At 46.4% G+C, this 54,340-nt stretch overlaps 1 protein-coding gene across 3 annotated transcripts; it reads left to right on the top strand.

Annotated features, from left to right (window-relative positions):
- The first annotated feature begins 5,007 nt into the window (after positions 1–5,007).
- On the top strand, positions 5,008–41,207 carry LOC135918909 (eukaryotic translation initiation factor 4H-like). Of its 3 annotated transcripts, XM_065452608.2 has the most exons (9): positions 5,020–5,380; positions 6,780–6,915; positions 10,787–10,835; positions 15,596–15,660; positions 19,607–19,706; positions 29,674–29,815; positions 30,664–30,767; positions 38,377–38,532; positions 41,078–41,207. In XM_065452608.2, the coding sequence occupies exons 1-9, from the start codon at positions 5,346–5,348 to the stop codon at positions 41,089–41,091; spliced, it is 801 nt and encodes a 266-aa protein (XP_065308680.1). In that variant the 5' UTR covers positions 5,020–5,345; the 3' UTR covers positions 41,092–41,207. The 3 variants fall into 3 exon arrangements, with proteins under 3 accessions (XP_065308679.1, XP_065308680.1, XP_065308681.1); XM_065452607.2 differs by lacking the exon at positions 41,078–41,207 and having other exon boundaries at positions 5,008–5,380; positions 38,377–38,862; XM_065452609.1 differs by lacking the exons at positions 5,020–5,380; positions 41,078–41,207 and adding an exon at positions 5,602–5,626 and having other exon boundaries at positions 38,377–38,862.
- Positions 41,208–54,340: the final 13,133 nt, after the last annotated feature.

Below are 54,340 nucleotides of genomic sequence, written 5' to 3'. Positions count from 1 at the left end.
CAGTAACAAAGTAACTTTGCTGCTGGTGTAAATTTTCGGCAGCTGCGCGATTGTGAATGCATTGTTTTTTAAATATTTAAAATGTTTTACACTTGGTTACAGTAATATTAGCTTCACGCTTGGCTGGTTAAGCTCTGCACGACTAGGTGGCTGCACCATGCAGGTCGCTCACGTTTACGCTAAAGCCCCTTCATTACAGCGGTAGTAGTATGGAGGGGATTTAGTTTACGCCTTTGCCCATCCTTCAAAATGCTCAGCTTGCTTGTGTTTACTGGAGTACTGGATACACTCGAAGCTGCGACAGAGCGTTTGCAATGCCTGCTGTTTGGATAGCTCTCACTGGGGATCGGCGGCCAAGCAGCTATAGGAGAGGTGTCGAGCGCTGGCTCCAAGACACCAGAAGTGGACGACACGACATCACATCATGATACAGAGCCACTGAAGGCAGGGCCTAGCCCTGATCGCTTAGCAGACGAGTTGAGAAAAAGCATAGCTGCTTGGGAGGAGGGTAACTTGCAATCGTCCGTAGCTCTCTTAATACGAGATACTTCACTTAAGTTGTGGTGTTAATGCTTTATCATAGCTGTGCCCTAGGCATCTACAAAATTTGTCCAAACCATTTTAGGAACCTTTTAACAGTGGACCTACCTGTACACTTATATGACAGAAGTCCCACGGACTCCCAAAAAGATCCACAGGTCCCACATCCAAATGAATATGTCCAGTAGATTTCCATGCAACTTTTTAGCAAGGCGCGAAAAATGCATCATGCAAATGTGATTTGGATGTGGAATTGGCATGTGAAATTTTTTTTGTGAACGTGCGTCAGGAGATGGCTGGTGGCTACCAGATGGCTGTGTGTGTACTTCCCAGATGGGTGCTCTCTAAATTTACATACTGCTTTAGGTTATCCTGCCAGGGACGTCTCAAGGACATCACAACCATACCCTTTCTCGGCCTACATTAACAGACTGCCTACTGCTTAAAGGTTTGGTCTTGCAGTCTCGGAGAAAGAGAAACGTGTTTTCTGATTTTTCCAAATTATAACGCAAAGCCATAACATCCCAAGCTCATGCATACAGCACAGTTTGCATATTTTCTAATAACATTCATTGGCTTTGGAAACTTGAATATCCTGTGTGTGCCAGGCAGGTCTTGCGTACACACAGCAGCTCAGCAGGAACACTAGTGTGTTTATAGTGTGCATGCACTGAACGCTTGCACCAGCAGCAGAAGGCAAAACGCTATCCTGGCTCCACCACCGAGGTAATTGAGCGTAGCGTTGTCAGTGCATCCCCTTTACTTGAAGGAGGGACCTGCAAATTGTACTCCCATGCGAGCTCACGCACGCGTTTGTGCCATTGCAGCTAGACATTACATATATGTGATATTGATGCAATGCGTAGTGTTCAATGTACATTGCGTGCGCTGTGCACATCCACTGCCAACACTTGCAGCAGACATTGGGCAGCTGTTTTTATACTAAATTCTATTTGCGTTGTGTTATACCTGTACAAAAATTAGGGGCAGCTTTGTCAACAGTTGCCCTAGTTACCTGACATCTTGTATTACAGACAGTTTCAATAAAGCATTGGAACTTTCAGGGACTCTGCTTGACACATTACAAGCTTGGAAAGCCATGGGGTAGCATCAGCAGACATCCTTAAGTGATTAATAACGTCCAAATGAAGTCCTATGCTGAGATTCAATGTCCGGCTTATGTCCCAATAGTAGCTAAGGAAAGGCCTAGCTGCATCATCCATAGGATATGTTTCGGTGTTTCACTTGGGAGGTTTCAGGATCATTCTGGTACACCCTTAGGGCGCCCCCAACGTCCAAACAGCAATATCCATTAGACATCTCTAGGGTTCCTGTGTGTCGTCTGGGCTGCAGGTATCAATGATAGTAGATGTTTGCATACAGCACAAAACTTTTAAGCAGTAATATCCAAATTGAATAAAAGAGAGGAGGCATTTTTCTTCACATTTGTTGCACCACGTGTGTCAGCTTCTTTCTGGCTTGTATTTGGCAGCGCTAGCAGTGTCAGTAGCTGCTGGTATTTTCATTACAAAATTGCGCAAATGTGTCATGTGCATTCCCTTTCATGTCTGCGCGACTAAAGAAGTTCTGGCAGCCACAACCCCTGTTGAGCGTGACACGACGTGAAGCATTGTTTGGTTAGAAGGGTTCTCGCGAATTACGTTTTCTGCAGCAAAACGACAACCACCATTGTAATGTGTGTGCAAAATGGTAGTACGTGCGGTGGGAATGACACAGTGGTTGTTGAAGATTGTTTTATTACAGTGATATGTTAAGAGATGATTATGTATGTGCATTATGTAACATTGTGGTACATATGCACATTACTTGGACATTGAATTATTCAATGTTCATTGGTTCACCTATTTCATTGATTCGTAGTGTTACTGTTCAGCGATCCTTTTTCATTCCAGTAGGGCAGTGCAGGCCTCAGGCATCCGAGTAGCTTAACGACACGACTGGAGTCAGAAGCTTCTTGGGGCGAGGCATTTTGGCAAAGAAAGAGTTCTGTAGAGTGACACAGGCACTCTATGTAGCTCTGAGGTTGCACTGAAATGGGAAGGAGTGAGCCTCTCTTTTATGTGGAGTCACTATGTTGGACTGCTGGATGCCTTAACTTCAACAACTGCCACTTGTGGAAGAATCCTGGTGCATTTTTCCTGGAAGTCAAGAGCGGATGTCTCGCGCAATAATTGATTGCACAAGCACTTTGGGCAATATCTATGCGTTTGACTGGGTGAGAACGGTCTGACAGACGGCAGGAAAAGCTGGGCTACACTCGACAAGGATGTTTCGCATTATTGTTGTGTCCTCTGTACGAGTGGCATCTACCCATGCGGGATCGGCCAGGAGTTTGGCAGTTTGCACAATATTAGTAGGTGGGGGGGGGGGGGGAGAAAAAAAAGAGAAAAAAAAAAAACGATTGCTGGGGAATGATGTATTATTGCACGGAATTTATAGTCGCGGCCATCATACTGAAGTGAATTGAAAAAGGATTAAAGAAATATTTATAACTTTACTTTTTAGGAATTAGGTTGGGCGATGGGAGTCAACAGTAAAGTCTTTCCTTGTATTACAAACATTCCGGTGGCTGTACCCCAACATGGACGCTACTAAGGACAGCAGGGCGAAGACATCCATGCTGAGGCCAAGCTCGCATATGAGGCTGATGCGCTGGAGTTCTGAACGCACCATGGCGCAACCTGGCGGTGGTCAACAAAGTTGGCTGGGTACTATGGAAAATACGTTGCGCTGTAGAGTAACACGAGTGTCGCTTGTTTTGTGCATATATCTCGCACTTGAAAAGCGTTCGATACGTACGTAAGGCTTTGTGCGCTACTGAATACAGCACAGGTCATGGACTGCGGCTGCTTTTTGTCCGACAAATCGTGCTGAATGTGGGTGGACCCGGCGAGCATACGCCAGACTGCGCTAAGCAGCGCGCTGTCCCCAAGCATCGTTACCGCTGTTATTGATGCATGGTGAATTGTCATGAGGGTCGTGGGCCTGACACACTGGAATTTTCAACACACTGTGCGACGACTTGGTAGCGAGAGATAAAATTGGCTGGGTAGCATACAAGCCGCAGCTCTCCGCATTAGGTTATGCTGTCAGCTGGCTGTATACACCTGGTCTTGCTTGATTTGTGTGTGTGCTCTGGGTTCATTTTCTGTTTTATTTTGGTGTTGAGCTATCGAAAAAAGCACCTGCGTTCACTGTGAGTAGCCTGTGGATCATCCCATCAAGGGTGCTTAGCCACAAGAAATTTTAATTTAATTTTAGCTTAACCATGAAAACCGCAGTTGTCTCTAAGGTGTATGCAGATGATTTCTTTTCAATGGAAAACTGTCACGCACAGGAATTTACAGGACCTAAAGCAATTTCTTATGGCAAAGTAGCCTTCCTAATTAAGCGAAAGTTCACGTAGAGCTGTTGAAACTGTTTCAGAATGCTTTGCCGAGAGAAAAAGCAAAAGATAATGTATTGACTGACGTGGCACAGTCAGTTGCGGCAATAAGACAGGGAACTGTACATAAAAAGTGGTGTTTAAACAGCCTTTGTCACATTGTAAGTTACTGTAAACAAATGAATGACAACAAACAATACTGTTGCTGCAACGGCATCATTCTTTGTCCGAAAAAAGAAAAAAAAAGCCACTGCACATCAGCCAGTGCTAACGATACAGACACTCAATCACAGTATTTACTGACAACCACGTCTTGAAATGCACTTTTGCGGCATAAGCATGCACGTGGCTGGCATTCTCAGCGTCAAGACATTCTAGCGCCGCTGAAGCAGACTCACAGTGCTAACGCCAGCAGATTATTAGTTTCATTAGTTCGCTGTTATTGGGCCACGGTTCTGAGTTGGTGCATGTGCTTAAGCGAATAGACCGGTATTGCAGCAGTCTGCCGTTGCAGCTTGGCATCATGCTACTTCAGCGGCACACACATTCAAAGCGGCCGTGCACCGAAACGGCGTCTGCGACTTCTCGTGCGCAGTGCACGCATTCGGCACAGCGCTTTGCTTCCTTGGCGACGGAAGGCGTGCTACAATGCCTCTCATGCAGGAAATTCTCCAAAATTCACACCGCAGCGCAGCTGAGACGAGCAGATATACCGCGACGCCGTGCATTCAAAAGCAGGGCATCACCATAGAGAAAGAAATTGCATCGCGTTTGTACTACCCGAAACCTATAGGCGCGGCATAGAGGGCTCTGTTATCGGCGTTTTCACAGCGCCGCCTCTAGAAACCTTTTTGCGGAGGAAAATCGCCGACAAGCGGTTCACCGCATTGTGTACACAAAGGGGTACCGCCAATCCAGAACTCTGCAGATAGCAACTTAGTTCAGGGGCGAGCCAACGTAGCCTCAACCTATAATCACAGTGTTCGGCAAAATTTGTGACACGCCAGCGCTCAACATAAACAAACGCGCAGACGCAGCCAACCCTCAAAACTCGGGAGCGGGCATAAAATTTTGTGCACACATCGCGCGATAAAAGTGCGTTCCGCACAGTCGCGCTGACAGCACCTGTTACACGGTGGTAACTGCTGGTAAAAATGAACCAGATGGTTCTATTATCTACTAGAGCCGAACCGCTAAGCAGCCATTTACAGTTTTAATGAGTGACGCCATTTTTGTCTCTGCATGCACGTGGTTGGTAAAACTAAATGTAATTTATTGAATTCAATAGGTTATTGTAAACGTTGTTAAATTATTTCAAAAAATTAAGCAATCGCATTATTTGCGAACGCTGATTACTGAGATCTGCAATATACTCGTCCGGCGGCTTTTGTATTGTATCATGGCGGACAGGTATGAGGGTGACTTCGGTTCTAGGTAAGTAATAATCGCCGTTTTTTGTGTAATTACTGCTGTTTTCGCGACGTCATCGCCGTGAATTAACGCTACGCTCATTCGTAAATTCGGAAAATACCGGGGTTTAGTCGCTGACACGTTGTAACCTTCGCATGTCTGTGCATGCGGCGTTAGCATGGAGACCCCCCCTTTCCAACAGCAACACGTTTGGCTTAAACGCATTTCGTGTTCATAACAGTATGTGAACCCAAAAAAGCTGTCCGCTTGGTACGTATAAGCATGGATATTTAACGGCGTGCTTGTAGCCGGCTGACAAGCGGGCTAACACGACAGTGAAACGCTGTGCTTCTGGCTAGTGCGCCTCTTGTTAAGGTGGGTCGCAATCGCCGCCGAAAAATAGGGGAAAAAAAAAAGAACGTGCCCCGGTGATGTAAACGTTATGTTTCGTTTCATCTGCCCGTGATCGAGCGATAACAATTTTGACTAGTGCACATTTCAGTTCAGGATTTTAATTCGGAGGTTCTCGCGGCGTCGCGTTCCCCGAATGCAAGCGACACAGCCATGCGATATCGCAGTAGCCTCACGCCGGCTGCCGGCCCTGTCTGCGACGCTTGTTCCGTGATAGCGCATTGCCAGCGAGTCTGGCTTGGTGTCTAACGCAGTGCCGTGCTTAAGGTTGTGTACACATACCTAATCATTCCGCGACAATAGCAACTTGCCGTTGGGTGCGACGCGCCGGCAGCATGCCTCCTGTCGGAGCAGTACATTTGTCGTGCGTAGCAGCGTGAGATGCTTAGCGCAGTCGTGGCCACTTTCGCCGAGTGGCAGATTTCGTGGAAAAAAAATATAAACCGTATTATATTTATATAATCGGAGCAAAATAAAAAAGGAAACACATTCGGTGCCGCCTGCTTTAAAAACAGACGAATTTGCAGTGAACTTGCATGCTTTGCACTGTTGTTTGAAAGGAGCGGAATTGAAAAGAAAGTGTGCTTTTTTTTTTAATATAAAGAAGCCCGTAATCTTGGACTGCTGCTGTTGTTTGCATGCATGATGCTTTGTTGACACAATGTGCAGGCATGAACACTATGAAATGGCTGATAAACAGCGTGCAATCTGATAATGTCAGTGAAAAAGAGCAGACCCATACATCACCCTCTATGCCTCGCATTCCATACGTTCTGTCTACAGCCAGACACCGTGTCTGATAAGGTTTGCCAAACTGGACAACTCCTTGTCATTGACTGTTCTAATATTGATTGCACTTGATTTATGTTTTAACAAAACACTATGCTTTTATGTTCTACCCATTGATGCAGTTTAATGCCAAGCACTTTTGTGGCGAGCATCGTAGTTTATGTGAAAATACTTTTTCTACAAAATGGCTGCAAAAGAAACAATGCATATATGCCTTTTATAGATTTGGAGGCCATCGAGATCACTATGGCAAGCCATCTAGACCGATGCCCACAGAGCCACCTTTCACAGCATTCGTAGGAAACCTCCCTGATGGTGTTGTGCAGAGCGACATTGATGAGATCTTCCATGGCATCAGGGTGAGAAGGCATTGGAGCATGCTATTGCCTCATTGTTTTGGGATGCACCTTTTGTGTAATGCTTGGCCTCTTGATAGTGGCAGATATCGTCACACAGTCTTCAAATATTTATTTTTGGAGCACACCCTAACAGTGCATTTGCATGGTAGAAAAAATCTCCATTTGGTCCACAGACCAGGCACGATGTGGCCGTGTGGTGTCATGTAACAAGTAGCTAGTTGACTATAACCTTCTGTGTTTCATGATCTCGTGCTGATGAGCTACATATTTCATCCATGGTCTTAATAAGTGACCTAGTCTGTTATGTGAATCAAACTTTAAGGCATGCATCCGCAGTGACCTCAGCATAGATAGTGCAGCTACAGGTCTGCCGCATTGTACTTGTGTAAGGAATATGCATTCATAGGCTGAACTGTTTTCAGTGGAAAGCATCAAATTTTCAGAATGGACATTTGAAAAAGACATGCGCATGCATATTTAAGCCAGGTGCTGGTACGCAAGCCCTGCATGAGTAATGTGACGGCTGGCAAGCACTTGTATGTGCATTCTTTGTCTGGTAGCAAGATATTGTAAGGTGACAGCAATAAGGAAGGGGACCCATGACATGCTGTGGTAAAGAGGTCGATCTCATAGAATGCATTTTCCTCAAGGAACTTCCAGGCACCAAGGCGCTGTTCACTGTTGAAAGCCTTAACTCCACATTTGAATACCTTGTGAATGACAGCTTCATGAACATATTCTTGGAATGTGCAGACAGATTTCATGTTGGACGTTTCCTAAAGTTCACTGAAATGGGGTGGTCAGTGAAAGGTGAACTCTACACTTTTGAGGAGCCGACTGTGGCTTGCATTGCCAGTAGGTAGCGCTGCATTGCAGTCTCATTTCTGTTCTCTGCAGGCCAAACCTAGGCCCCGTCAAGTGATCATTTACTTTTGTTTCATGTGAACTGACTACAGTAGTTCAGACTTATGAAATGTGCCAGACGTGAAGGTTTCTCAACAGACTGCTGTTGTTGGCAGGGTCAGACATATTGCATGAATATAGATGGCTTGCATACAACCATCTCTAGGCTGTATCTGCTTACTTTAGCTGGTTGTGCTTAACTGACGTAACCACCAGAGGTGTATATCCATTGACAGTAGAGTCACATGAAATGAGTTAGTAGCACACCTATTGCGTTGTTACGTACCATTGTTGGCACATACAGAAGTAAGCAGAAAAAGGAAATGCAGAGGTGGGACCGCTGCGCCAATTGCACCATTTTGATGCAAACGCAAATTTCTTTGCCAAACTGCGCCAAACACAGAAACCAGAACGGCTCTGGCATATGTGCTCTGACAGTGGCCGCGAACAGCGAGTGGATTCATTCTCTGAAAAAGAGTGCATCGATTCACATTCCACACACCGTGCGATGGTGTCTCCCGCACGATTTCATGTAATTTTCGCGCTTATAACACTAGATTTTTCTGCACTTCCGTCAAGTGGCTGGTGAGCGTGCAGCCACACTTGGCTATTGTTGCTGCTGTTGGAATGGCCAGGGCGGCTGTATTCAGTGTACTAGAATACGGTTGAGTGGGCCGAGCGGTGTGGCGATCCCTAGCTGAGGCACAACACAATGAAAAGTAGGCTGAGGGCGCTGCGTGCAATCTAGATATATGGGGGACGTGTGCTGCAGTGGGTTCAGTGGGTGCCAGAGTGACCGGCACTGCCAGAGTGACCACTCGTCGGTCGCTGATAGGCCACTTCGTCGTACAGCTGCCACACAAATGGGTCCCGGTCTGATCCTCTCTACGGCAACGAAATCTTGCCGTTCGTGAGCAAAACCGCCGTCACATGGCAACTCGCAAACGGTGTGTGGCGAGTTGCCATGCCAGTAACTTGGACGGGCCTTTACACGTTGAGAAACATCAAGCGAACGAGAGACCGCTCCGAGCTGCCGAACTATGCGACTCGCAGATGCTACGTCAACTGCTTTCCGCTACAGCGCTGTGCATGTCTCGGTTATCCAGGGGACAGTGTTCTAGAAGCCTGTAGCCTAAAGAAAGGATTTTTAGAATTACAGAAAGCTGAACTAGTTAATAAGGATTCATAATGCAAAGAAGGGGTAAGGCATTCAGACACGTACACAAGAGAAGTGGACAACACGAATGCCGCATATCCTGGTCTCTTTTGGAGCTGGCCGGCTAGTGTTACACTCAAGGCCTGTCCACGTTACCAGCACGGCAAGTCGCCGTTTGCCGTTCAGGGGCCGCTGTGAGGCGTTCGTGTTGTCCACTTCTCTCCTGTTGTGTCCGTGTCTGCACGCCTTACCCCTTCTTTGCATTACGGAAGCATTTCTATACGCCTGTAGCTCAGTCATAGTGGAGGCTATGCTTGGTCGTTCGGTTCAGCAGGCTCCGTAATTGGCATTTCATCGCTACTCATACGTCACGTTCTTGTGCTAGTGTTCTACGACGTCAATATTTTCGTTCCTCCGGTGTGACGTCGTAACAGCCGCGCTAGCGATGGGTCTCGACCACGAGAAGGAGCTTTTAATGACTTTTTGGAGCTGAATTAAAATTATTTTGAAATGTTTGCAGCGTCCAATACCTCATTGTGGGTGTCCTCACATACAGAAGCAGCCTACAACAGACTTTCTATAGCCTCAAAATTTGGTGTCTCCACCCCTTTAAAGAACCCCAGGCGGTCGAAAGTAATCCAGAGCCTCCCACTAAGGCCTCTCATATACGTACCATGCCATTGCTTGCGGATGTTACAACCCAAATTTTAACCTCACAATTTGCTTGCTCCCAATTGTGTGCTGGATAATGTGGAGGAAGTGACAGGGTGCACTATGACCAAAGAAAAATAAGATGAATAGGGCTTCTAGGCTTGATCATTGTGCATTGTACAAACGGATACGATGTAGGCATATAAGGGTGACGGAGTGAGAGTGAACCTTGCATATTCATGAGAATAATGTTCAGTTGTAAACGGGCACTAGTTTTTGAACGAATAGTCAGGTTTGTTGCAAAAAGCCTCAGCTTTACTTGGTGACATTTTTTCTCCAGTAGTAACACTGTTTCTTTGACTAATGTTAGTTTCTTGACCCCCTGGTCACCCATTTCAGGTGCTGAAATGTGTAATGCACTGGTTTACAGTTTTCAAGAAATTGTTGCATTGTTAACGTGAGTGTTGCAGAAGTCCTGCTGGCATATTTTGAAGTAATGTGAAATATATAAATTCCTTCCACTTTCGAATTGCTTTTTTTTTTATTGTTTAATTATGGAGCTGTAAACTTTAGATGCTTTCGTCGTCTTTAATTCTGGCAAGTATAGTAAAATAATTGATGACATGAGAACATTCTCCCGGCAGTCACTAGACTTTCACACTTCCCTTTAAGAGCAACAAATTTTGGCCATTTGCTTCAGTGCTGGCCTAATCAGAGCATTTTGCTTCTCCCACATGTTTGACTAGAAAAGGCTTAGTAGGGCAAGCTTTCTCTTAATGGTAGTCCTATTTAGTGTTCCTTTACATGTGCGTAACCGTGAGCATAGTTGTAGGTTTTGTTGCTACTCTGTGCATCGTGAACGTGACAGCAATGTGTGCTCGCTTGTTGGTAATGGCATGAGTCATTTGGTTATGCCACAATACTAGGCTGATTGCTGTAGGTGTGTTTGGTATCCAGGGTAGCATGTGGTTAAGGGTCACTGCTGCTCATATTGAAAGAACAGCTACCATCGAGGTACAGCCAGTGTAGCATCCCGCCCTACTTTGTCCTCCTCCTCATTGTACAGAAAGAGCTTCACAAATGGTAGTTTCAAATCAGTTGTGCAATAGCAACACAAGCTCTTGAACCTCATAATAATCCTTTTGCAACTTGTTCTCGCAGATCAAGAGCACTCGCCTTGTGAGAGACAAGGAGACGGACAAATTCAAAGGTGGGGGCCACTGTTTGCACGCAGAAGCAGCGGTAAAGTTATATCGTTGTGCTGTGTTTTCGATATGGCCGAGGCATGCGTGCTCCTCCAGTATTTTGTTTGTGTGTACTAGAACCATCCTAACTAAATCTTCATAGGAATGCCGGAACATGTTCATTGTGGTTATAAAAACAAGACATCCTGAACATGCTATTTGTGGTGTTGTAACCATAAAAACTAAGTAACAGTTACAGTGGCTCAGTGTTGAAGGCATTCTGTTGTTGGCGTAAGGTTTGGGAGTCAATTTCCGCTTATAGGGGCTGTGCTTGAAGGAGGGTTGTAATACAACAATGCTTGTGTCCCTAGCACTTGGTACACATTGCCAGTAACCTCAGGTGGTTTAAATTGACCTGGAGCCCTCCACTGTGGCATCTCCCATGGCCTCTGTAAAATGTTGAACACAAATTCTCAAACACGTTAGTGAGGAACATAGTAGCAAGGTTCTACTGTAGTTCCTTGAACTTGTGACTGTTATAGATGAATTGTGAATGTTAGCTCATTCTCCATTTTAGATGACATGCATTCTTTCTGCTGCAATGTCATTGTTTCCAGTGCTTTTGATAAACTGTTTCGTAACAAAGTGTAGGCCTTGCAGATATTGTTACACATGAATGCAGGCAGAAACAGCAGTGTGCCTTCGATTACATTTTGTCATTTGAATAGTGCCAATATACAGTCGAACCCACTTATAGTGATACCAGTTTTAACAATATATTGGTTATAACAATGAAAAGCTGCTGGACCATCAACTTTTGTATGTTTTCTATGGGGAAATAACCCGCTTACTATAGTGTCTTCATGCCGTATTATCGTTTATAACGAGGAAGTCTGACTGTTGGCTGTCCAATGGAATGTGAAATCCTTATAAAGAAAAAGTGAAATGCGAGCCACTGCACGATCGGCCACCACCCCAACTGCTGCCATGCTTCTCTACATGAGAGATGCACGCAGCCTTGCGCATTTCTCCCGTCGCCCTCCCGCCCCTACAAACACGAATGAACCGTGCCAACTACGCTGATAACGCTGCTCCCAGCTTGTTGGCTCGGCCCTCACAGTTGGATCTTTATTCTATAGCCCTTATTCTGCGCAATTCTGCAGACAGATTAAGTTGCTCGTGCTAGCCTTCGTTGCATTGAAGTCGTTCCTGGCCACGTTGTTTCTCAGCCTCATTTGACTTGCCGCTAAAATGGAAGATGGCTGATTTGCCTGCTGATCATCGGCAATGCATGATGTTGCCGGTGAAACGAAAGTGCACGGCTATAGATTTGGAAGTGAAGCGCTTCTAACCAATGAGGCGATCGTTGCGAACAGCTTGTATCGGATAGTGACAGTGACGGCAACGACAGCAGTGCTGATGTGGTAGGGCAGGCTGCCTCAACATTGTCCCCGTGGGAGGTCCTGTAAATAATTCAGTCCATCATGGGTTTGTTTTTGCGAGGGACCTTCTGCTTCACAACGTGGAGCATCTGGGTGCCTTGAGAAGGATGTCGGAAAGCTTCACGTAAAGCAAGCAAGGCTGATAGACATGCGGTTTTCTCGTGCAAGCCAGTGGGAAGTACGTGGCAACATGCCTGTGGCGACTTCGCTGCAGCGTTTCTTCTGGATTTCCCAAGCTGAGATGCTGCAGCAGCAACTGTCTCGCATTTTTTAAAAGGCGCCTTTTGGGCCCACCGAAGCGATGCCTCGGCGGAATTCGTATGTCACTTGCTGCCCGTGACCCTTCTTTGCAGTTGTTATAGCAGTGCCATTCTTGAACGCTGACAGCCGCAGCTTATTACACGATTGGAGCACACAGAGAGCAGAGTTAGACAGTTAAACGAGTCAACACAATCGGAAGCCGGATGGAGGAAAGTGGTGGGGGGGGTGGCCTTCCCGCCATTGTATTTTTCTCGGAACAGCTACGCCATCCCCCATTTTTTTCATGCAACCCGGTTGTAACAATTATTGGTTATAACAATGGAATTTTCATGGCACTTGAATATTGTTAAAAGTGGGTTCCACTCTACTTGTCATACTGCCATACTCTGTTCAACACCTAAGCATTTTGCTTTATCTTATGGCAATCGATGATCTAGGGAGCAGCAGAGTGTAGGTCATCGACAGTTCATTGTCTTTCATTTTATATTCTTTGTGGTGCCCAGAGTGTGTTGTTAATAAGCCTGCTGTGGAGAGTGTGCTTGTGGAAAGGTCTGTGGCGAGTGCGAAGTGTGAGCCATGGTGGCTGGTTCCTCGTTGTGTGCTGTGCTCCTGCACACTTAGTGTTGGAGGTTGCATAATCTTAAGTTTCTGGGCAGTGAGAGGCAGCGCGAAGCATTTGCTCCTCATTTCCAACACCCTTCACCACGTTGGCGTTCTGACAGCAAGCGTTTGTGGTCATCGAGTGAGAGGTGTTCGTGTTTGCCGGTGCACGTATGACACCATGCTTGTTAATTTAAACAGTAAGGGAATATTTACTTCAATTTATGTGGCTGGTGAACCATGAACCTTACTTCGTGTATTTTTCTCTTTGCGATCACAATCAATGCTTCACTTTTGGGGAGATGGCTACTTTTTTTGTTTTCAAGGAGAACAGATACCTGCATCTCTTTACAGTTTTGTTTTTAATTTGTGGGTGCCATCTGACGATGGCTGCGGGCATTAAGTGCAATCAGCCATGGCTTCCGAGATTTACGGTGCTACGCCACACGTAATTCTTGGACACTGTGCGCCACAACTATGCATTGCTCCCCGTGTGATCTGCACCGCATGCACTGGCATTCATAAAAGTGCAATTATGGCCCGACCTTCCTATGATAATTTGTTTATGAGTAATTACTGACAATTACTATGTAATACCCTCGTAATGAGGGCCTTTGGGGGTATTTTGAATAAATAAATAAATAAATATGCAAGGAATGTTCTGAGAATTGGAAATTACTTTTGCTGCTGTTAATTTTTCACTGCAAGTACAACTTAGTTATATCAAGGTCTGACAGTATACTATTTATAGCTTGGGTTGTGTTCCATAGGGATAATCTCTGGCAATATTACATTCAGTATGTGCCATTTGGGTCACACGGTGTGAATTGATATAAGGTAGGGGGGCTGTCCACACACTTGTTAGTGATCATTTTACGTTGGGTACCTTAGTTATTCATCCCCACTGAAATGAAAGGCTCTCCTGCAAATTTTAATGCAATTAGTATTCCTCAGGATCTTCACCCATGTCTGTTAGTGCCTATCTAACCTCTTTCGCTCCAAGTTGCATGACTGGGTAGAGCATGAGGCTGCTGTGCCGAGGGAACCGGGTTCAAAACTAACCTTTGTTATGCGTACTTGGGTCACTGGCTATGTGGAAATGTCGTGGTGCCGTTCTTCATTGAACATCTTTAGTCAACTTCGCCCGCTGGATATCCTGCATATCACGAAAGTTTTAATATCTCTTTTTCGTTGGGTGTGTGCCACTAAATGTGTGCTGCCCTTCAATGACAAAAAAAAATTATTCGGAAAATTCTTTAAGATTTTTATGGGGCTCGGCAGAATTGAACACACGTCATATGTATATACTGCCTGTGTTATCTGAATATATATTCATGCCTGCACCATGTGCAGGATTTGCGGAGGTGCCGCTACATGGCGCAGAGCATTCAGAGGGAAGTGCGAGAGGAGCCCGACTGCACGCCTCATAAGTGACACGTTTCAGTGACGGCAATGGGATGTGTCTCTACTTTTGTTCCATGCTAATCGCATTACCATCAACATTCATCGTGAGATAGGTATTGGCAGAATTCTTTACAAGTTGTGGATGCTCCGGTGAAAGGAGATGTTACAAAAAATTCTTGGTGTGGAGATGATGTCCCTGTTGTCAAGCCAGACCACTTCCATCTTACTGAGGGTACGACAAAATGTTTAAGCATTAGTAGCCCATACACCTGAGAATTTATACAATGAAGATGGATGAAATTCATTATCTGATTTAACGAAGGAAGTCTAAAATGTTTCTCCCCAATATCGGTGTATAATGAATATATGCTCATGCTAATAATGAATACCACATCTAACAAAGGCATTTTTTATGCTGGGTGCGGCTAACCAGTTACGCATCATCATATCAAGATTTTAAAGGTAACTTTGTGGGCCATGTATAGTAGCTTCTCAACCAAACCAGGCATGCATGTCATCTGTGGTGACATCGGAGTGACACAAAGACACCTTTTCTCTAGTTCGAATGGTTGTAGCAGATGCTGAAACTGTTGTATAGTGTATGTTGCACTGAAACATATTCTGGTTTAATCCGATGAGAGGACACATGTGCTGTGTCTATGAATACTACCAAACAGTACCAGCTGCCGAATGTCGTGTCTGGGCATTTCATTGCGAGTGATCTTGTTCAGCCGAAAAAAGTCTGGCCATCTGAGGGACGCAGGGTGCTCCGGTACGTCGTGTCCTCTGTGGAACGGATGAAAGTAATCGCATTTTTCCTTCAATTTCATGCTTGATTGTGCACAATCGATGACGTAAATTAATTCAAATGTATTCACAAGAAATTCAGATTTACAAATAGTGGCTATTTGATTTCTTATTTGAAAGTTTCAAACATTCACACACTCCTAATGGTATGAAGAAACTAGGCACCCCTGTGCTTGTGTTGAATACTGGCACAAACTCTTAGCACTTGATTCTGCAGTTAGTTGATTACTATTGCTCATGTTTAAGTGTTCAAGCCTTTTTTTTTTTTCCAGGCTACTGCTATGTGGAGTTCTTTGACCTTGACTCCCTGAAAGAGGCTTTGGAGTTTGACGCAGCTGTGAGTAAACTTCCTACCTGATAACCCTCATTAGGGCTGCAAAACGTTTGCAGAATACAGTTGGCTTATATTAATTTCACCGTGACGAGACCAACAGAATTGAATTATCCAGCTGGTCAAATTACAAGAGGCAGAGACAAAATGTTCTAGCACTGCTGCTTTATTTAGTAGTGTTTACCTGCCTCTCATGCATCAATGAATCTAAGGTTTGCCCACTTCCTTTTGGTTCAACGCAGAAAGCAATGTGCAACCAAATCTATTCTGAACACGATTTTGTATCAAGAAAAATATATCATGCCCTCGATTCTACTACTGAAAAAAAAAATCGTGAAACCTGCAGAGTTTACTTTTACAGATTGGAAATTCATTTCTATCGCTGTCACTCTCACACAGATCTCTATAACTACGAACCACGAAACACCGTAGAACATGCAATCCAATGCATTGGACATTCTGCATTTTTTGAATGGCTGCACAAATGTCGCAGACTGGATGGTGGCCACTGCCTAGACTAGCCACTTTGCCAGCTCGCCGTGTGACACAACACTCCGGCGCACCAAAAAACATGCGATGTGGTGCCGCTGCCCCTGGTTTAGCATGGAAAAAGCTTTTCTTTGCATATGTGAAAAATACTACAGTAGTGGAAACTTGCTCTGTCGTCGGCTTTTTTTTTTTATGATTGTGGCAATAAACACTGGTTGGGACAATAGGTTATTGCTAGTGGCGCAAACACATTTTCGGTTTTGTGTCCTTTTCTTTTTACAGACCAGTTTTCTCAGAAATAAAAAACAGGGTGTGTGTGTTAGGAGCAAGTAAATATGTCATTCATTGTGAGCGGGCATTTGAACTTGAAACCGTGGAAAGGGGAAAACAACATTCCTGGTGGAGGTTAGTGTGTCTTTGGTGAATTCGCTGTCCCTGAATGCTGCCAAGACATTGATGTCAAGCATGTGCGTGCCCACCAGTCAAGTTTGAATTAGATGGTTATCTTGCGAGGGCCAATTTCAGGGTTAAAAAAAAAATCCTCATAGAAATGTATAGGTGCAGGCCACAACCTTCGCATGAGATTGAATACTGAAAAATTGACTTAATGGAAGCCTACGGTATACTGTATAGTAAGACCCAGTTCGAGTGCTGTAGGTACCTGTATAAATAAATAAACAAAATACCTGACTCTGCTATAGTATTGAACAAAAATACTGTGGTTCTCGGCTTTGATTGTATTGACAGCTTAACCCTTTGAGGGTCGATTTTTTTCACCATATGCGACCGCCCAGGGTTGATTTCTTTTTATTGCAGATTCCAGTTCTTCTCAGGGACTTATTTCGAAAAAAATTTACCGTAATTTTTCTAGGGTGACCGTAACGTGAGAAAAAAAATATTTTGCATTGGTATATATGTACTGTTCATTCATGAATAACAACAATAAAAAAGGAAATAAACTTATAAGAATTAAAAATTTAATGCATTTTTTATACACATAGTTCCAGGCTTTGAAAATGCCCACACGAGAATGTTGCGCAACTTTCACTTGTTGCTCCTCTTAAACTAATATTTAATGTCCATAGCGTAATCGCACTTCGTAGGTGCCCGCACTCAAGAAGACTGTGTGATTGTGTGCCCGTCAAAAAAGCAAAACGTGTGACAAACTTCAGCTGATCTTCATCTTATCGCCAACTAGAGGCGACTAGTTTTCTCGAGTGTCAAAAAAAAAAAAAAGTTACGAGATGACCATCAGTTTGCAAGTGCAAGAAGCCGAAACCGCCCACGAAACAAAAACAAAACCGCCGCCAGCCCGCGCGCGCGCCAATGCGCGAGTGGTAGTATATAGACGCGCCGGTGCAAACTAGCTCTGAATCAAACCATGCAACTACCGTAAAAACCGGACTATAGGTCGGACCGGAATATAGGTCGATCCCCCAACTAACGAATTCTAAATATGAAAAAAATCTTTTTCAGTGGCAAAAGTACCGAAAGACATGACACCCTTACCTATAAACAAATGCGACTCAGCGAGTTGCACAATGGTGACAGTATTTATTTAAATGCTGCTCGCATGTGCACCTGGCCAAGTATAACGATATCGCGCGACCAACGACCCGCGTGCTTGTCAACACCGTATTAACGGTGCTGAGCAGCGAAACAAACGAGATACGCGCATGTGTACACATGCCTTTACTTTCGCTATTTCGCCGCTCCGTGCCATGATGATAAAAGGTGCTGACAAACACGCGGGTCGACGGTCGCGCGATACTGTTAAAAATTCGTCGGGTGTACAGTACACAAAAGGGCACGAAGTCTGCTAGCGCTACTCCGAATCAGAGCAACACGTTTGAACAGAGTCGGATGACGAGTGCTTCTTGCTGTCCAGTCTATAGGCACGTGCGATCTCTACCGCTTTCAAACGAATGCATTCGACAACAGCCAGCGATCTTACACACAGCTCTCGGACGGACTCCGCAACCTTGCCTTCCAGTTCTGCAGTCCGCTGCGATCCGGCCACGAAATGATGTTTTCTTTTGGTTGCTGCAAGTTGTAATACGTTGCTTTTGCCTCCGCCACTACCGAATGCTATTTTCGGATACTCCAAGTTCGCACTGTGCCGCCAGGTTGCCATGGGCTTCCGCGTACTCAACCGCCTTTTTCTTGAAGGCGACGGTGAATTGACGTCAGCTTCCGCTCATTTTGAACCAAAATGAAAATGCAGCCTTTAATTAATATAACTTTGCGACAGTGGAAACGCAAAATGCCGGTGTCACAATGTCGCCACGCCATAGAATAAAGAACCAACGCCACGCTGCTGATGATGGCGATGGCGAAGGCGGCTGTTTACTTCATCCGCCCATTTTTGCAAGACTTCCGTAGTTTTTCCGCCAATGTCCGGCATATAAGTCGAGGGTCGATTTTTCGCGATGGCTTTTTGAAAAAAAGTTCGACCTATAAAAAAAACCCCTGTATTCCCACATAGTGGCAGCACATGACAGAAAAGAAAAAGTTAAGAGATTGGTGTGCTTTTTAAACGTACAGACCGCGCCGTAAATATGCGGCATCGAGCATTTTCGGACTTGTTCGCGGCGCCGTATATTTAAGTCATTGACCCTCAAAGGGTTAAAATAAATGTGTTTGTGCAAAATAAGGTGTTAATGCATGGGGGCATCAGTTCATAGATATGGCTGTTAAGGGTGACGAAAAGGATGAGGTTTCAAGTGCTGCTCTCTTACAGTTTAGCAATTTTGGACTTCCTAGTTGTTATGTAATAATTTCTTCGGCATCCTAGAAAAAGCCAGTGAAAGACAAAACCCGCTTGCGTGCTGCAATTGCAGCACTCTCAAACGTGCAGAGTACGATCAAGCAGCGCATTTCGGCTGGCGTGCTACTGCTTAAAAAGTGACAGGGTAGTAATTTGGTATTGTGATGTATGCCAGTGATGCGCATCGCTCGCATGCTTCATGATAGCGATAGACAGACCAGGCAGCATACTGAAGCTACGTGCACTGTTTGTTAATACGCAACACGTTTGAGAGTGCTACAATTGTGGTGCGTAAGCATGTGTGTCATGTGCCTTTCCTTTTTTATGTTGTGGGCTTTCTTTAGGATGTAGAAAAAAAATTATTAACGGTCAAGCAGGAAGTTATAAGCTGCTGAAACAAATGTTTTCTAAAGCACTCTACAGATTTCCGATTCGAAGTTTTGCCTTTAATTCTTGCGAAGTTCGTTAATTAATATTAATTTATTATGCAGTTAAAGCAGAATACAAACAATTGTGTGACTTGCTCCTTACAGTAGCCCACAGCATGCATTTGGTCGCATCCTCCTAGCATGCTTTGGCAATATTTAAACCTTGGCTAAACTTAACTGGGAAACCCTGCGTATTGGTAAGTCATGGCAAAAATTTTAAAAACAGTATCGGCTGTGGAGTACAAAATACCTTGGCTCATGTGTACAGGATCTTCAGGGCCGATCTCTGCGAGTGGACATCGCTGAGGGTCGGCGGAACGACCGTGGCGGAGGATTTGGCAACAGGCGAGGTGGACCAGGAGGAGGAGGTATGCATACAACCATGCCATGTACTATGCAGTAATTGATTATACAAAAAACCTGCAAGTGTGCTTCACCACACATCTTTGACGTGGAGCTTGCGCAGTTGTTTCATCATCATTCAGTTCAGCACACGACGACACCGCACTGTTGACATCTGCAAGGTCTTCAAATGTGATGGTGGCAGGAAACTGCACACCCCAGCCTAACAGGTCATCAGTGATGCAGGCATTTGAGCTCATTGGGTAGTTCAGGCTCTTCAGTTGTGAGTCGGGCTCATTCGGACTGCAATCCAAGACTCATTTGGAGTTGAACTGCAAGGGCACCGTTTGCGAAATTTGACGCGGACTGTCGATAACTTCACGAGAAAGACTTCTTGGAGCCAGCAGAGCACTGTCTGGAACTCGAACTAAACAAACAAGTACAGAATGGCGGAACGCTGTCCAGAAGGCAAACTCAACAAACAAGAGCGTGCCATGCGCGATGGTGCTGGAGTATTTATTTATTTATTTATTTATTTATTTATTTATTTATTTATTTATTTATTTATTTATTCAAAAGAACCTTACAGGCCCTATGGCAGGGCATAAAGTAAGGGGGGCATATTAAACAGTAAAGGTATAAGAAGTACAAATTTCCAACAGGCCCATTGCTATAAAAAGATCACCGTGTTACACAATATTGAAGGCACAAGGAATACAAAGCAATATCTGAAGGCGCACGAACACTTGTGACTGTTAACAGAGCAAAGGAATACCGTTTATGAAAATGATATACAGTTAAACCTGGATGTAACGAACCTATATGTAACGAATTCCTGGATTTAACGAAGTTTTTGAATTCCCCAACGCTTCCCCCATTGAAGCCCATGTATTTTCGACCTTGATGTAACGAACGCGTTGCGGCGGTTAGCCTTGATGTAACGAACTCCCAAAGCTGATCAGCCATTACTTTTTGCACTTTTAAGGAAAATTCGGCCGAAGAAATGCTCTAGATTATTGAATATTAATATTGTAAGGAACCAGCAGCTACGCGAACGCCAGGGATTGCCGCGACCGAGCAAAGTTAGCGATGATGATGATGATGGCGGCAACTAGCGCCGCTCCGTGCCTAACGTAGCAGTCTTTTCAGGCTTTGCTTGTCTAGCGTGACGCCAGGTGGCATTGGTATCGGCAGCTGATTTCTCTTTTAGATTTATTTTGTTTCGTATAGATTTGAGGACAAGCATTCTTATTTAGTGATTTTTATTTGTTTCAACGGCTTAGACGCACTTATGTGTAAGAATTCACTTGAAAAGCAACGCTGATAGCCGGTTCTTTCATTGCCAGGGCGCGGGAAGGGAGAGGGACGATGACGAACGACACTCCATGACGAACGACATGCGTCACTTTTTTTTCTTTCTCTGTGGATGCGTTGCATTCGCCATTTTGAGTGTTGTCCTGCGTTCTGCACGTGTGCGTGTGTCAACTGTGCCCTGGTACTGGTTTGTCCGACTAGTTTTGGAGGTGTTAGGCCTGCCTGTCGGCGTGTAGTCGTGCGTCTCCGCTTCTAACTACGTCGTCGGTTGGTCGTGATGAGTTCTGCTGCCAGAAAACGAAAAGTTCTGTCTTTTGAAGACAAACTCGCAATTTTAAATGCTGTCTCCGCGGGCGAGAAGAAGAAGGACGTTGCCGCCCGTTTCAGCATTCCAGCGAGCACATTATCAACGATTTTGAGTGCGGAACACAGCATCAGAAACGCAGTGGAGTCGGGAACAAGCTCGAAGAAAAAAAGACTGAAGCTGTCCACATACACTGATGTGGACAAGGCAGTGTTCACATGGTTTTTGGACACGAGAGCCAGAAATGTACCCATAAGTGGTGCGATCTTGCAACAGAAGGCAAAGGATTTTGCGTGTATCTTGGGCCATGATGATTTCAAGGCAAGCAACGGGTGGCTGCAGGGATTTAAGAGCCGGCATGGTGTCGTCGGAAGAGTAATCAGCGGCGAATCTGCCTCCGCAGACAGCGATGCTGCTGCTTCGTGGGTGGCTGACGAGCTGCCTGGAATCCTGAGTCGCTTCGAGGCGGCTGATGTCTACAATGCCGACGAGACGGCTCTATTTTATCAGATGCTTCCGGGCCGCACGCTAGCGTTAAAAGGCGATGACTGCCGCGGTGGAAAGCAGAGCAAGCTCCGCATAACGATTCTGCTGTGTGCCAACCTCGACGGCACAGACAAGCGAGTCCCGCTAGTTGTCGGCAAAAGTGCCCGTCCCAGGTGTTTTAAGGGGACGAAGCGTATGCCCGTGAAGTATGTGGCGAATTCCAAAGCTTGGATGACTCGGCCAATATTTTCTGAGTGGTTGAAGGAATTTAACCAGGACGTCAAGCGGCAAGGCCGTCAAGTTTGCCTACTGCTGGACAATTGCTCGGCGCACCACGTCGAGGGCCTGCAGCTGTCGAACATCGAACTGCATTACTTCCCGGCCAACTGCACGTCTCTAATACAGCCCCTGGACAAAGGGGTCATTAACAGTTTTAAATGCTGTTACCGGCGCCGACTAATCCAGAAGATACTTCTCGACATCCGTCTGGAACGGGAGATGAAGATCGACATTTATCAAGCAGTCGAGATGCTTGCTGCCTCCTGGCAAGAGGTCAGGGCAGAAGTTATCGCGAATTGCTTTTTAAAGGCTGGAATAGCCAAAAACGCACGGGCTGGTGCCGACGAGGTAGAGGAGGAAGACCTTTCTACTCCGTCCGATGTGGCCGAAGCGTGGAATGAGCTATGCACTAACGGTGGTGTACCCGACGACGTTGAACTGACTGACTTTTTGTTTGCCGACAACGCCGCCGTGGCTACAGAAGAAATGTCTGATGCAGCAGTAGCTGAAAGCGTGCAAAATCCCGATGGCGGTGATGATGGTGCCTGTGAGGCAGATGCGTGTGACGTGCCTTGTGCAAAGGAGGTGATGAACGCAATGGACGTTATGCGCCGTTTCGTCGGCTCGCTCGACGATGAAGGAGCTCTACACGATTTAGCTTCTTTGGAGCGGCGTGTTGTGCCGTCACTTGTGCCGAAGAAGCAAGCGCAAATTACGCAGTTTTTTGGTGTAAAATAAATGCTTGAAGGGTGAGTTCACCTTCGCGGATATATTGAGCTATTTGGTTTCGTTTCTGCATCATTCGTACGAGCCTTCACGCGAAACCTGCATGTAACGAAAACCTGCATGTAACGAAAAATTGCGAGCTTTTGTCAACTTCGTTATATCCAGGTTTAACTGTACATGAGAAGCTGAGAGCGGAACGTGTTGGGATTAGATATTGAGGCTATGTTATCAGGGAGGTCATTCCAGAGACGAATGGCACATGGTAGAGCAGATGAATTAAATGCATTTGTTTTGCCGTATATGCGCATGAAACTGAACTGATTATGTAATCTGTGTGAAAAAGAGTGGGGTATTTGTAGTTGTAACCGGGTTCGTTTATTAGTGTAAATATATTTGTGGAATCAGCGCAGAAGAGCGATGTTGCGGCGGATATCTAATGGCGGCAACAGTAGGTCTAGTTTAATTTGTGTAATGCTTGAGTTTATACTGTAGTTACGGGACATGAACCGAACTGCTCTATTTTGTATCATTTCTGGATGTGATGATTGCGATGTTGACGTGACCTCACAATTCAGGCAAAGCCTCAAGACTGGCATTTGCAAGGAAGGGTTTTTTCGATTCGCCTGCATCAGTGTGAACCAGTTCCGGCAGTTCACAGGAAGTTCAGAAATTGTGCAGCTCGATCCCTGAGGTGCAGGCCCAGCAAGACACTCGAAGGTGCAGACACGGTGCAGGTGTTATGTCAGACTAATGTGCATGGAGGGGTCATGAACTGCAGGTATGATCGGGCATAAATTCCGGGGTGTAAATACACACCACATTTACGTACCGGTTTATCGGTCTGCGACTGTACTATATTGTTGACTTGTGCCCGGCATATTTAGGATTGGGTATAGTGATGCATAACTTTCCCTGTGATAAGCATGCAGCGCATGGCACAATTTTGCACCCCATTTGTTCTACGACCATTTACGCCAATAGCTGCACTCAACAGCTTTCGACAGCATGCGGCGTCGGACCGCACGCCACATGCACGACCAACAGCTTGTATGTGGTTGCACCAGGTTGCACAACTGCTGCGTCGCCACTGACAGCACTGCTAGCATGCACATCGTGGCCACGTGGTAGACCGGGCGGGGTTGGCGAGCAACTTCCTCATCGCTCCGATCGTCCCGGTGCTTTTTGTTTCTCTCTGGTCAAGACGTTGACCTCTTTCGCTGCTGACGGCTGCACAAAAATTCTGTTCACATTGAATTTATTCATTATGACCTGCCGAGGCACCCCTGCCTTCACAGCTTTCAATATTTCTACTTTCGCTACCAAATCCTTTGCCTCATACTACGCCCGCTTCGGTGGGGCATGTGGTGGCGTGGCTTGCGCGGCGCGGCTATGCGTGGCAACGAAGCGACAGGTGCATGCACGATGTCAAGAACAAAACAAAGTATAAACGGAGAAAAAGAAAAGTGCCAACAAAATTTAACAAACGCACAAAAAAAGTTCCGCCATTTTCGCACACGCACCTGACGCAAACCGATAAACACGATAAAAGCAACGAAAGAAAACTGCAAAACTCTGCAACCACACAAGCACAAGCAAAAGACGTCGGAAATGGCGGACAGCAATACAAAGAAAAAAAATAACGTATGTATAGATTAGGGTTGCTGGCATAGACCGATAACTACCGTGCTGATAACCATAGCGATGCAGAGGTAGTGCTAAGCGCTAAAAGCGACGGCAAAGCCAGAAGTACATCATTGCTGCCATGTTTTTTGAGACTTAGGCTTGTCTATTATGTAGCAATAAAATAAACATGGCGGCCTTGATGTATTTCCGGTCTTTCAGCACTCCCAGCACATGCGAGCATGGCCTTTGAGTTTGGTGCATGCTAATCGGAGACGCCATCACTGGCGGTGCGATTTGAACACCCCCTAGTGCCACTCGATTTTATATGCCTCACGTGCTTCTGAGCTTTGCGAACTGTCCAATTTACTGAAGTACGACCAAATATGTCCGAAATAATGGGAGTTTCGTGCCATAGTGTTGCGTACATGTTTGACGGGACCAGACGGCGCGTCCGAATTAACCGAATTTCTGAATTAACGAGGTTTTACTGTAAAAGATAGGCGACGTGGTCTGTGGTGTTGTCACAGATGACATTTTCACCCAAGTAGTCAATGATGACCCTGTTGTGAAAGATGACAATGATGAGGTGGATGAGGAAAAAGAAGTGCAGGTGCGGCCTTTGTTATCGCAGGTGATGGAAGGACTGAAATCCGCACGGCTGTTCATATTTGAAGAGCATGAGGAGATAAGCTTACAGCGATCGCTTTCAGAGAGAAAGAGCAGGAAATGATCACAGATATTTTTTTGTCAAGAAAGGGTAATGGTTCCAGAGGTGTTCCCACTCCTTTTGTCATCAAATATTTCATATTTACTCTAATCTAACGCATACCTTTTCCCCTATAAAACGAGTCCAAAAATTGCATGCGCATTAGAATCGAGCACAACCTTAAATCCGCGTTACCATATCGCCATCGGCATTCGAAAAATGGCTGCCTCGTGTGCGCTTGTAGCCTAGCTGCCGTAGCTTCCTCCATGTGTATAACTCCATGTTGTATGTGTAACCAGGCGCTGGTGTAACCTAGTCTACCGTCTGTCTTCCAGTTTTCTGCGTTTATACAATCAGCATGGAAGCGCCGACTGCGAAGACACCCCGAGTCCACCATCATTTTGCATTTAAAAGGAAAGTTATCATATGCGTGGAGACGGATGGAAATCGGGCCGCATCATGGCCGTTTGGAGTTCCCGAAACTTGCGTGCAGCACTGGCACAAACAGAAGGAGAACATTTTCGCGGAATACGTGCAAGAGCAGCTAGCGGCACAGCACCCTGTGATGACCGATCTGCTCAAAGTATGGGCGATGCAGTTAGCCCTACAGAAAGGGCTAATACGGAGTGACTTCAAAGCGAGCAGGTGCTGGCTATCAAATATTAGGAAAAGAAAAGACTTTCCTCTTCGGAGGTGGACAGGGATATGCCAAAAATTGCCCGAAGAATATGAAGAGAAATTGCACAGTTTTCAGCGGTACGTTTTGAAGTTGCGCCATAGAAATGGTAACACTTCGGACAGATTGGAAATGCCTATCATACGCCGCTCTACTTTGACATGCCTGCCACCACAACCGTTTAAAAAAAGGGGGCGAAGCAAGTGCGCGTTTTGTCTTCCGGCCACGAAAAAACTTGAGTTACTGCAATGCTTTGTTACACTGCGGATGGGTACAAGCTGCCCCCCTATCTTATCTTCAGATGGAAGATGCTCCTGAAAGGAATCGTGTTTCCAAGTGGCGTGATTGTGCATGCAAAGGAAAAAGGTCGGTTGACCACGGACTTGGTCGCTGACTGGATTGATAACGTTTGGTGGAAGAGACCCTGCGGCAGTTTGGGTCTGGGTGGGATGCTTGTGCTCTACGCGTTCAGGTGCCACCTTGTCCAGAGCATCAAGGACAAGCTGGCTGCATGCAACACTGACCTTGTCGGGATATCCGGCTGCATGACATCGCAACTCCAGCCACTTGATGTTTGTTTGAACAAGCCAGTGAAAGATGGAATTTGGGCACTCTACACCAAATGGCTTGTGAGTGGCTGCCACGAATTCATGCCCACCAATAAAATGAAGCGTGCCTTGCTGCAGGACTTCACTGGATGGGTGAAAGATGCATGGTGCACGATTTCGTCTGCCATGGTCAACAAGGCCTTTAAAAAGTGTGGGATTTCGAATGCCATGAACCGCACCGAAGATGAACTGCTTTGGTCTGTTGATAGCGATAAGGAGTTGTCTGACGGCGACGACTAGTGATATCTATTGCCCGCGTGACTCGTACCGGTGCAGTGAAAATCTTGGCGGCAAGGTACGCCGCTTCCATTTCTGTTTTTATTCATCGCAACTTTAGTGTATTGGAATAAATCTGTTTTTCCAAATGAAAGAAAATAGTATTTCTACATGGAAGCATGAGGTGCGTGGTATTATACTCTTTCTTTTTGGTCATAGAAAATGGGTGCACATTAGAATTGAGTAAGCACGGTACCTCTTGGTTTATCACTTTCATTAGTTCAAATTTCATTTAATTCGAGTTCATGGGTGTCTCCATGAAATTTGAACGAACAATCCTTTACTATAATACTATCATGCTAAAAGGCAATTTAACATCATTAAAAAAGGAAGTCGGCCTTGAAAAAACACCTGATAAGCTTGAAGCATATGTCAAACTCAGCAGTTGCTTAGCAGCAGTAAATTGCAGCTAAGAAGGAGAACTAACTTTTTTCTAGTACTACAGTCGCCGACCGTTTATTCGGACCTCACGGGGACTGCGGAAATGTCTGAATAAACAGGTGTCCGAAAAAGCAGATTAAGAAAAAACAATGAAATCCTTTATTTCCACGCACTTATTCGGGCTCGGCAGTAGGCTTGAAGAAATCGTGAATGCGCCGTTGCACGCTGTTCCGTTTACGCGCAATCAGATAAGCCTGAATGTCGGAGAGGGTCGTACGGTCACTATATGCGGCTGAAAGCACAGTGACTGCTTGTACACGCTCTGCATGCGACGGCAGCGTAGCACATGGTGCGTCAACTTCCAACTCGGTCATCGTCCGGCAATGCAGCAGAAACCTGATGAATCATCTCGCCGTCGTCGAGTTCTGCGCATGTCAGTACAGCCGTGTCAGCACCTGTGACACTGTCAATGGGACGGTGTCCGGAATCGCAATGCAACCACTGCGCAAAGCAGAACATTTTCCGTGTCACTAAGGAGCACATCGGAAGGCGACAAATCTTTAGGCCTCCCGGCACCCGCTTGCCGGCATTCCGCAGCGCAGTCTGCGCGGGCACTGTCGGCGCCATTAGAGACTTGACGCGATGTTTCCGTATGCCGCGTTGGATCACCGAAACCTCGACACAGCAAACAAAGCAAACACCACCGTGCCGACACCAGTCACACAAACGAAAAAACACGGCCTGCTCGCAGTGTCCTGCGCGAAGAAACATATCAGCTGCTGGATTGTCTTGACATGGCTTACTAAACTGAAACCGGAACTGCTGCAGAGCCACTCTATCGAACTAGGCAGAAACGATGATGATGAGCGGGGATTTCCAGTAGCGCCACTTCGTGGGGCAGCAAGGAAGCTCCGTTCAAAACAAAAATGGCGTTCAGCAAGTCGAATCATGCACCGGTCAGAGTCGGTGCATGGTGCTCTCGACCGAGTTGGCTCAAGGAGTGTCCAAAAATCAGACGAGAGGTTGCAAGGTCTCTGAACTTTCGGCAGTTGTTATACATTATGGTCTATGGGGAGAATGGCGGTGCCGCGAAGCTGACTGAATAATCGGGCATGTCCGAATTTTTGGAGTCCGAAAATCGGTCGGCGACTGTATATGTGTGTGAAGAAGGGTTTTTTTTTTGTCAGTTGTAGCAGATACCTACTGTATCTACACGACTGTAAGTCGACCCTCCATATCTTGTGACAGGAAAAAAAAAAGGACAGCATACCCGAGGGCGCATTTGATAAAGAAAATTTATTAGTAGCTGACATGGTCACTGGACTACTCGTCTTCACTAGTGCTGCCATCGTTGCTATGGTCGCACAGCGTGTCGTGCAGCGAAATTTCACATTTGGCAAACGACCGCACCACGACATCTTGTGGAACAGCAGCCCTCGCCGTATGCACCCAACCACATGCAGCCGTCAGGGAGGCTCTTTTGACAGGTCCGGTTGGCGTAATTTCGCGGTTTTCTGCTGCCAGCCACTTGTACTCACGGCCGAGCAGGTCCTTAAAAGGCGAAGATCCGAGCTTGTTTCATGACCATGCCGCACTTCATTGGCAGGGACCGATCACGCATTTCAGCGACGCATGCCACAAGCTTAGCCTACAGCTCCGGAAGGCATCCAGACTTCGGCACGTGGGAAATTCCTCACTTGCCGTCACAGGTGAAAATTTGGCTTTGCTGCAGTCGCCACTCTCGCACCACCCGTTCAGAAACATAGAACTTGCGGCCCGCTGCGCAGCAATTTGTTTCTTCGGCGTAAAGGATGACAGCCCTGAACACTGCTGTGAACGAGTACCGAATGATTAGTGGGCCTGGAGCACTTATGACGACTGAGGAAGCATAGAAGTAGCACATAGCCGGCAGTCAAGCGTTGTCTGCTCTTCAATGAACTACCGATACTCCCTGCAAGCGCTGCCTTTCTGAGGGGTACCGCCGCGAATGGAACAGCGGTGCTTCCATCAACTATCGACACCCCCCCCCCCCCTTTCCTGAGTGTTGTGTGCACTGTAAAACTAAAAAATGTTGAAAAACCCTTCCGGAAAGCGAACAAACATGCGGAAGAGTGAAAAGCTACGGGTAGGGCCATAGAGCAAACATAAAATTGTAACTACGTTGTAGCTCCTGTTGGTCTCGCTTTTTTGGCGGTGCCATGTTTTGGTTTCGATTGTAAGTCGACCCCCCACTTCAAATTTTCAAATTTTAAAAAAGTGGTGGACTTACAATCGTGTAAATACGGTAGTCTGTTATGGCCAGGTTTGTTAAACGTGCAATTTGTTACATTAATAATACTGGCAGACCAAATTTGGCGAGAAAAATGGTCTGTTATATCCAAAACTTTGTTGCGTGCAGATGTGTTGTAACGAGCGTGGACTGCATTTGTAACCGTCTCTGACAATAAGTCATTGTTTTCTGCCTAATAAGCACTGATAATTTTTCACAAAGTGTTATGCATTAGTCTAGCTCAATTTAGTATATTTGTTTTGGGTGTGACTATAAGTAAGTAAAGCCTGCCCTGCTTGCAGTTGTTTCTGTGCTGAATCAGTTGTGGTTTTTGTCTGGCTGCAGGTTTTGAACGGGGTGGTGGCCGAGGGGGTGGACCAAGGGACGGTGGGCCCCCTCGATACGGAGATAGAGGAGGCCGGCCAGGAGACCGCGGGGGTTTCCATGGAGGCTTCTCGGACCGCTCCAGCGACCGTGACTTTGAGAGGTGCTTGTGTGCCCTGTCAAACAGCACCGCGAGTCAAGGGCAAACGCGAGAGCAAGGCGACAGTATGACTGGAGAGCAGTCGCTCGTCTTGTCGTCATGTTGGTTTTTGATCTGCGATGAGGCCAGTGCAACACGCCTCATTTCTTGTTCTTCTTAGCTGCTTGTTGTTAGGGATGTTTGCTTTTTGGTTGTCATAACATGGTGACAACTGTCTTCTAGTGTGTGGAAAACTAGCGATAGTTATGCTGCTGTACTGGCGCATTCATGATTGAGGTTGCAGGTGTCACAATAGTGCTTAGTGCTTAGAAACTTCTGTATTACAACGAAACTAGTTTTTAACAGCTAAAAATTTAACTTCTGTATATATACGGGTATTTTTCTTTTTTCAGACGCCCTCTAGGCTCAGGAGCATTGCCTTGAGATTTGAAAGGAGAGATGCGAACTAACTCCCTTAACTCAAAGTTCCCTTCAGCTACGCCTCCTTTTATGCACCCACGTGACAGTGCACGTCTTCCTTTGAAGTAAAGGATCTTTGGTTCAAAGGACTTTGAAAGTGCCCGTGCGACTGGGGTATAAGCTTTTGTAATGAAATCAATGTTTCATTACCGCCAACTTACTTGAGAACTTGCCATTGTACTTCAATGAAAATGGTGAGGAGTGGCTTTGACGGTAGGCTGTTACCAGCTCTGTGAATGTGGTTTCGTAATGCACTGCAAGTTTTCAGATGTGTGTTTCAGCAAATGTCTGTGTTAGAATCGAGTAAATACGGTGCCTTTTCCTGCTTTACAGATGTCCACGCTGTCAGAACTTGTTTGTGTTGACGAGTTCCAATGTTCTTGGGTTTACAGGGGCCCACCTGGAGGAGGCCCCGGCGGTTTCAACAGAGGACCACCTTCATCTCGTGGTGACAGGCGGCCTGCAGACAGCGAGGAGTTCCGGGAGCCCACAGCAGGTGAGCAGTCTTTGTCACACTTCGGTCATCCTGCTGCCATGCCATGTCGGCATCAATAGTTCTGAAAAAGGGGCACTAAAGGAAAATAGTAAGCCTAATTAGATCAGTAGATTACATCAAGAAGTCTGTTATCAGTTTCTGTGTGCTAATCTACGACTTTGTTACATAAAAATTTCCATCGAAGGTCCCGCTGCTACTCCTCCATTTGAATCACCCGTGCCAAATTTAATGAGTTGAAGTAATCTTCGTGTGGGGGGACCTCCCTCACTGCCACTTTCTGTGAACTGGCAAGTGCTGACATCGCAGAAGAGGTACCATAATCCAAGATAGGTGGCGCTACTGATTTTGTCATTTTTTTTTTCCACTTACGAATGCCTTGTTCAAGCAGAGAACGAAAGTGTTGTTATTACAGTCAACGTCTGATTTTTCGGACTCTCAAGGGGCTGCGAAAACGTCCGAAAAATTGAGCACTCCAAAAAATCTAATGCATGTAGAAAACGCACCATTTGATAGGTATTTTTCGGATGGGGAGGGTCAAGGACGGAATATCGAACTTACGCAACTCTGCCAATGCATCATTGAGGTGCTTCTGAAAAGAGCTGTCTATAAATATAAATAAAAATCCAGCAGTGGGTGCAATGTTGCCAGTGCTATATTGATCTGAGTCAACGGTTACTGCCTTAGCAGCCCGAAAAATTGTTCGTCCTCTTTAGCATGGTGTTCTGCTTGCACGCGATTATGTTTGCTTCAATTTCAGCCAGGATCATATCATCGCTGTATGCTGATGACAGCATCATAAGTGCTTGCATCAACTCTGAGGTCGTTGGCTGTGCCGGCGCTGGCTCTTCATTCTTGGAACCAGGGTTTTCCGAATCCGCTGTCACATGACAATTTTATCATTAGTCAACTACGCACAAAGTTCGAGATCTTTGTTGGCGTTGGCGAATCCTTCAGAAGTTATCTCAGTTGGAATCGAAATGCCAGCGTCATGCAGGTCATTGGAACACAAAGTCCATGGAAGGAGATTGATCACACACGCTGTCATTCTCTCTAGGCGAGTCAGTTGTCTCGGTGCTGATTGTGAAGCCAGCATGGCAAAAGCAGTTTTGTATAACCCTCTTCCGCGAGTCTGCAAGCATGCCAACAGCAGACCTAAGATCAATGGTGTAACTTGTGTCGCTGACTGAGCACAGCGCCATGCAGCTGAGCACAAGCAACCTGTACAGAAGCTACACGTTGTGCATCATGCCTTGGTCCATTGGCTGCAGGACTGATGTGGGGTTCAGCGGCAGAAATTTCACCTGTATAGACTTTAGGTCTTTGATGTGGCCATGTGCAGCACAGTTGTCCACAAGCAGCAGAACTTTTCAGTTCTGCTATTCAAACCTTCTGTCCAACTTGCAAATGTACACTTGGAATAACTGCTATGTTATCCAGGCCTTCTTGTTGGCCTCATACTAAACAGGTAGGATTGCCCCCTTAAGGGGCACCCCCCAGGGTTGCTTAGTGGCTGAAGTGTTAGGCTGCTAAGCATGAGGTCGCGGGATCGAATCCCGGCCTCGGCGGCCGCATTTCAATGGGGGCGAAATGCGAAAACACCCGTGTACTTAGATTTAGGTGCACGATAAAGAACCCCAGGTGGTCGAAATTTACGGAGGCCCCCACTACGGCGTGCCTCATAATCAGAAAGTGGTTTTAGCACGTAAAAACCCCATAATGTTTTTTTGCCCCTTAAGGGGGTAGGAGGGGATGAGAAATAACTTTTTTGTTTCATGGCAAAAAGGACTGAAATTTACCACACACACTTCACATTGCATTAAAGAGACGCATCTAACATTTCATTAAGATATCTTCATTAGTACAGCCGAAATCACTTATAACGATACCGGTTTTAACAATATATCAGTTATAACAATGAGAAGCTGCTGCACCTTCATCTTGTGTATGTTTTGCATGGTGAAATAACCCGCGTATTACAATGCCCCGATGCCGCATTATTGGTTATAACGATGAAGTCTGGCTGCTCAGTTTCCGAGCCGAAAGGTAGTGAAATGCGAAATCCTTGAAAAGAAAAAAAGAAAACGAGAACTTTGAGCCGCTGCATGATGGCCCACTGCTCGAACGGCCACCGTGCACTCATTTTCCAGCCTCCTCCGTGAGTCTCTCCCGTCGTCCTTCCACCCCTCCAAATACGAATGGGCTGCGCCCATATCTCTACGCCGCGCCACCCTCCGAAACACAAACGGACCGCGCCAACTGCGCTGCTCGCATCTTGCTCGCTGGCTCCTCATCCAGCGCAGTTCTGCAAACAATGTAATCGCCCGTATTCGTCCTTGTTGGTTGCGTCGAAATCGTTCCTAGCCATGTGCTTTCTCAGCCTCTTTTGACTTGCCGCCGAAACGGAAGATAACTGACCCGCCCAGTGATAATTGGCAATGCACAACGTTGCTGGTGAAAAGAAAGCGCACGGCTAGATTTGCAAACTAAGTACTTCTAACCTATGAGGCGATCGGCACGAAGGTGTTTGCATCGGATAGCGACGGCGACGATGGCACCGATGACGCGGTAGGGCAGCCTGCCTCAACGTTCACCTAACAGAACAGGAGGCCCGACGGATGATTCAGTCCCTCCGGAGCTTCATTTTTACGAGGAACTTTCCGCTGCACTACGTGGAGCACCTGGATACCTTGGAGAAGGATGTCGGCAAGGCTGACGGACATAGGGTTTTCTTGTGCAATGCAGTGCGACGTACGTGCTGAGACGCTTGTGGCGATCTCGCCTCAGCGTTTCTTTTGGGTTCCTCAAGCTGACAGGCTGCCGCGGCAACCTCCTTGAATTTTGAAAAGGCCCCTTTTAGGCCCACCAAAGCGCTGCCTCAGCGGTGCTCGCATGTCGCTTGCCACCCGTGACTCCTCTTTGCAGTTATAGCTGTGCCATTCTTTAATGCCAACAGCCGTGGCTTGTTACACATGATCGGAGCTCCCAGGAACCAATTAAACGAGTGAGCACAATCAGCAGCCGGATGAAGGAAGGTGGTGGGGAGGGGCATTGGCCTCCCCACCATTATGGTTTGCTAAGATCAGCTCTGCCAGCTATGCAACCTGGTTTTAGCAATTATCGGTTATAACAATGGAATTTTCGTGGCATTTGAATATTATTATAAGTGGATTTGACTGTATTTGTTTTATAAGAATTTACAAGTTCCTGGAATGTGGAAAGCCTGGCACAGTAACAAAACATATTAGGAAACTGGGAATACCTTGTATGTTTGCCCAAATATCTAATCTACATCAAGACAGTTAAATTTTTTTTTAGTGTTGTAATAACGTTTTGCTTAATATGACATGCATATGACTATGCTTCACTGCATAGAGCCATGTAATTATTGTGAAATAACAAAATAATAGAAAGATAATGAAACATTTCAAGACTGTCTTGATGTACAACATAGTTTATGGATCAAAGCAGAACAAACTGGATCAAAATCAGTCCAGCCGTTGTTACGCTATGCTTTCCACGAGCAAGGTGACTGACAAAAAAAATTGGAAAAACGGGCTGCAAAGTTTTGTAAGCAGTGTAGGTTTATTAGAATGCACCAGGGCTACAAATAAATTTTTTTCGGGCACTGTTAGTGTATTTCCAGCCAAACCATTTGGTACAGTGATGATTAAACATTGCAAATAGCAGAACACATGGTTTCCAAAAACAAAATTTTTGTTTGGCAATTTTCGCTATCTGATCCTTGGATCCTTCTGTTTCCATATGATGAGCGTTGGAAGCTTCTCGCTGCCTGACATGTTGCTGGCAACAAGGATGGTCAGCCACCCTTTGCTGTGTTTGCTGAAATGGCAGAAGTCACCAGCAAATACAAGTGTTTTCTCTGGGAGCATTTTGTAAAACAATCCAGTTTCATCGCAGTTGAAAATGTTCTCGGGCACAAACTTCTGCAACAAAGACTGTAGCTTTCCATTCTGATACTGTGTGATGGCTGAATTGTCAACATCGCCACTTTCCCCACACATTTTCTTGAACTTCAGCTCATCGTGATTCTTGAAATTTCTGAGCCACCCATCATTGAACTTGAAGTTCTCGACGTTCATTTGAAGCATTAAAGCTTCCTTCTGCCTTTTGCTTCAAGACGAAACCTGAGACTGGGATTTGCTTTGCGATCGTGGTGTGTAGCCACATGAGGCGCGCTTTCTCAAACTTTAAGTAAGCCCCTGACTCGCATAATTTTTTTGAGCCCCAGTTGGCTTCCAAGATCTTCAATTTGTTTTGCATGGAATCCGAAACCGCTTCCTTCGAAATTCCGAACTCCTTGCCCGTGTCGGCTTGTAACCAAACGCTTTTAACTTGTTTGATGATAGTGGCTTTCTTTTCCATCGGTAGTTTCTTTTCCATTTGCCTACGGTAGGGATTTGTGCGCTTCAAAGCCATGTGCAAATATGACGAAGGCTTAGTTGGCACTGTCGCTGTCAGCGGTGAATCCGCTCTATGAAAAGCACAGCGCCAAACAGGGGGAAGCTTCAATACAAACATTGAAGGGCGATCACAGCAGCTAGCCAAAAAATATGTGAATAAATACAAAAGGCTATGGCCATAGCTACAGCTGCCAATGGATTGGTGTGCGAGAGTGCTGGTTTGAGCTTTCAATACGATACGATGGCCGCGGTGCTGTAGCTGGCTATGGCCATCAAATTGGCATGCGACAGTGGGGGTTTGAGGATGCGAAATAATCAAAATGGCGGTGATAGATGCCGCTTTGTACCTGCGGTTAGGGGTAAAAAAGTCAGAAAAAATTGGATAGTGAAAGGTTTTAGCATCCGAAATTTCAGATGTTTTTATACATTGGCTCTATGGGCACCTGACTGTGCCGCGAAGGAGTCCGAATAATTGGGTGTCCGGAAAATCGGGACGTTGACTCTACAGACGCCTGATCTTTCAATTTAGCTCAAAACAGTAAAACCCCGTTAATTTGACCCCCCAGTAATCCAAAAAACTGGATAATTCGGACTTGTCCTTTGGTCTTTGCTGGGTAGCTATTCTGTAAAAGCCCACTTAGTGGACATGTCTATTTCGTCTGCTGCTAAAGTGCTGATTGGCTGTGGCGCCTGGCTGTTGTGGATGCGCCGCCCAGCCAAGCCAATCAGAACTCCCAACAGCAGACGAAATGGACATTGTCCCCTAATTGGACTCTTACAGAATACCTACCCTGGTGTATGCATCAATTAATGGCATCGAACTCTTGTTCATTCTGACTTGTCCTTTGGTCCCTGCAGGCGCATGCATTATTTAATAGCATCAAGCTCTTGTTAATTCAGACATATTTGTGCACACATTGGTTAATTCGGACAACCTTCGGAGTGCGACGAGCATGGGGCACCGCAAATGGCTTACGCAAAAAATCAAGAGCAGCGCTAGCGGCCAATTGAAGTGAAGCCGTGGAGTTCATGTCGCCGTAGTCGTCAGCGGAAACCATACAGGACTGAAAGAAACGCCAAATGCTTCAGGTCTCTGTGTGTGCTTATGTCTTTACCACCACACACGACACTGCGTTGGCTGCAAGTGCCTTCAGAACAATGTAACTGCAGTCTCTGATCACGTTGATAACGACTGTGGTTTTGTTTGCAGCAGTTGTGGCGAACAATAGCGTCGTAGTGTGCATGTTGACTGCATCTCTTCAGAAGTGCGTGGTCGCCATTCATGATCACATGTAAATAATGTCCGTGGTTTCGTCTGTACAGTAAAACCTCGTTAAACTGTACCCGCTTAAACAGTAGTTTCGCTTTAAAAGTAGTAAAGTCAATTCCCCGACTCAGCGGCCATTGAACATAATGTATTTTGTATCCGCATAAACCGCACCAGCTTATTGTGTACACATCGGTTAAAACGTAGCGTTTCCACTTTTCGTCGCGCGAACACGGCAGTGCGTCGTCTCCATCGGCGGCCTGGCAGAACAACAAGCCTCAGAGATCGGTACAACGGCCTCCAAGCGCCCTGTGCGTTTGCACGTGAAGCCGCATCAACATCAACATCATTTCGACGCCGCATGGACGCCGTGCCAGAGAGCGTTGCGGTGTCGTGCAAGCGAGGACTCGCGTCATGCCGAAGCTAGGATAAAAAAGACACCGGGTGCTCAGCATAGAAGAAAAATTAGACATCGTCTGTGCTACCGAACGTGACACGAAGAAGTCGGCGCTGGCCCGCGACATGGATCTGCTGTTGACTACAGTGTGTGGCATTTGGAATGCGAAATTGCTCGGCAGCGCTGCTGCGACCGCAAAGAGATGTCGGCTACGAGGTTCGACTTTTCACCATCGTTGCCGCTGTTGTTGCTGAAGTGTCAACTAGCGACAGTGATGAGGATGACACGGAAAGCGACAGCACGGGCTATTCAGGCCCAACAGTGGCAGAAGCTGCGTGTTACGTCAGCCTCATGAATGCGATCGTCGCAAGGAGAACAGGGGCGCGATAACGTAACTATTCCAAATGAAAAGTTTTCCGAACTCTGGCACCCGGCAATGAAAAAGGCGCCCCGGGACTTATGCAGCACTACTGCGCGCGTGCACGGACGTAACGCCAACGAGGAATCTGCCGTGCGAGTGTTTGCCGAGAGGAGGGGGGCTGGCTGAGAAGCTGGCACGCAGCTTCAGTAAGTTTGAGGCCGCTGTCGTCGTGCTAGGCCACCGCGACATCAAACGAAAATAACACTTACGTCCCGCAAAGTGAATAAATACTGCATGTTTTTTCCCCTTTCATCGCACTCTCTCTGAGTTCCGTTTTCGACAGGTAAGTGGGCGATCTCATGCTATTTCACTTAAACAGTACTACCGTTTAGTACGTACTTTTTCCCAGCTCCGGCCGACTACGGTTTAATGAGGTTTCACTGTAGTGGTTACGCCGAGCATGTTTTGACTTATTGCACACGTTGGCCGCATAACTCCAGAACTGCACAGTCACCTTGTGCAATCGCGTTCATAGCGACCACGGTTTCGTCCGCAGTAGTTGAGGTGAGCAGTAGTTCCATTTCGACTCAGTGCAATGCACGCTCAAATGTTGGAATCATCATCATCACAATCATCATCATCAGCAGCATATTATTGTTTATGTATTGTATTGTTAGCAATATTTATTTTTTTCCTGATAACCTCGATAATTCGACATCCGCTTAATTCGTGCATTTTTCTTGGTCCTGTGAAATAAGAGTTTATGAGGTTTTACTCCGTTTTCCTTTAGTGAAGGTAAGCTTAGTGTCCCTTTACATTAGGTGTATGATTTCGGGATGGAAGGAGGGAATGGAAACGAAGGAAGGTGTTACTCAAGGATAATGTTGCCACAAATCCGCAAATTATGGGAAACGAACCAGTGTTAACTGCCTTTGCGAATTCTTTAGAAGTTTGTAATTATGTATGGCTTGAAAAGAGGGATTACGCATTGTGAAGGTGCATCCCATTTTCTGAGGCAAAGAGTTTTGTTTGCGGGGTTTTCCACATAGAAAAGAAGACCAAGGAAAATTGTGCCCACGCTCTTCGTTGCTATCTTTTGTGCATGTTTGGTAGTTTGTTTATAGCTGACATTCAAAACTTTCCCTTCCTCTTTTGCAATGCAGAAGAGCTGTCTCATCGCCCACGGCTGAAGTTGCTGCCACGCACAGTGCGTGCTCCAGTGAACGACGTTGCCGACACGTCGAACCGTTCGAGCATCTTTGGCGGAGCCAAGCCTCGTGACGAGAAGGAGTATGAGAAGGGGCGCAAAACTTCCGAAGGTGATGACTTGTCACATTCGGACTCCCTGCCTGCCTTCCGCCCGTCGGGACCTTCTTCGTCTGCTTCCTCCCGACGGGGGGGACACTGAGCTTGCTGAGCTGTCGCTGCAACCACTCGGCCCTCCTCACTGGGTCCCCCACTTCTTCTTCCTTGCTTCTCTGCCCTGCTTCCGTGGGACTTTGTGCAATGACCTTGCCTTTTATTTCTTTCCTGGCTTTCTTTCACGGGCATCTCTCTACCGCTACCACTCGCACCAAAAAAGTCTGTGGTGCATTACATGGGGCATTATTACATTCGGTGGACTAGCCTGTCTACTTTCCCCTCTTCTAGGCCTCTGTGCTTCTTTCGCTTGTTCATACTCTTTGTCCACCTACTTTAGGTGCGCGTGTGCATGTGTCTGTCTGGCGGTGCTTGTGGGGGGAGCTGGCATTCTGTATTGCTGCATTAATAGGTAGCCTTGCGTGTGATGTGAGCATTGTGTGTGTGGTGTGAGCATTGTGCGTGTACAGGAATTGCGAGATTGGAAGAGGGAAAAAGTCAGCCTGTATGCATGCTAGGCAGTGATGTGTAAGGAAAACCCTTGAACGGGCGCTTTGAGGGTGCAAATCGTCAGACAAATGTGCCAGCCATGGCCTTAGCAGGTTTCTTGAAGTGTCAGAAAGTTAAGTCTTTGTTCTAGGTTCGTTGAATGGTGCCAATGAACTACTGTGTGCCATTAGATTAAGTGATTTCAAGTTTAAGTCTGTCGATCTCAGAAATAACTAGACACAATAAAGCATTTTGCTGAGGTGAAAGAAAAGAGTTGTGACACAAACATGCAAACTGCAGCTTAGTAGACGTCAATATGCCAGAAGTGCATTTGACTATGTTCCGGATTTCTTTTGAGGACAGACAGCTACAGTCTGTGGTATGGAGCGCATATAGTGAGCCACCGTGCTCCGATTGATTTGAAGAATTGTGAGTGTTGTAAAGTGGCAACCTTGCGCACAAAACTTGGTGAGGCTTTCCTCTTGGATGTCACAGCTCCAGTTGCTTCACTAGATAATTTACTGATTTGAGAGGCTGTTGTAATTCCTGCATTTCTGAGTGCCGGTGTCATGGAGTCCACTGCTTGCTGTGTTATGTCAGTGATGTGTGTGATAATTAAGGGTGTCACATGGACTTGCATTACACATTGAACAGATCAAACCAATCTTTCCTTCCGCCACATCATGTTTCTTTGCGGCACTCCTAGGCGCAAGTGTGCATTTGTCATGTACTGTTTCATTTAGGCCTCGCACCTGAAAAAGCAGCAGCTGCCCTCAAGTGGTGGATTGTTTAGAAAACAAAATCAAAAACAAAAGAACTGCCTACAATGAGATGGAAACAAGTGTGTGAAGCACTGCACATAACACTCAGCCACAAACGATCTGTGCGGTAAACCTGCTGTGTGCACCCATCTTTCTGGTTCTGGTTTTTAAAACCAGGGTAACGCTTTGGTTGAACTGGCTAATGTTCAGAGGAATGTTTGGGTTTTCGTCTTGCTTTTTACAAAGCTGCTGTCCACATTTAGGGTGATGGAGAAAATGCAGCATCATTGGTATGTGCCATGGGTGCCATCTCTTGCGCCTTCTTGCACCTGTGAAGAGCACTCTTTGGCATAGCTTTCTGTGATGGGCTGCTGATGCACGCTGGACACATGCATATATCTCATTAACAGATAGGCCAGTATTAGCTTAACTGGTGAGGTAGAAGGCTTTCCGTATGCCATCAAGTTAATCACTTTGGGCCTGAAAATTTATTTTGCGTACAGCTGTGCCCCTTCTGTCGGTTCTCTGATCAGTGCGAGTGGAGTTGCATACTGCTACATAATGCACTGGTAATTGCCCATTCGGTACTCCTATTGTTTTGGAAGCATAATTCAAAAAATGAAAGAATACACTCTGACCTTTTCAAATTGCCAGCACCATAGACTGTAGATAAGCCACTTACCAGCGAAGATCTGGGAGACAACTTACCTACTTATCTGCTTGTGAAAATTACTTTTGTGTTTTTCTCAAAAACACCATCTGCTACTGTAGTGAAATATTGTGATGAAATGAGCCTGTTCTGTGGCAGTGTAAAAATTGTACAAAGATAAATGAAGGAATGATCATGTGCTCTTCAAAGGAGAAAAGATAGGTAGCTTGTAGTAGAACATACCTGTACCGGCAGTGAAAGAAAAAAGGTACATAGGAGTTCTATGGTTTCGTGACCTTGTCCAATGCACTCCAGCATATTTTTTTTCTAAAGGCACGACTTGAGCAGGATGTATCATCGGAATGTCATGTTATCAGAGTGTTCATGAGGAAAATCACGGACATGTGCATAACGTACTTTCATGCCTTGAATGTAAATGGCTGTGCTCCTTTTTCATCTTTAAGTTTTTATTTTTCGCATTTGATTTTTGCTCAAGTGATTTGCTGTACATGTTGTGTGAGAGTGAGGAGGGGATGTTGGCAGCAGTTGGGATGAAGTGTTTGCAGTGATTACTGGTAGCCACAATGTTTCTATGTTTTCTTGCAGGCGATGCCGACTAACCGCCGCTCCTAGAAAACTCAGCATCTTGTGTTTAAAGCTAAACCTTGTCATCTTTCTTTGTGTGGATTGAGAGTTTTGTACTCTGTGATTAAGAATAAAAACAATGTACTGGAAAGCTGGGCCCCTTGTGTTTAATTGGTGTTTTGCTTGTCTTGATGAATGTTTGCAGACAGATAAAGTGATGATTTCAGGGTATACTAGCTGGTTATGGCTGGGTGTAATTCTTGCTGGTGGATGCATGGCATTTAAATTTCTTCAAGTTTAGCTGCTACAAATTTAACAATTGCAGGAATTAGTACCTAAAAGGGCATACTACTGTGTTTTTCAGGCTGTAAGCCACAACATTTTTTGTCCTAATTTTTAATGGTGCATCTTATACAGTGGCATGACTTATGTATTAACGGGATAGTGTTAAGGAACCAGTGTCGCAGAAAACCTGGCATTGGTGTCCCACGTTGGCGTCCGGCGTCATATTGGCAAAAAGATGTTCTAACCACACATACCCAGGCCCTCCATGTGACGCTAGGAATTCACTGGACTAATTGAATTTCTCAAGCTAAAATACGCTCAAAAATCGTAAACTATGACTTGCACACAACCTACAGACATGATAGCTCTAGGATTGTAACTTGACTATATGAGAAAACGTAATTCTGTTACGTGAAAACGCCAAGAAACCCCTTTTCCAGCGTTTCTACCATTCACAGACCAACCGTGGCATCCGCCATTTACGCGTGCCACTGTGCGAGTGTCTCGGGGGAGGGGTTAGGGCACGCAATGGCGCGCCCGGTTCTTTGCAATACCTCTAGCTGGCGCTCGCCACCGTTGTATCGCGGCCACGACCTACTGGAACTCCAGACCTGCACAGATATCCGGCTTCTATGGGAGCCACTTGCGCCCACTCTTGTTCAACTGTTCGCCGTTGGGGTCGCTTTTATAACCTGTTCGTCTGCTACTCTGCGGTTCACTGGTGCGGTGTTGTAATTAGTATGGCAACTGCTGTTATGACAAACTACTTGCCTAGTTGATTATTGTGAAAACAGTGACAGTGACCTCACAAGGCTTTGATAGGTCCCTTGGCTCCAAAAGTTGACCGCCCGAGCCTGAAAAATGTTGGTTCATGCAGTCCGCTGCTCTCTAAAATAGTGTTAAATAGCCGCTCCTGTTGCCCTTTTCAGGCAGTAGCAAACAGCATGGATCTTGCAGATTATCATAAGTCACATTGATTATAGAGTTTGTAAAGTACACAACAGTTTCATTGTGTACGTTGTAAAGCTCGCTTCTGCACTCTTTTGAAAGTGGAAACCACCGTAGCGGTCGACGACAGAACTATTACACTCATTGTACCTTTTAAAAGTTGTCTGTGAATGCGTTGTGAGTTCAAAAAGAGAATAGCGCATATAGCTCCACGGCGTACGCATCTTTCTCACCATCGTTATGCTGCCGCCGTACCACGCAGAAAAGCTAGCTTTGCAGTTGGAAAAGAGTTCTGTGACACAAGGCCTGCAGTGTAGCAGCTTTTAAAGCAGTGGGATGAATCTTTTGCAAGCGTTCTACTGAGCTAGACATCCAACAACATTAAAAACAAGCTATGCTCACCTTTCCTTGAAACTCTTTATGAACCTATTGCCCATATCGGGTGCAGGTTTTGCAAATATGTTGATGAGATCATCTGCCTTTCACTACGGCACACAGCAGTAAATCCTAATATGTCATCTACGACATTATGCTATCTAATCAACTAAAAAAAGCTAGATTATCCTATGAATCTTTTAAAACACCTTCTATACTCTTACGGAGACTATAGCAAGGGAAATTTATGCCGTCTAGCATTGCAGCCGCCACCTATGCTCGTTATATACCTTTCTTGCACTGCTCCTCCTTCCCCTCCTCTAATTTCACTATTCAAATGCAAAGCATTGCCAAAATTTTTTCATTTTATATTTGTGGATTTATTCATTTACCACCGATACAAGTGCTTTGCGCCTGCCGAAATGGCAGCACGAGCGCTGAACAGATCGCAGAAGCAGACTACAGCGAACAGGTTATAACTAGCGTCACTCTGCTCATACGCTCTGTCCCTAGCGGCAAAAGGGGCGAACTAGACTAGGCGTGCTGGAGCAGGGAGATCTGTGCAGGTCTGGAGTTCTGTAGGTCATGATCGTGGCCCACGCAAGAGGCCGCGTTTCTACCACAAAGTCCGCCTTCGTGCATAGTGTTCGCGGCCAGCGTTCCCCGGTAAACATTATATGCGCTCCAGTTGCCGGGCGGCGCGAGAAGCAGTCGGGGATCTTTGAATGCTATGGCGTTCCACGTTTAAAGGTGAAGCTTAAACGTCTTCCAAATTTTAGAGAACCTCGTTCGTACGTTTTGAGAAATAATGCGAGAAAAACGTACTAACCGGGGAAAACGTACAATCCGAAGTCGCTAAATGATTTGTCAGACTTAACTGTAATGTGAGGCGTTGCGTGAATCGTTGCAGCATAAGACTCCGATGTGCGCCGTGCTGGTGGGGGCTGTTGGAGTTGGCCATGAAATAGATGGTAGCCGGCCCATGCCGTCGTCCAACTTATCCACGCTGAGGATGCTGTTGAAGGGAGAGACTTGTTCTCACCGAGAAAGAGGAATATGGGTTTAGTTACAGTAATTACATGCGAATGTTACAGTTCATTGGTCTAACACGATTGCAAGAGGAATGCACCCTAAGCAGCCGCACAACAGCTGCTTATAAACACTGTCCTCCCTAGATCCCTAGGTGAGGGTAAAACAGCCGTTCACCCTGCTACAAACTCCGAGCGTTCAGTCATCGTAGCCGACCCGCCTTTAAGGGGGAGGGTTACACACACTTCCAAACAGGCGCCTCTTCATCCCAGTGTTGACTCTGCAGACAATGGCCGCCGCGTCTGTCCATGACTTCTAAGCTGCGTGAGACGGCAGCGGAAAATATCTTCCAGGAGCTACCCGGATTTCCACCGCTTATAACAACCCGCGGCGGCCACGGCGAATCCACGAACAATACTTGGTCCGCCGACTGCGTTTAGTCATTGCGGCGGCGCTCGCTTGGGGACGCGGCGCATTGTTGTTTTCCCAGAACGAGTCGTCGCAGTGGGCCGGGCGCGTTCCAAGGTCTGGTTCTCCGAATATCGCCACCCCCACCGCTGCTGCTGGCTGGGAATATTTTGTGGGTCGGTACCTTTGCAGGCCGTTCGTAACCGGGCAGAGCGGTCCGAGACGCGCGTTGTCGTTTTTAGCGGCTTCGGCAAGCTTACGTTTGCATTCCTCGAATTGGGCCCGGGTCTGCAGCTTCGAGCGGGGCATCTTGGCGGCAAGTTTGGACGTGCCCACTCGGCGCGCGAATCTCCGCGGCACGAGACTCCGAATGTGCGTGGAGCTGGTGGCGCCTGAGCGACCGTTGTCGTTCAATCGCGCGTTGTCGTTTTCCTTTTCGAAACCAAAACGAAATAGATCAGGTGGGCGACGCGCGAGTACGGGGCCTACGACACCGTCTGAACGAAATATGATGGTCCTTTCGCGCTGCCTGCAGCAGGGAACGGCGGCGCGTTTCGGTTATCGCCTGTTAAATGAGTGCACTACTACTACTACAAAGGTACTACGTCACAAATAGGTGAAATTGCTTATCGCAATATGTTGGCGGCGATAGTTGTGACTGCGACGACCCGGGAGCTAATCTGCTGGTACCGTAATAGGAAACACGCTGGTGCTTTCACGTGAGCCTTTTCTCGATTACGTGGGGTCTAGCGGCCGAAAAGCGTGCCCGATGGCAGCGTGGGCGATGTACTGAAAGTTTTCACGTGTCCACTCCGCGCAAGTCGTTGCGGCAGGAGACGGCGATGCGCGTGGAGATGGCACGTAGTGCCTGGTGAGCGACCCGAAGCGTACTCTGTCGTTTTTAACGCGACAGCGTTAAGGAGCTCGTGTCGCAGAAAAGCCGGTGTCGTCGGCGTTGGCCGTGAGCGATAAATCCCAGCAGGCACTTCATGAATAAAAAACTTGCAAGATGGGCTGGGTGGGAATCGAACCAGGGTCGCCGGAGTGTGAGACGGAGGCGCTACCACTCAGCCACGAGGTTTGTTTTTTTTTTCTTTATTACCACTCACTCAGCCACGAGGTTGATGCTTCAAAACGGTACAAAAGCGTCTCTAGTGAATGCGGTGTTGCCTTAGAAACGAGCTGTTTCTATGACTCAGGCGTCCGTCGCTTGCTCAGGCGCACATTTCGTTGCCGCGCCGAACGCGGCGCTGCTCGACGCTCACCGCGTCCGATGCGGGGCGCGTAGTCGCTGCGCCGTAGCCCACTGTCTTACACCCCTTGGCGAGTCGACGGGAACGCTGTCGCGTTCCACTCTTGAAGGCGAAGCTTAAGCGTCCTCCAATTTTTTTCTTTCGGGAAACTGAAACGCAATCGAGCTGGTGGGCGACGCCGAAATACGATGCCGCCTGAGCGTGGTGGATCACACTCCTCCCATACACCTCCTCCGAAGCTGCAAAGGAACCCACCATTGCCAACACAGACGCACGGCTTGTTTTATCAGATTGCAAAACTGCCATCCTAAGTTTCGCACGAGGTCAAGTCCACGTCCCTGCTTTTTGCATACTGGACTCGCCCGTCGTGTGAAGCTGATTTGGGTGCCCACGCACTCCGGGAATCCTGGAAACGAGGCCGTCAACCTCTTAGCCCAAGGTTCTTTAAACCGGGGTCTTGTGGCCTACGATCCAGGATTCACGAAGAACACTTTAAAGAGCTTACGCAGGCTTCCAAGGCGGCGCGTCAGCCGTACCGTCCACCGCAGAAGTCACTTAACAATCGACAAGCAACCCTTTGGCGCCAATTACAAACACACCTCACCCATCTCACTCGTTATCACTATAGCCCACTTTTCCTCACTTCAGCCTGTACTCTCTGTCCTGAATCTCTCGCTTCCGCTCTCCATCTCCTTTCTCACTGCCCGGCGGATCCTCCCATGCGGGGCCTACACTCTTAGGCAAAGTTACAGAATCAGAATCAGAATCGGTTTTTATTGATAATTAGAATGATTACAAGTTGTTAATATTCAGGAGGAGGTCCCGGAGTCAAAGACTGCAATGGGACCTCCTGTACAAAGTCAACGTAATAAAACAAAAGTACAGCAGTTTTCAACACATTGTTAAAAAATTACAGGTTTAGTATGAATACCATGATTGAAGAATTACATATGCATAAATGTCATGAAAAAAAAGCTCTGTAACACAATCTCGTTGACAACTGATGAAGTAACTGCGTAGATGACGTGACGAACACAGTAGAATTTGTTAACTCGAATGTATATGTGATACAAGAACAGAAACCTAATGGTATGGCAATGAAAATGAAATGAAGGGACCCTGAAAGAAATGTTACGAGTATGGACTAGGCATCAGTATTCGACATAATGTAATCTTTTAGCTGTTTCTTGAATTCGTGAATTTTAAGTGTTTTTATGTAAATTGGTAGTGTGTTCCAAAATGCGATAGATGAAAAATGGACGCTCTGTTTGCCATAATTAGTATGGATTTTAGGTAAATGAAGTTCCTATTTATTGCGAACCTGGTAATATTAGTATTTAATAGAGAAGACTGTGGTAACAAGCTATCGCGTTGTGTGTAATTGATTTGGCGGAACAAAAAGGCACCTAGATTATATTTAACGAGTTGTGTGACTGTAAGAATGTGATTAGTTCGTAAAAGATATGAGGCGTTGTTATTATATGGGCTAAACGTAATTATCCTAATAGCCTGATTCTGTAGAATTTGCAATGAGTTTAAATGGGTTATGTAAGTGTTTCCCCAGCAAGTAACGCAGTAAATGATGTGGGAATGAATAAATGAAAAGTATAATGATAGTAATATTTGATGGTCAAATATGTTTCGTGCTTTTAGAAGTACCCTAATCCCGTAGGCAATCTTCTGTTTTAGTTTGGTTATGTGTTCAGTAAATTTAAGATGTTTGTCTACTTCTATGCCAAGATAATTGCATGAAAAACTTGCAGGGATAGGACTTCCGCCTAATAAGATAGGAGGAATGGAGTGAAGTGCTCGTTGGTGGGAAGTGAATACAACAAATTTTGTTTTAGACGGGTTTATCTGTAGCTGGTTAGTTTGGCACCACTCCATCAGGCTGTGTAAGTCGCTATTAAGGTTAGATACTAAGGTTGTAATACATTTATTGGAATTAATAATAGTAGTATCATCTGCATAAAGTATACATTTCGAAAAGGACAGGCAGTTAGGCAGATCATTCACGTATAATAAAAACAAAAGCGGACCCAATATGGAACCCTGGGGCACACCGATATTAGTGAACATGGTTTTAGAATGAACGGCTGAAATGGTTACTACTTGCATTCTGTCTGTTAGGTAATCTTGTAGTAACAAGAGCGCTGGGCCGGTGATTCCCAATGTTTCAAGCTTACGAAATAAGATGCGGTGATTTATTTTCTCAAACGCTTTGCTTAAATCTACAAACACTGACGCTGCATAATTCCCTTCATCGATAGCTAGTTTTAGTTGATCGGTTAGAGCAATGAGAGCCAGTTCGGTCGAGTAACCCGAGCGAAAGCCGTATTGGAATGGTGAGAGAATGTTAAATTTTGTAAGGTAATTAGTTAAACGTTTTTCTATTAGCTTTTCGATTACCTTACTAAAGAATGGTAATACACAGATGGGGCGATAATTGGAAATTAAAGAGCGGTCACCTTTCTTAAAAATTGGGGTGATCTTGCCTTGTTTTAGCTCTTGTGGGAAACTGCCTGATTTAAACATGACGTTGAGTATGTCTGCAAGGACATCACTTATTAGGGGTGCAATTAATTTTATATGGGAAGGATGTAATTTATCGATGCCGGCGCCGGTTATTTTCATGTTGTTTATAATGTTTAGAACTTCCTGAGATGTAGTTGGAAATAAAAAGAAAGAATGTGGCAGGCGCTGGGGCACGGGATTGTCATGTGCAGGTGGCTGTAGCTCGCTGCTAAAGAAGAAATCAGCAAACGCATCAGCTATTTCTTTGGCGGTCTTGTATGCCATACCCTGATATGCAATTTCTGTTATAGCTTCGCGATTATTTGCCCTGTTTAAGAAGGAGTTAACAATTTCCCATTTCTTTTTTACGTTTTTATCGCATTCCAAAATTTTCCTTTCGTACCATGTTTTTTTAGCTTTTTTCAATGTGGCAGAAAGCTGGTTAGAAAACTTTTTGTACCGGATTGCTAAATTCTTGTTAAATGGTAGTCGTTTAGTTTTCTTATAAAGATTATCCTTTTTGCGCATTAAAGCTAAGAGCTTATCTGTTATCCATGGATTTTGAGGGGACGCGTACTTCTTCTTGCATTTAACTTGAACGGAATGACGATCAACACATGACTTAAGCATAGAGATAAACAGTGCAAATGCTTTTTGTGGATCATTTGTAGAAAAGATGGGGGACCAGTCAAGGTTTGACACGGCGTCAAGGAATGATTGTTTGTCTAATATAAACTTCGTGTACGTGATTTTTTCGGAGCCATGAGTGTAGTGAAAATTTAGAAATATAGGATAGTGATCAGTTATGTCGGTCATCATAACACCTGCGTCTAGTGGATATGCCAAATTTGATAATGCATGGTCAATTAATGTACCTACGGGGTGGTTAGCACATCGTGTCGGTATCTTAATTAAACATTCATAACCAAAGCTGTTAAAACAATCAGAATAATGTAAAGCATTAGTAGACGTACTATCAGCGAGGTTAATGTTGATGTCACCTATAATTATTACATTTTTGTTTTCATCTGCTAGCAGTCCCATGACTTTATGGAGAGCAGTACAGAAGTCTATTGCTGATGACGAGGGTGAACGATATATGCAACCAATTATCAGGTCTTTGTTGTCTATGTTGAGGAAGTCATTTTTCAGTTCAATCCAAACGTCTTCGCAATTAGTTACATTAAGTTTAAGATCGTTTCTTCGGTTGTAAGTAATATCTGAATAGATGTACAGCGCTGCGCCGCCATGGTTGCTGAACGGACGATTGGAGTATTCAGGAACAAAACTAGAAAAACAGAAAAGGTGTTTATCATGGTCGCTCAACCAAGTTTCAGATACTCCGATGATTGAAAATGGGAAGGTGAATGAAGAAACGAGATCGGAGAATTCATCGAAGTGCTTGCGCAGACTGCGCGCATTCAAGTGCAAGACAGATCGCTGATGATTTGAAAGAAGATTGTTTAACTGGTTAACTGTGAGATAGGTCGAAATTGTGAGACTTGCCTACGGGACAGGCGTGGCGCAAAGGTGGATTAGAGTTAGGTTATTACTGAAAGGTCGGATTCGGTTGCGATGCGAAAGACGCGGCTTTCAGTTGTTTTCCGAGCCCTGATTTGACAATTTTCGGTCCACAGAAATCTCCAGTTCTTCGTTTTTTTCAGACCCAAGGCTTTGGAAAAGAGAGCTTTGTTTTCAAGTGTTAAATGTTCATTAACGAAGACAGGGTTCTCTTTTGCTGTTGCGAGGCCAATATCACTCAGGCAGAGTCTAGCTTTTCGTGCTGTCGCGACGAACTCGGCTTTCTTCGTTCTCGAGCAGAAGCGAGCGATGATGTTCTTATGTTCTGTTTTAGTAGGAACACGATGAACAACGTCGAGGTCACTGGCGGTTACTGGGCAGCCAATTTTGTTGCCAATAGTTTGTATGACTGTCACACAGTCCTCTCCTTGCGTGCAAGGGATGCCCTTAATCTCGACGTTGTTTAATCGAGAATATTGCTCCAGTTCGCCAACCTTCTTTGTGAGAGTGTTGTTGTTTGCTTGTAAAGCCTTGTTTTCGGATTTCAGCTCTTTGTTTTCGGCGCTCAGCTTTTCGACGAGTTTGCTTAGAAATTCAACGCTAGTTTCTAAACTATCAGTTCTTTGCTTAAGTTCTACGACGTCTATGCCCGAATTGCTCGCCCTCAGCAGAAATTTCCCAAAAATGTCATCGAGAAGTTTTTCGCTTACGTTTCCAAGCTTAGATTCAATGTCATCAATTCTTTTGGCAAGCTCCGCATTTGTAGGCATTGTTCACCGACCACACCCGGAAGGCCGCACGAGACGACGCAAGCTTGGCAGTACAAGTTAACACAAGTTCAGCAGCAATGTTTGGCAGCGGCTGCAGCAATATTGGAATCACAAATGACAACGATACATACGCATATGACTAACCTGCGGATACAAAGAACGCTGGTCAATCTGTGTTCCTGTTGCCACAACCGCTGCCAGAATAAGGTGCCGGTACCGCTGCGCCTCCTTATATCCTTTTCTCACGGTGGGCTGGTGGCGCAAGCGCAACGCTGGTTCCGATAGCACCGGAGATTCTTGAATGGCGCAGCTGCTGTAGGCCGGGCGGACACACGTGGAAGCAGATAGCGGTACGTTGGTCACGGGGAGTCGAAGACGACGACACAAGCCTGCGGATACAAAGAACGCTGGTCAATCTGTGTTCCTGTTGCCACAACCGCTGCCAGAATGCTGATTGCACAACGCTTGCTGATAATCTGATTGAATGCTGATTGCACAACGAATGCAATGCACAACCGCTTCTATGCTGATAACGCTGCCACGCGCGTTATCAGCATAGAACAGTTTACACCCCTTGGAGTGCCCCTTCTGATAACGCGCGTGCCGTTCGTTACTGGAAAGTACCGGGCTCGCAGCGTTAAAGAAAGGAAACGCATCAAGGCAGATAACGATTATTGTTCTGTGGCAGAAGGGGCAAGCCAAAGGGTGTAACTTTGCCTAAGAGTGTACACTCTAAGAACAGTTTACACCCTTTGGCTTGCCCCTTCTGCCACACAAAAATAATCGTCATCTGCCTTGATGCGTTTCCTTTCTTTATCGCTGCGAGCCCGGAACTTTCCAGTAACGAACGGCACGCGCATTATCAGCATAGAACAGTTTACACCCTTTGGAGTGCCTCTTCTGATAACGCGCGTGCCGTTCGTCACTGGAAAGTTCCGGGCTTACAGCGATAAAGAAAGGAAACGCATCAAGGCAGATGACGATTATTTTTGTGTGGCAGAAGGGGCAAGCCAAAGGGTGTAAACTGTTCTTAGAGTGTAGGGCAGCTGAAGACCTGGGTGGACTGGGAGACGCTACTGTGCTCCGGAGACCCGGTCGACCGCCCGGGTTTCCAGCGCTATGGACCGAAGGACCATAAACGCTTGAGTGCAGTGGAGTCGTGCGGGGGCCCAGGAGCCTGCGTGCTCCGAACTCCTCAGTCACAATAATGAAGTTTTCATCATGATGATGATGCCGCCTGAGCGAAATATGACGCTCACTTCGCGCCGCATGCAGCAGGGAACGGCGGCGCGTTTGGGTTAGGTATTATACCTGTTAAAAGCGTGTACTGTCCAACGGCACTACGTCACGCGCGCTGTGGAACAGATAGGTGACAATAGAGACGTTTAGCTTGTACGCTAATCCGGTAAACGGGAGCGGTTTGGGCGGGTTACCGGATGGTCGGGGCGTAAACGTGAGCGGTGAAGCCGCCTGGTGTTGTAGAGCTCAACCAGACAAACGCATAGCTAAAACTGCAGTAACTCACCATATCCTGCTTCGCCACTCGTGCAAATTTTTGGCAGCGGCGTAATTGTGAACACGATTACGCCACTGTCGAATATTTACCCCAGCAGCTAAGCAGAATACAGTAATTAGCTCTGTGGTTGTGTGGTTGAGCTTTGCGCCACCAGCTGGCGCCACCGATCGGGCCGCTCACCTTTACGCCCCCGCTAAACCGGAAAACCGCCCGTGCTTTCCCGGATACCGGACGCGCTAAACGTCCCTAATGCTTATCGCAAAATGTTGGCGGTGATAACTGTCAGTGCGGCGTGTGACCACCCGTAAGGAGATTTGCTGGTACCGTAATAGGAAACTTGTGTGCGCGCCGGCAACGGCGGCGTTTTCACGTGAGACGGGCAGGAGAGTACTGCGGGGAAGCTGATGCGGCGAGCGGCTACTGTTCTCGATCGCGCGCGCTCGCGCATTTTCTATCTAGCGGCCGGGTAACATCTCATTCGATTGTAGTTTGGCGATGCACAGAACGTTGGTGCTGGAAAATCCCGTTTTCCGAGAACGTATGAACAGGTGAAAAAGAAGCATAACTGTATTGAGTCATTTTATTGTGTTCTCGATAGCGAACGTTGGAGCCGGGAAATTGTACGCAACGGATCGTATCAACGAGATTCTACTGTAGTTAGTATGCATAACACCATGTACAATGGCGCGACCAATACAAGTTTTTTTTTTTGCAATTGTATGCACACTCCAAGCGCATTTACGGCGTCGGCGTGAGGTTCTGTATGAAGTCCAAGGGCGATAACACCGTTGCCGCGCGCCTTATGCTGTATGTGGGAGGGGAGTCGACGATTGTAAAGCCCCTTAAACTTCGTAAAGTAGTGCCACGCTTTGAAGAATGCCGCCTCCTCCTCGCGCGCTCTGGCCGACGCCGCGTTTCTATTGGCCTAATAGCATCACGTGGGCCCTCGCGCCGTGCATCAGCGCCATTTTTGATCGAGATGCGTCTACGGGGTGGCGAGGAGCGAATGTTGGCGCCGTTTCTACGCTCGAGCACTGTAGGCGACGCCACGGTCGAGGAGGGGGCGTGAAAGAGAGGAAAAACGAGGAAGAGTGAAGGCGAAGGAGGAGAGTGTTGCTACTTTACGAAGTTTAAGGGGTTTTAGACGATCGCGCTGCATCCTCGCCCCCGCAAAAGAGACGAAAGGGGGAGGAAAAGCACGCCTAAAGCCCCTTAAACTTCGTAAAGTAGCGACACTCTCCTCCTCCGCCTTCACTACTCGTTTCTCCTCTCTGTCACGCTTCCTCCTCGACCATGGCGCCGCCTACACTGCTCGAGCGTAGCAACGGCGCGAGGGCCCTCGTGATGCTATTAGGCCAATAGCGATGCGGCGTCGGCCTCGGCCAGAGCGCGCGAGGAGGAGGCGGCATTCTTCAAAGCGTGCTGCTGCTTTACGAAGTTTAAGGGGCTTTAAGCGCGCCGCCTTCCGTCGTGCGCGGGACACTCAACGTTTCGAGGCACCGAGGGAAGAGGGGGGGGGGCGACGTTCTATTCCGGCTGCAACTGCGCATGTGGCGGCTGCGCGTGACCACATCTTGAGATTGATCTGCGTTGGGGGCAGATTCTAGGTGCGTCGGTGGCTTGTAGCGTAGTGCATGCTGCGTGTTCTCGGCGCTCACTTTACGTTAAAGTGATATGTAGCACGAATGTCACTTCGCTCGCTGCTGCTGCCGCGTTTCCTCACGCCAGCGTTTTGACAGCGAGTTTCCGCGATCATCGAGTCAGATATGTGTTCATGTTAGCTTGTGCGCGCATCACACCATGCTTTTTATTATAGTTAATGTGCCTCTGTCGACAAGTTTACACTTCCGATAAAACTATACTTCGTATAGCAGTCGACTGATTTGCTATCGCAATCGATCCTTCGCCTTTCGGGCGAAACTGTGACTCGATTTTTCAATTGTCACAAGTAATCTCTTTTGCTGGCATCAGACACAATCGAGTTGACGTCGAAGAGCAGGTCATTTCTTATTTGAGGAGGGGAGATACGTGGCAGAAAATATTTTTATTTTTAGGAAGGGAGAGCGTGCACCTGACCTTTGTCAAGGTTAAGTAACCCACAGGCAACGGTGCCGGATTACGAGAGAGGGACATAGGAAGAGAGGGACACAGACCACGTGGAATTTTTACAATTGCTAGTAGGTACAGCGGGGCGTGGTGTTCCTCGCGGCGCTCGGCGTTTCTGCGTAGGCGCGAGTAATAGCGGGTGCGAGAGAGAACATCTGGGCGCCTTTGCTTCTTGAATATGTGACTCTGCCTGGGAACTACGGAGGAGGTTTCTTAGCGCGTGTTGTATGCGTTTGTCCCCTAGACATACCGATGCGGAGTGCGGTCGAGTTTGTTTACGCTCAGCCGCTGGCTGGCCGCGCTACGAGGCAGTAGGCACGGATGCGCCATTTGGTGATCGCTGTGTCTGAAGGGGCAATGTTCTGACTGGTGTTGTATAAGTCACGGGTCCCCATTTTTCGTCGCGACGATAGATTGCATTTTTTACAAGCACTGCTTCAGGAGGGCACATGTAACCGGCAAACGGAGGCCTCAGGAGCGCACCTGAGGTGATAATGAAGCAGGCGGCGCAGGATCTCCAGGGCAACCAAGAGGTAGCGGGGGGTATTAAAGCTGGAAG

This window comes from Dermacentor albipictus, chromosome 2, assembly GCF_038994185.2.
Source record: "Dermacentor albipictus isolate Rhodes 1998 colony chromosome 2, USDA_Dalb.pri_finalv2, whole genome shotgun sequence".
Lineage (NCBI taxonomy): Eukaryota > Metazoa > Arthropoda > Arachnida > Ixodida > Ixodidae > Dermacentor > Dermacentor albipictus.
Note: the sequence above shows the minus strand (reverse complement) of the source record. Positions and strands in the feature narration are given on the sequence as shown.

What these genes read in the sequence shown, in the direction of transcription:
- LOC135918909 (XM_065452607.2), top strand. Translation starts at nt 5,346, where the DNA reads ATGGCGGACAGGTATGAGGGTGACTTCGGTTCTAG. An exon ending in CTTTGGAGTTTGACGCAGCT is followed by an intron (nt 15,661 to 19,606) that starts GTGAGTAAACTT and finishes TCATGTGTACAG; the next exon opens with GATCTTCAGGGCCGATCTCT. An exon ending in GTTCCGGGAGCCCACAGCAG is followed by an intron (nt 30,768 to 38,376) that starts GTGAGCAGTCTT and finishes TTTGCAATGCAG; the next exon opens with AAGAGCTGTCTCATCGCCCA.